We start from the raw sequence: 69,727 nt of genomic DNA, 5'->3' as shown, positions 1-69,727 counted from the left end.
TGTTAAATTATTCACTTGAGGTTGGCTTAATTCATAAATCTCTAAATGAATATGCAAACCATATCCTCCCTAAACCTGATCTGACTGTCACTAGCCACCCCATATAAACCCGGGAGATGTGGTTTATTTAAAGGATTGAAAGTCTAATACGGCAGGGGATTTAACTCCAAAATGGAAGGGCCCCTAAGGGGTCATGTTATGTACTCCCACAGCAGTAAAATTAGAGGGACGCTCTTCATGGGCTCGTATATCTAGAATAAAACCTGGATCTCCTTCACAGGAAACCAATGAGCAAACTAATGTGCTTTCTTATTCCTGTGAACCCATGGAAGATCTCAAATATCTTTTCAAAGGACAATACAGGACTAGAGGAAAATTTTAGTTAACTACCAAAGGTCTTTTTTATTCATTGTTCTCGATCTTATTATAATATTAAGCCTCTTCTGTTGTCTTTTCCGATGTCTCCTGGGCTGGTGCCAAGACTCCTTCACTGTCATAACTTCCGGCTGACAGATGATCCTTTCTACTCAAGGAGGTTCCTCTATGTTGTCTACCTTGGATTGGCTGCCTCCACCTTTGGTAACTCCTATATATAAATTCCCCAACTGACCAATGTTGACGAATGTTGTCTACACTCTACGGCCCTATTCAGCGGCAAGAAGTTACAGAAGATGAGACCTCCCACCCTCAACAACCTTAAAGATTTAAGGGTCAAAGCTGTTCAGGGGGAATGAGGTGGGAAACAAAGGCCGAAGGAAATGAAGATAAAATTAAAAGTCCTCATCGCCTGCAGCCCATTGACAAATACTTGAGATAGGCCGATTATACCATCCCTCCAGGAACCTGGGTCTTCTCTAGCATATGAAAGTCCCTTCGGAACTTCCCTTACCTTTACTGCCCCTGACCCCAAGGTATAGAATCAGTGGCTCTTACAATCTTCAGGCAGCAGCTGCAGAAGCTCTTTCTGTCCGTGGGTCCTATCCCCATGCTTTCATAAAACACCTTTTTTTGCACCAAAGACGTCTCCGGACCCACCAACACACCAACATTCAAAAAACTACATCAAAAGATCACAACAAGCTGAAGCCTGGGGGACTGTCAGAATGAGGGCAGAGGAGCAAAGGAGGGACCTTGGGACACTTGTGGCGGGGGGTGGGGGGCGGACAGGAGAGGGGAAGCTGCTGAGGGTGGGGGATCCCACACCGAGCCCCGGCTTCAGAGTCCCGCTCTTGGGAGCTCCAACCCCGACGACGCTGAGTGAGCCTGGCTACTTCGCCTGCAACCGGGCTCACAGGACCCTTCCCTGGAGGTGAGTTTAAGGGTGGCTGGCACAGTGCCTGCAGCGGGAGACGTCCCCCACCCCTGGAGGGGGTGGTTATGACATGGGAGGAGAATGGTGTGCGGTGGGCAGTTGCAGTCAAGGGGGAAGGTGGAGGTCCACTGGTGGGCTCAGGAGGAGGTGGTGAGACGTGAAAGCTCACACGGGCTCCAGGCCAGGGGAAACCTGTCAGGGAGAGGAAGGGGCCCGGGTGGGGTGGACAGTGGCTAAGAGGAGGGCCAGCAGGACCGGGGAAGGTTTTTTCCAGCTTCAGGACATGGCCCCAGCCAAGTCGGTGGATGAGGAGAAATGTCCCATGAAGAGCAAGAAGCCGAAAGCAGAGGGGACAGGATTGAGAATACAGGAGGAATTTGGGGGCACCCTGGGAAGGAGAAAATAGCAGACGTGGCAATGCATGGAATGGCTGGGGTCCCAGAGCCCTGCGGCCAGGACAGCGCAGGCCCTCCACCCCGACCTGCACTGCAGAGGGCTGCTTCCCTGGTATTCGGCGCTGGCTCCTTGGGATTCAGAGAGCAGGTGCTTATGGCATTGGCATGAGCTGCTTGATACAAAGGCCTTCTGGGGACCTGGCCCTGCTTCGGATCTGTATGGAACTTAACACCAACGTGCAACTGTCTGTGCACTGTTGCCCTCACTTCGGAGAGGCACCCGAGCTTCCTGGGCTCCCATTTACCCTAACCTGTAAAATGGGGTCAATCTCACCTGTCTGCTTCCCAGAGCGCCGCTGGGAATCTATGCAAAAGCCTTTTGTAAATCATAAAAAATTATAAAATTTCAGAGATTATGACTGATGTCAAGCATAGCTCATAGGTGAAATGGGGTTTTTCTCACTGGCTTCTTTTTCAGAAAAGTTTGGCGGAAACTATTTGAAGTGCTTTGATCTCCTTGGCAGGAAAGCACCGAATAAATTCAAGATGTCACGGCGGATTCATCTCTCTGCTGTGGAACTGAGGGTGACCAATTTTATTCAATAGCTGGTGACAACCTTTCAGAATTGCTTAAAACCCCTGAGCCCCACCAAGTCCTACCGCCCTCCCCCGCCCCCCAAGACTGCTGTCCTCTGAACTATCCTCACATAGCCATCCTGAAATAGGATCCCAGGGCTACCTGGGAAGACCTTTCCAAGGCCAACACCCTGTTGCTTGATGTGGAGAACAAAGATAAAAGGAAATGTAGACAAAATTAAATTTCCTTACAACTTGCAGCCCACTGACAAATACTTGAGACAGGTAGTGTCTGACATTCCTCCAGGAACTCCCAACTGTCTTAATGCTGATGCTTTGCTAGAGGCTGATGCTTTGCTAGAGGCAAAAAACCTTCGCTTGACAATAGCCAGGCCTCCAGCATCCTGTAAGTCTTCTTTAACATATGAAAATCCTTTTGGAAACTTTCTTTGCCTATACCCAGCCACCCCCCCCCAACTTAAGAGTATATAACCAATGGTTCCTCACAATCCTAGTGCAGTGCGTTCTGCCCACAGGTCTTGTCCCCATGCTTTAACAAAACCATCTTTTTTGCACCAAAAAAGAATTCTCAAGAATTCTTTCTGTAGGGCGCCTGGGTGGCTCAGTTGGTTAAGCGGCTGCCTTCGGCTCAGGTCATGATCCTGGAGTCCCGGGATTGAGTCCCACATCGGGCTCCCTGCTCAGCAGGGAGTCCGCTTCTCCCTCTGACCCTCTTCCCTCTCGTGCTCTCTATCTCTCATTCTCTCTCTCTCTCAAATAAATAAAATCTTTAAAAAAAAAAAAAAAGAATTCTTTCTGTACTGTTCACTCCCGGGCCCCACATCACATCACTTGGAACCAGGGGGTCTGTTCCTGGTGGTCGTCCGGTGACTTGGGTCTGCCCACTGCTCAGGCCCTGCTTCTGCCTCGGCGCCTCACCGGGAACGGTGACTGTGGAACCATAAGGATAATAGCAGCTACCATTGTTTGGGTGGCAGGTGCTTCCCCCACATCAGTGTGTTCAACCCTCACAATAGCCCAGTGAGAAGGTTCTCCCATCCCCACCTGCTGACACTGTGGCTTAGAGGGAATGAGCAACTTGCCTGGGTTAGAGTCGGGATTCAAACCTGGGACCGTCCCATGCCAGGCTTAAGTTCCTTTCTACTGGTTACAGACTACCTTGTATGGAAGATGGAGAACCTGACTGTCACCTCTCAGACCTGTCAGGAGGAACAGGTGCAGATCCCCTCACGTGAAAGCCCTTGGGACATAGAAGGTTCTTTATGTATGATCTTTCTTGTTACGATCATTTTCTTTTCTTTTTTTAAAATTTCTTTTTAAAAAAGATTTATTTATTTGCGGTGGGGGAGAGCTCGAGCACAAGCAGGGGGTGGGGCAGAGGCAGAGGCAGAGGGAGAGAGAACCCCAAGCAGATTCCCTGCGAGTGTGGAGCCTGACACGGGGCTTGATCCCACAACCTCGGGCTCATGACCTGAGCTGAAACCAAGAGTCGGATGCCCAACTGACTGAGACATCCAGGCGCCCTTTTACAATCATTTTCTAATTTAAATGTCTGCACAGGTGTTGCTCATGTAATGGTCTAATCAGGTTTATTTTCCTTCAAATTTCCTCCTGGGCCTTCGGCCTGCTGTTCTTGCCACCTGAAAAGGTGGATGTGAGCTGGGGGGGTTGCAGGCCTCTCTTCCTACCATGGGTTCTACAGTTCTTCCTACTCAAGATTCTCTGCCAGGGGGTTCCAGTGGAAAAGGTGTCAAATGAGTCCGGGACTCCCACCCAAGCACATAGGGACCCATTCCTTCCACTTAGGACACACTGCTTCTACCGTCTGCCATGGTGATGGTTGGCCTCCTCAGCCCACAGCCTCCATACACGTTCTCTGTGGTAGGCCCACTGCCCCCCTTCCATTGTCACAGCTGGCTTGTCTTCTTGGGCAAGACCTTCCCGTAACAGCAAGACCCCTGAGGGCTGGATTCGCGTGCCAGGGCTGACATACGAAATACCACAGAATGGGGGTGCCTGGCTGGCTGGGTCGGTGGAGCATGTGACTCTTGATCTCGGGGTTGTGAGTTCAAGCCCACACTGGGTGTAGAGATTACTTAAAAAAGAAATTACTTTTAAAAAACAATAATAATGAAGTACCACAGACTGAGGTACAACAGAAATTTATTCTCTCACAGTCTGGAGGCTGGAAGTCCAAGATCAAGCTGCTGGCAGGGCTGTTTCTTCTGAGGTCTCTCTCTCCTTGGCTTGCAGATGGCTGTCTTCTCCCTATACCGCCACATTACCTTTCCTCTATACCCATCTGTGTCCAAATGTTCTCTTCTTAGGAGGAGACCAGTCAGATTGCATTGGGGCCCACCCTAATGACCTCATTTTACCTTAACTGCCTCTCTAAAGGCCCTATCTCCCAGTACAGGCACATTCAGAGGTACTGGGGTTAGGACTTGAACCAATGAATGGCAGGGGGGCATAACTCAGCCCATAACGAGGGCTAGAGGGATATTTTAGAGGGATCTCCAAAGTCAGGATCTTGCATGAATGAGGGTAGTGCAGCAGGGAGGGAAGGGTGACGGGAAAGGTCCCCTGACTCCTGCCTTGTGCTTGCTGCAGTACCTGGCTCGGGTGGTCACTAGGGCTTCAGCCCTTTCTCTCCTCACGGAAAGGCAGGGGCTGGGGTGCTCCCTGGGGCCCCAGGAGGGTTGGACTCTGCCTTTGGTGGGAATAGGTTTGGAGAGCACAAGGACGTGGGGACCTGGGGCCCCCTTGGATCTTGGGGGTGACTCGGGGCTGACTCATGTCACAGTCTAATGCTGTGTCTTTCTTTTCTCTGTCACTTTTCTCCTCTCCCTCTCTCCCTGGCCGGTCGTCCCCATTGGTACGGCAGGACTAAGTAAGAACCACCCCCCTCTTGCCTGGTCTCACCTCAGGCCTGCAAAGTCTTCTTGACCTCAGGCAGGGGAGCCTCTCTGCCCAAGAATTCACTTACCTTCCCTGGGCTTGTTTCCTTGGCTGTGGAACGGGGCTGGGAGGAACCCCAGGGGGAGAGCCCAGAGAGCCCCAGGCCAATATGAGCCCCTGGAAATCTCTTGGGCGTTCTTTTTTTTTTTTTTTCTTCCTTTTGGGGTTCTTGCAGGATTGTCCTCTCCTGGTCAGGCTGGGTTCTGGGAGAGACTGAGAGGCACTGGTTACCACTAGCGGCCCCTAGGGCTGGGTGTGCACACCATCGAGCTGCTTCTCCTTCCCTAGTACACCCTCCGGGTGGGTGACCTTGGCTTTGGTGTCCTAATCCTGGTCCATCACTTAGCAAGGGAGTCACCCACATATGGCCTGCTCATCACCACACCGTATCACCAGGCAGTCTCTTGCCTGTCACACGTATTTCTAATGTGCCTGGTACACCTCCGTGTAAGTTTTAGTTGAATTGTTTTTCTATACTCAGTCTTCCAAGTCTGCAGTTTACATAGTAAATTCATCTGCTCACAACTTTACACATTTAGTAAAAAAAAAAAACAGTGCTTCAGTCTTAGGGAAGAAAAGAGGACATGGGGCAGGGGAAGAGCTGAGGTGGTCGTCAGAGCATCTTGGTGCCGGGCGTGGGAGAGCCCAGAGAGAAGCTGAACGCACAGCAGGGCAGGGGATGAAGGTATGGCTGCCTCGGCTGGGGCAAGCCTCTTCCTTGAGACCTTACACAGCCTGGCTTTAGGAGTCGATTGTGAACAGCTCTGCTCATATCACACTCCTCAGAGAACTAGAAAGTCCAGGGCGGTCCTGGGAAGCCGGCTCCCCACACCCCCACTGCGGCCTCTATCCTACCCCTCCCCCAGGAGCCTGGGCACAAGAAGCTCCCCCGGGCGGGGGGGGGGGGGAGAGGAGTTCAGGTGGCCTTCGTGTCCACCTGAAACCTTCTTTTCCTTCCCTGATTTGAATGGCATAGTCAAATTTACATATCCTCCAAACCAAAGAGCTGGAGTCTCTGATAAAATAGTCAAGACAGATAACCTAGTGGTGACATTGGAGCTGGTCACATGGCTGTCTCTTCACAGGAAATGCTGTCCTGTTGGGGAGGGGTGGGGTCTGACTCGTATGGCCCCAATAGGGGGAACTGAGAAATAGTTGGTGGAAATTGGGCTTTTCTGGAGTGAGAGGTGTCAGGGATGGAATAGGCTTCCTCAGGAGGTAACGAGCTCCTGGTCAATAGAGGAGTCCAAGGAGAAGCACGGAGCTAGCAGGGAGGTTGTTGTTGGAGAGAAGATTCAGGCATAGGAGTGTGGAGAGGTTGACTGGACATTACAGATAGGTGCATCTGATGCTGGCTGTCTCCTGTTCCTTGCTGCTTTTCCTGTGGGAAAGTTTCAGGGGCGTGTCATGCATTATTATTATTATTATTTTTAAGTAAGCTTTATGCCCAACGTGGGGCTTGAACTCACAACCCTGAGATCAAGCATCACATGCTCTACCGACTAAGCCAGCCAGGCACACCAAGTGTCATGCTATTATTTTTATTTTTTAATTATTTTTATTTTGGAAAAGATTTTATTTATCTATTTGACAGAGCGAGACACAGCGAGAGAGGGAACACAAGCAGGGGGAGTGGGAGAGGGAGAAGCAGGCTTCCCGCGGAGCAGGGAGCCCGATGTGGGGCTCGATCGCAGGACCCCGGGATCATGACCTGAGCCAAAGGCAGACGCTTAACGACTGAGCCACCCAGGTGCCCCTAATCTTTTTTAGTTTTAAAAAATACAAAAATGTATTTTTCATAATAAAAGTAATGCATATATAGGAGAAATTTAGAAAACATGGGTAAACCAAAAGAAACCATAGAAATCACCTAGAAGCCCACTTCTTTGAGATACCTCTGTTTACACTTGAATGTCTTTCCTGTCTTTATACATGCACGTTTATTTCTAAATCCTGCGATCATACTACATATACTTCTTCAACATTATTTTTCACTTCACTATAGACTGTATTATGTTTTGCATAAAAATAACATTTCAGCTCAGGCAATTTTCATTATCTTAGAAGTGTCACCTCCATATTTGTGAAAAAATACTCTTCTTTCTTATCAGTGGTGAGTGTCATGCCATTATTAACAGTAGAGTTGGGGTTTCAGTTCTCCGGGTGTCTAAGCGTGATCTGATAAAATGGAGTGTGCACCGTGTGCGTGTACTTGTACACTGGGGAAACTGAGGCAGCTTGAAGGGCTGAAGAGACTTGGAGAGACCCTTCTTAGTGGTGGGGATGGTTCTGTATGACGGGGGGACTGAACTGTGTTCTCTCTCCACAGCCTTGGCGGGCATCTCAGTATACGGCTCATTGCCTTCCACTCTGCGGAGCCCTGCCTCCATGCAGGCTGATGGCAAGACTAGAGAGGGTGTCCACATGAACACCTGGGGCTGGGGTGGCGTGGGGACTGTCCAGAACGCAGTGGATATACAGTGACAGCCACGTTGTGAGTTCTTTTCAGCTCAGCTGGAGACTCTGAAATGAAAGTCTCTTGTTTCTCTGCTGCATTGAGCTGCATTTGCTTCTCTCTGGATGCCTCTGCAGGCTGGGGATTTGGAATCAGTTGTATATTCTCATCAGTGAGAACAATAGCTATTATCAGCAGGGATTCAAACATATAAATATTGAGGCCTGAGTCTGTTTTTTTTTCCCCCCATTGGAAAGATGTAAAACTACAGAATTTGAAAAACGATTTCATTGAATGTTTATTAAGACAAAACTAACATTCTCTTTGCAAAATATTCAATGATAATAGAGGTGCACGAAGGAAATGATCTCTCCTTCCTTTCCCAATCCCACCCGCATATGGACAGCTCGGACTGGGTCTTCCTACACTTCTCTCTATACCCTTGTAAACATGCACAAACACAAATTTAATGTTATTTTTAAAAATAACAGCTTTTTTGAGATATAATTCACATGCCGTGCAATTCACCCTGTTGAAGTGCAGAGAGTTGAGTGGATTTTAGTATATTTACAGGGTTGTGTACCCACATATGATAGTTTTATTCCTTCTTAAAAAAAAATACCATGCTTCACACATCTATCCATATTACTTCCCAATTTTCCTTTTTTAATTAAATTTTTTTAATTTAGAGAGCAAGAGTGGAGGGGACGGGGAGAGGGAGAGGGAGAGAGAAACCCAAGCAGACTCTGCACTGAGCACGGAGCCTGAGGCAGGGCTCGATCTAATGACCCTAAGATCAGACCTGAGCCAAAACCAAGAGTCAGATGCTCAACTGACTGCGTCACTGAGGCGCCCCACAATTTTCCTTTTTACTTATTGTATCATGAAAGTCCCTCCAGGCCAATAGATATAGATTTTATTTTATTTATTATTATTATTTTAGAGGGGGAGGGGCAAAGGGAGAGGGAGAGAATCTTAAGCAAGCTCCGTACCTAGTGTGAAGCTTGAGGGAGGGGCTCGATCTCAGGACCCTGAGATCACAACTGGAGTCAGATGCTTAACCGACTGAGCCACCCAGGTGCTCAGATATAGGTTTTATTTATTACTTTTAATAGCTATGTAATGTAATATGGATATACCATATTTCACTGTATGGATATACCATAGTCTATTTAACCATTCAGGTAATTTCCCAGTTTTTGTTATAACTAACAGAAGAATAGGGAGTGAGCAGAAATAGGTACAAGTGTCAATGGGAACTTAATGTATAGTAAAGGAAGTCTTTTCATCTTATAGAGGAAAATTCAATAGGCACTTTACTTAATAAATGATGCAGGCATATTTTGCTGGCCATCTGGAAGAAAATAAAATTAGACACCTCTTACCATATACATGAATACCTTCCACCCAGAAGTCAAAAAATATTTGCAATATATTTGATTTAATAAGGGTTAATATCCCTAATATATAAAAGTTTCTAGGGGCATCTGGGTGACTCAGTCAGTTAAACATCTGACTCTTGATTTCAGCTCAGGTCAAGATCTCAGGGTTGTGTGATTGAGCCCCACATTGAGCTCCTTGTCAGGCTCTGTGCTCAGCGGGGAGTCTTCTTTACTCTGTCCCTCTCCCTCTGCCCCTCCCCCCACTCGTGCACTCTTTCTCTCTCTAAAATAAATAAAGAAATCTTTTAAAAAAGCTTCTACAAATTGATAAAGAAAAGTAGGTAAAGAATATGTAGGGCTTATAAGGAGGGAAGGTAAATGGCTAATAAACACACATTCAACCTCTCTGCTGGTTAAGGAAAATACGAATAAAAACAACATGATACCATTTTTTTCATACTCATATCTATGGCTCAGTTGTCTTCCCTTTCCATTTGGGAGCCTGAGGGTCTACCACCCAGGGCCACAGAGCCACAGTCTACAGGGGACTCTCTATGAGCTGGTTTATGGCCCAGCCAGACAGTTACAGTGGTTAACAGTGGAGGCAGGTCTTGAGTGAGGTGGTACATGAGTGAGGGGAGGGTACTAGTCTGATGAAGATGATAAGAGATATCTCTCAAACTACTCAAAGAACAGTATCAAAGTAGATCTACACGTATGGGCAAACTCACGGAACTGCACGGGGATGTACCTGGTGGTGGTGTGGAGATGGGTGGGGACAGAGAAACTTCATGGAGGCAGTGAGTGGGGAGAGGAAGAGCTGGCTGTGGGCTTCCTTTTGGATATCCAGCCTACTTTCACTGTTGATTGTTGCTATTCCCAACAAGGAACACTCAAGAGTATTTCTTCCAAGCTATGATCTGGCTCCCTCTGCTTATGGTTTTCTGTAATGGATGACTTGCTCGACCATGGAAGCAAGAAGTAAGTATGGTTGTCTACACCCATCTCTTTAGTGCCCTCTTGATTACTTTGGGTTCTAGATACTACAATTATCATAATTAATTAATTAGCTAATTAATTAATTAATTTAGAGAGGTAAGAGAGGGAGAAGGGCAGAGGGAGAGGGAAAGAGAAAACTTTAAGCAGGCTCCATGCCCATCAGGGAGCCCGACGTGGGGCTCAGTCCCACAACCTTGAGATCATGACTTGAGCCAAAATCAAGAGATGGATGCTTAACTGACTGAGCCACCCAGGTACCTCTATAATTATCATAATTTAGAAACAAAGCTGCCTAGTTTGTTTTTAATTTTTTTTAAAGATTTTATTTTTTCATGTAATTTCTACACCCAACATGGGGCTCCAACTCAGAATCCTGAGATCAAGAGTTGTATGCTCCCCCAACTGAGCCAGCCAGGTGCCCAAAAATCTGCCTAGTATAAACCTCTTGGACTTTGAAGAAGTTTCCAGAGGTTGACAGATGATGCCCACATGCAGTACCTCAAAATCTCTAACATGTGTAGTTTTCTATGGGTTCCAGCCACAACTCAGTCCTTCACCCACTCATTCATTTGTTCACTTGAAAAGTAGTTATTCTAAGCTGAGACCTGGGCTCAGAAGTGGAGACATGGAGACATGGATGAAACAGCCTCTGCTCTCCAGGAGCTCAGAGTCTAGCAGGTTGCTCACCAGCCAGCTCTGTGAGTGAAGAAAAGCCCTTTCTTCTTTCTGTGGCTCAGTTTCTGAATTTTTAAGAGAGAGGCTGTGCAGGATGGCTTCTAAGGTCCAGTTACGAAGATTCTAAAATTTTGCATTTACTGAATGTAGAGTGTGCGGGGCACAGTTGTTACCTAGCTCTTTGGGTGAAGAGAGTGGCAAATGTAGTCTCTGACCTGTAACTGTGACTGTCTCCAGCTTAGGACCATGAAAATGGGGTGGCGTTCTGCTGACATCCCTGAGCCATGACTCCATCGCTGCAGACAGCTGACAATTGGCATTTGCCCAGTGGAGCCCCAGACACACCCCAGTCTGTCAGCAGCAGGACTCCTCAGGTGCTTGGCACCCTCTGCTGGATGGAGGCTGCAGATTCATGTTTACAATATAAACTGGCTTACGGAAATCATTTTTAAGTGTACAGATCAGTGTTATTAAGTACATTCAGATTATTGTGCAACCCCTGCTATCCATCTCCAGAACTCTTTTCATCTTACAAAACGTAAACTCTGTACCCATTAAATATTAACTCCATTACCCTTCTCCCTGCCAGCCCTAGCCCCTGCCAAACACCATTGTCCCTGTGATTCTGAGTGTTTTAGGTACCTCATATAAGTGGAATCATATAGTACATCTCATTGTGACTGGCTTATTTTGTTTAGCATGGTATCCTCAAGTTCTATCCATGTTGGAATTTCCTTCCCTTTTAAGGCTGAATAATATTACACTGTCTGTATATGCCACATTTTACTTATCCATTCATCTGTTGATGGACACAAGTTGCTTCACATTTTAGCTACTGTGAATAGTGTCACAATGAGCATGGGTGTACAAATCTTTTTGAGATCTTGCTTTCAAATCTTTTGGGTACTGCTGGATCATATGGTAGAGCTATTTTTAATTTTTTTAGGAGCCACTATACTGTTTTCCATGGCAGCTGCACCATTGTGCCTTCCTACCAGCAGTGCACAAGTGTTCCGATTTCTCCACATCCAACCAACGCTTGCTATTTTCTGTTTTTGTTTTGTTTTGTTTTACTAGTAGGCATCCTAACAGACATGAGGCGGTATCTCATTGTGGTTTTTGTTGGCATTTCCCTAACGATTAGTGATGTAGAACATCTTTTCATGGGCTTATTGGCCATTTGTAATATCCCCTTTGGAGAAATGTCTAACTAAGTCTTTTGCCCATTTTTGAATCAGGTTATTTTTTTTGTTTTGAGTTTTAGTTCCCTTTATGTTCTGATACAAATCCATTATCAAATATGATCTGCAAATATTTTCTCTTTCTAGGGGCTGCCTTCTTACTCTGTTGATAGTGCCCTTTGATGCACAAAAGTTCTGAATTTCCATGAAGTCCAATTTGTCTATTTTTTTCTCTTGTTGCCTGTGCCTCTGATGTCATATTCAAGAAATCATTGCCAAATCCAATGTTGTGAAGGTTTTATTCTATGTTTTCTTCTAAGAATTTTATAATTGTTCCTCTTACATTTAGATCTTTGGTCCATTTTGAATTGATTTTTCTATATGGTGTGAGGTAAGGGTTCAGCTTCATTCCTTTGCATGGGGACATCCAGTTTTCCCAGCAACACTTCTTGAAGAGACGGTTTTCCCTCCACTGTCAAAAATCATCTGGCCATAAATGCAAGGGTTTATTTCTGGGCTCCCTGTTCTATCCTGTTCCATTGGTCTGCCTGTCTTTATGCCAGTGGTTATTTGGACCACTCTCCTACTGAAGACAACTGAAAAAGCTGGACAAATACGTATTTTTTTCTTAAAAGTATTAAAATGCTGACAAGATAGTGATTAATTATTAGTAATTACCGATCCAAGATCAAAGAGAGGATGGAAATCCAGAGATGAACTTAACAGCAGATCTGACCTAACACTTCCTCGTGGGAATGTTTGCCAGTCCTAAAAAAGTAGCCAAGAAATGGGCCATATTTTTGGCAGCCCTGTGGGGTTAGGGAGAAAAAGGTTGAAGTACAAGTCTTCCAAGGCAAGCAGGATAAGCAGATTGGCTGTACTTTAGGAATAAGGTGAATGAGAATAAATTCAGACCTGAGACGGGCCTTGGCTTAGAATCATCTGGGTGCCTCAGGAAATCTCAAGCTCTGAAATTGCATTAAGGTGTTTCTAAATGTTTAGTGCCTCCAGAACCTGATAGGAAAAAGCAAACAAACAAACAATGCTCTCTAGAGAAAGATATCATTCTAGGTTTCAAATTATTTCCGCATATAGATGTGTCAGGCATACTATCAAATGTAATCAAAGCACCAAAGAGAAAAGTAATCGAGGAGTGAGAATCAACAGAAAACACGAATAGAAACAGATCCATAGGGACTCTATATATAAGACTTATCAGATACAGCCTGCCAAGCACTGTGCTTACTGTGCTAAATGATATAAAAACCAAGTTCAACATTTTCAGGAGGAAACTGGGAACTATAAAAAGTGACATGACAGGGGTGCCTGGCTGGCTCAGTCAGTAGAGCGTGTGACTCTTGATCTTGGGGTTGTGGGTTCAAGCCCCACACTGGGTGTAGAGAATACTTAAAAAGAAAAAAAGTGACATGACAATTTTGAAAACAGCCAAATAGAAGTTCTAGAACAGGGCGCCTGGGTGGCTCAGTTGGTTAAGCCACTGCCTTCGGCTCAGGTCATGATCCTGGAGTCCCGGGATCGAGTCCCGCATAGGGCTCCCTGCTCGGCAGGGAGTCTGCTTCTCCCTCTGACCCTCTCCCCTCTCATGTGCTCTCGCTCTCTCTCATTCTCTCTCTCAAATAAATAAAATCTTTAAAAAAAAAAAAAGAAGTTCTAGAACAAAAAAATACAATAACTGAAATTAAGACATCATTCAGGTTTTTTTTTTTTAAAGATTTTGTTTATTTATTTGACAGAGAGATAGAGAGAGAGCACAAATAGGCAGAGCTGCAGGCAGAGGGAGAAGGAGAAGCAGGCTCTCCGCTGAGTGGGGAGCCCAATGCGGGGCTCAATCCCAGGACCCCGGGATCATGACCTGAGCCGAAGGCAGCCGCTTATTTGACTGAGCCACCCAGGTGCCCCGCATTCAGGGTTTTTTTAAGATTTATTTATTTGAGAGGGAGAGCATGCGCACACATGTGGGGGAGGGGCAGAGGGAGAGGGAGAGAGAGAATCTCAAGCAGACTCTGTGCTGAGCGCCAAGCCTGACTAGGGCCTCGTTTTCATGATCCTGAGATCATGACCAGATTGGAAATCCAGAGTCAGATGCTTAACTGACTGAACTAGCCAGGTGCCCCTCGGTCAGGTTTAAAAGTGGATTAGATGTTGCTGAAAGAAAATGAATTCCAAGGCAGGGCAGAAGAAACAGTTAGGTGGGCAGCAAGGGAGAGACAAAAGGATGGAACACAGAAGAAGGAAAGAAACATCATCGAGGATTCAGTGGTAAGAAAACTGGCAACCCAGAAAGAGGAGAGAGATGGGGAGAGGCATTATTTGAAGAGATAATGATTGAGAATTTTCCAAAATTGATGAAAAGACATCACCCCCTATCCAGGAAGCCCAATGAATGCGTTAAGATAAATAAAAATAAATCCACACATATGACAGGTCATAATGACATTGCAGAATACCAAAAATGAAGAAAAATCTTTCAAGGAGAGATCGCCAGAAAAATGACACTAGCTTCAGAGGGGCAACTGTTGGACTGACGGCTGACTTCTCAGCAGCAAACACAGAACCCAGAAAATAGTGGAATCACCTTTCTCTTGTGAAGAAAGCTAACAGCTGCAGACTGCAATGACAGTCAGAGGCGCAGCATGAATCCACAGGGATGGGGAGATGGGGAGAGGGGCCAACAGTACCAAAGTCCTAAAAGTTGGCAGGCAGATGGATGATAGAAACTGCCCCCACAGACCCATGAGGGCGGGATCCTCAGCTAGCAGGCGGAAAGGGAGGATCACCACACTGCATGCGGCAAAATCTTCACAAGCCTCAGGAACTGGGAGCACCGAGTCCCTCCGCAACTGGGTGTGCATGAGGCGGGCTAACGGAGGGAGGACTGGTTGCACTGTTGAGGCGGCAACTCCCCCCCCCCCCCCCCCCCGTGCTCCTCTCCCAGCCCTCAGTCGCCGGGTGACTCTCTTCCCCATCCCAGCACAAGTCTGGACGCTTGGGGCTCGGGGTGGGGTGGGGGGGTAGCCAGGGAGAGTAAGGATGCAGTGGATTTTAAATATGGATTGCCTCAGCTCTCTTCCAGCCGGCAACTAGACCCAGCTAGGCCTCTCTCCTCCCTGCAGGCTGATGACTCTCCCCAGGGCAGCCGGCTAGCGGAGAGAACGGGGCTCCCCAGCAAGGGGCCCAGGAGGCACTCCCCAGCTAGGCTCCCAGGCAAGTCCCGTCATGAGGGAGAGACCTGTCTGTACAGGAAAAAAATCAACTTGGAAAACAAAGAGACCGTGTGGCAAAAACAAAAACCAGTAACAAAAAAAGTCCTAATATCCTTAAAATGGCATTATACCCATGAGACTGGGGATGTGTGCAGATGATGTTTCTGTAGGCTCCAAGCTCCTTTCTCACCCTACAAGTTCTCTGTAACACAGGGGGGTTAGAAGGCGGCCAATTGTTTTCCCAGACTCTCCTGCAGCTGCTTCTGGTTAAGTTCTGCCAGTGGAAAATACTGGTGGGGCCTGGAAGGTGGGAAGAAAAAGGAGACATTTTCCTTTTGCGGTCTGGCAGGGCCTGTGGCAGCAGAAGCCGCAGAGGAGGGCCAGGGCATCCTCGGGGTCAGTGGTGGTGTCAGCAGGACTGGTTGGAGCAGGGCTCCCTGAGTTCCCGCTCAGTAGCAAGTGCGGCTCTAACAGGGTCCTGGCGGGGGGTGGGGGGGGGCGCTTCCAGCAGAGTGGGCATGGTGTGGGCTGCAGGCGCCAGAGGCTTCCTGATCTCTGGGTAGCATCCTCTCCTCCCGTTTGCCCTTCCAGCCCTCCTGATGTTAATTAAACAATCCCTTCCATTAAATTCTTCTTTGTTTGATATACTGTAATAAAGAAACATTCCAAAGCTAAGAGTTCTTAGATATTAAAAAGGTGAAAGCAGAAATAAAAGATCAAATGGAAAAATAATGTGGATGGAATTATCCAGAAAAACAAATAACAAAACTCCCAACAACATGAGCACTCAAAGTTTACAGTAAACTCTAACAGTATTATACAACATTATTGCGATGGGATTTACTTATTCTCATGCTAGCCTGTAAATTCCACCTAGTGGATCCTGCCTGGCATGTGGTATGTGTTGCATGTGTCCTGGGTAGTACAATTTCATTTACTAAAAAAATTTCTTTTTTAAAAAGTAGTCTCCCTGCCTGACCTGGGCCTTGAACTCACAACCCCAAGAGCTGCACACTGTAGCGACTGAGCCAGCCAGGTGCCGGTGGTTAGTACAATTTTGAGAGAGCAGAGGTGTCAATTTAAAGAAAACTAAAGACAGACTATAATTTTTTTTTTTAAAGATTTTATTTATTTGAGAGAGTGAGAGACAGCACAAGCAGGGGGGTGGGGGTGGGGAAAGGGAGAAGCAGTCTCCCTGCTGAGCAGGGAGCCCGATGTGGGGCTCGATCCCAGGAACCAGAGATCATGACCTGAGCTGAAGGCAGTCGCTTAACCGACTGAAACACCAAGGCGCCCCAAGGCAGACTATAATCTTCTAATTAATTAATACTCTGAGAAGAACTTTAAATATATTCATCGATAGATACACTTTATTCGAATGTCTGTATAAATAGGACTTGATATTGAACAGGAAGAGGTTTTTCCAAAGGGTTAAAATTTATTCAACAACAGAACTTGGTCCTTCCCTTCAGTTCGTCTAAGAACTTGGTCACCTGACACATCATTGTCAGAGGTCCACCCTCACTAATCATTTCCATCACATGCAAAGTCTAAAAGTCTTCCGGTGGCCCTTTCCATTTCTCTGGAAATCTCTTCAGCTGCTTTCGGTTATAACAGAAGGGCAAGGTTTTTATCCGCGCACACCCTACTCCACTGGAGCCCAAAACACATCCCTCCATTCTCTTGTATAAATGGCGGTTGCTTGCAACAAGGTGTACAAATGGAGAACTGAACATGAACACACCAAAAATGTAGCATCTCTGCGTGCAGTAACTGTAACTTTGCTTTACAGTTTTCTCATTAAAGAAGTATTCTTATTTTTATTATCTCTGCACAAAGAAGTTATAAAAACACCTGTAAAAACTTTGAAAAGGCACTTTAAAATCCCGGGATGAAAAATTCTAAAGTATAAATCATGATATGTTGTCTATGATTTACAAATTTCTGAATGAATTTGACAGGAATTTACTCAAAGGAACCAGAACATCAGGAATTAAAGATTTTCTATTTTAACCCCAACTGAGTTTTTTAAAAAGCTACACAGTTGGCAGTCCCGGTCCACGCCTCACTTGCTGCTGCCGCTCAGGGTGAGCTTAACTGAAGGACAGATTTGTGTGCAGATGTTCCAGGCTCTTCTGTGCAACTGAACGAAGTGGTTGCCTTTTATTTTCTTCCCTTATGTTTCAAAGAAAAGTAAATATACGTATGGCAAAAAATGTAAGCGGTACAGGAACATCTAAAATAATAAGCAAATATCCATTTTTTCCATAGCCCAGAAGTCTGATGTCTTCAAAATCATTCAGCAGTCATGTGAATCATTTGCAAACTGAAGCGAACCTTGGAGTCTCATTATCTAAAAAGAATTCTCAGTCCTTTGGAATGCTGTTGATTTTCTCATATATTACCTCTGTTACAGAGGAAAGCCACGCAGTCTTCTCCTTCTTGAAAGAACCAATTACAAAAGCGACATGCACCCTGCTCAGGGACAGTGAGTCCAGATACCTCCTTACCCTCCACGGATCTGTTCCTGGCTCTGGACAGAGGCTCTGGTGTCATCCCTGAAAGTCAGGTATCACATTTACTACCAAGGCATTTTCAAAAGCAAAACTTCTCTTCATCACAATGAGTCATCTGGTCCTTGTAAAACAGAGGCTGAACTCTGACAGACTCATGTCGTCTGGACATCAGTAGATAGATAAATATTTTTATTTAACATTGTACAAAAGGGCAGGAGCCATAGAACCCCAAGCATTCAAGCTAAAACCAAGTCAGACCTTTCCTAGAGAACAAAGGGAAGGTGAGACAGCAAGGGACCACGGATGGAAATTCCTTCAGAGAAACTCCCATCGCAGGGATGAGAGGCTGGGGGCTTCTTCCCCAAAAGGCACTCTCTCTGCGGCGGGCAGGAAAGGCTTACAGAGATCGGGGCAGGGGCTCAGCCAAGCCCTTCCTGAATGCCTCGGATCCTCCTGGCCAGCTGCACATCCTTCGGGAAGAGAGTAACGCGGCCAGCATGTAAGGACAGAAGGTAGGCGTCCTCAAAGAGATGAACTAGAAATGCTTCTGCGGCCTGGGGGCAGAGAGACAAGTCCAAAGACTGACATACGACGGGGCAGGGGCGGCTTTGTTCTTGGAGCCCCGCCGCCCTTGGTCTCTGAGGGCTCCCAGCACTGTCTGAAATGCTGCCCACAGAATGAGGGTGGACTGTGCCTGGGAATTCTGCTACCACCACACAAGGATCTGGCCTCCAAACCCCGGGTGTTCCTTGATGCTGTCTTCAAAGAGGCAAGAGTCAACGTGTGGCAATGCCTCAGTCAGCCCTGTGGAATTCCAGAACGCCTTTCCCCCGTCCCCACGCAACCGTACCTGGGCCCCCTTCTTACCTCTTGTAGGGCCAACAGGGCCTGGGCTTGCCAAGAGAAGTCCACCCCTCGAGTGAATTTAACGCATATCTCTCTTGCCTGTGAAGGAGGGGGATGGGGAGCAAGGCGGGGCGGGGGAGAGGGGAGGAGTAGACAGTAAAAGAAGAGAGATTCAAGGGGAAGATTCTCTCCATGAGTTTCTATGAATCTTCATTTCTGTGATACCTTTGTGACCCTTAATCTTAGGACCTAACTAGTCACCGGTGTCAACTCCTGGGAGTTATGGAATTGGCATGAGTCCTGTTGGTGGTAGGGAGAGTAGGAGGGTATCTCTCAGGGCAGGAAGGGAGCTCAAAGCATGGATGGATGAGAGAGTTCCTATTTATATAATCAAAGGGCACAGTTTCAGAGGTGGTGGGGGTTAGAAATTAATTCCATAAAGAACCAGAAGGTGCCTTCGGTGGGCTCATGTTTTCCAAAAATGAAGAGTCCTCTTCCAGGTTAGAGAAGAGGTTTCCTTAGCCATTCAGGCAAGAGATGAATGGGTCCCCACTACCTGGGAGATTTAAAGAAAGGAGGCAGCATGGGGGTTGGTGGAGCTCACCAGGCGGCTGAAGGGGCTCTTCCTTATCAACAGGGCTGTGCTCTTCTGAAGCGTTCGGATCTCCTTCAGAACCCGGTATCTCCGGGGACCACGCTGACGGGAGGAAGTGCCTGAGCAAAAGAGTTGGGTCAGCAAGGGTCGTGGTCAGTAGTGGTGCCTCTCAGCATGGCTGCGACAGGCAAACTGTCAGATCACTAGTCTACTATACGCTCCACAAGAGCAGGGATTTCGGTCTACCATTTACTCTGATTATCTTCAGCAACTGCAGAACAGTGGATAGATGCTACATAAATATTTGTTAAATGAATGAGTGATCCCGAGGATCTTATCCTCAATAAAAATCCTTTGAGGGTATTATCTTAAATGCCAACTCTTCCATGAAGCCTTTCCTGATTCGCAATTGCTTCCAAACTGATAGATCACCTCCCTCCTCTGAGCCCCGCAGTACTTTGGGAATTTCTTCTATCTTTCTCATATAGATTGGAAACTCAGTTATTTTATGTTTAGGTCTTTTTTTTTTTTTTTTAAGAGCTGGAAGGAATCTGAGAGGTTCTCTAACACAATTCCCTGTCTCAGTTATCCTGAGGCCCAAAGAAGTAAAGACAATTGGCCAGAGCTTATTTGTGGCCAAGAAGGGACCTCAGACGTGGCATAACTCGGTCCCTGTGCTGGGCCAGTGGGCTATGGAGCCAGAGCCTTTGGCTCAAAGACCAGTTCTAACAAAAAAAAAAAAAAAAAAAAATCTTAAAAATATTCCCAAAGGTAGAGGTCAAAAAAGCCAAACTCTCTGATTTGAAATTAAAAACACAAGAATCCCCCCAAAAAACCCCAAACAAAAAACTTCTAATTCTTGTGTTGAAGAGGAAACTTAATTGACATTAGACTATTTAGAAGTGAATCAAAAGTCTACATCTCAAAGCTTATGAGCTATAGCTAAATAGTACTAGAAGAAAATGCACAGACTCAAGACTGATTCTCCATTAGAAAACAAAAGCTTGAAAAGGCAGCTGAGCTCAGCATTCAACTCAAGTGTTAGGAAGAGAATTATTAAAATAAACCAAAAGAAGATAACCAAATGTTCCAGATAGTATAATAAATTAATGAAACAGAGAGTAAAACAAGGGCGCCTGGGTGGCTCAGATGGTTAAGCGTCTGCCTTTGGCTCAGGTCATGATCCCGGGGTCTTGGGTTCATGTCCTGCATTGGGCTCCCTGCTCCTTGGGATCCTGCTTCTCCCTCTGCCTCTCTCTCTCTCTCTGTCTCTCATGAATAAATAAATAAAATCTAAAAAAAAAAAAAATCCATATGAAATCAAATTTAAAAAAAAGAGTAAAACAAACAAAAAACAGTACAATTGTTAGATAAATAAAACCAAGGAACAACAAAAATCAGTAAACCGCTCAGAAGCTGAACAAAGAATAAAAAGAGAACAAACCTCCATGAAAACTAATACTTTTTTTAATAGGATTATTTATTTGACAGAGAGAGAGAGAGCACAAGCAGGGGGGAACAGCAGGCAGAGGGAGAGGGAGAAACAGGCTCCCCACTGAGCAGGGAGCCTGACTCGGGGCTCGATCCTAGGACCCTGAGATCATAACCTGAGCTGAAGGCGACGCCCAACCGACTGAGTCACCCAGGCGCCCTAAAAACTAACATTTTGAAGGAGAAAATTAGCTTCAGAAATGTTACTCAAGGTCCAACCGAGGGAAGAGAAGCCACACCAAGTAGTAAATCCACAGGAGGGATTTAATAGTGACCTAATTACAAAGTGTTAGAAGAGCTGCATGAGCAAATGGGGACAGTGAGGCAATCCAGAGATGCCTGTGCCACGCAGCGGGCCCTGGAGATGTTATCTCTGGGTGGGGAACGCGGGCCAGAGATCAGGGGACTGGTGACATTTAGGAGGGAAGCCCCACACTCAGGGGTCAGGCTACTGGCATCTGCCTCCCCTGCCACTGGTCCACAATCCACACTCACTTGGAGGCAGCCTTTAATAGACAGACACAGCAGTCACAGACAATGGAAAGATGAACATAACCAAATCTCACCAATGTGAGAAGGACAACACCATGAAAGGAAGGAACCAAACTCAACAAACAAAATAACCAATACTGGAGGAATCTGAGTTAACAGAGAAAAAAGAGACTTGGAGAGAAATATGCGTAATAGCCTCAGACGTGTAAGAGAAGACCTGAAATCCGGCCCCGGAACAAGTGGTTATGAAAAGTAACCAACTAGAGAGATCATGGGAAAGAACCGGGGTTAGATATTCAATCGTTGGGTCTTGCAGTGCCAACATACGGAGTTGGGATTTAATCCCAAAGTAACGGGAAGCTATGGGAGAGTTTTCTTTTCTTTTCTTTAAAGATTTTACTTATTTATTTGACAGAGACACAGCGAGAGAGGGAACAAGCAGGGGGAGTGGGAGAGGGAGAAGCAGGCTTCCCGCGGAGCAGGGAGCCTGATGCGGGGCTCGATCCCAGGACTCTGGGATCATGACCTGAGCTGAAGGCAGACGCTTAACGACTGAGCCACCCAGGCGCCGCTATGGGAGAGTTTTAACCAAGACAGAGAGGTGATCCACTTACATTTTATTTATTAATTTTTTAAAGATTTACTTATTGGGCACCTGGGTGGCTCAGTCGGTTAAGAGTCTGACTTCAGCTCAGTTCAGGATCTCAGAGTCCTGAGTATCTGCTCGCCCCTCCCCCCCCCGCTCATGCTCATGCGCATGAGCGGGGGGAGGGGCAGAGAGAGACAGAACCTCAAGCAGACTCCCCGCTGAGCGCAGAGCCCACCCACCATGGCGCCTGCTCTCATAAGCTTGAGATCAGGACCTGAGCGGAAACCAAGAGTCAGACGCTCAACCAACTGTACCACCCAGGCGCCCAGATCTATTGACATTTTATTTTATTTAAATATTTATTTCTTTGAGAGAGAGAGCAGGAAGGGGGGAGGGTCAGAGGGAGAAGCAGTCTCCCTGCTGAGCAGGGAGCCCGACGCGGGACTCGATCCTGAGACTCCAGGATCGTGACCTGAGCCGAGGGCAGTCGCTTAACCGACTGCACCACCCAGGCGCCCTCTATTGACGTTTTAACGAGGAGTCCAGCTGCGCGAGGGACGAGAGTGGGAGAAGAGTAGCAGCCAGGTTAGGGCACAGGCGGCTGGGACTAGCGGGTGGGAGTAGAGATGACAAGTGCTGTGATGAAGGATGTGACCTGGAGGTAGAACGGCCGGAAGGTACTTGTGTTTGGGGATAAGAGACTGTCTCCCAGGTTTCTGGCTTACACAACTAGGGGGTGCCTGTGCCATTTCCTGAAATGGGGGAAAACTGCAGATGTCGAGCCTGGAGGGGAGTAATCAAGAGTTTGGTTTTAGACATGTTCCACTGACAAACCCACAGGTAGAAAGGCAGCTGGATATGGGGATCTGGAGTCCGAGGAGAGATCTGGGCTAGAGATACAAACGTGAGCGTGGTTGATGTGGGAGCGGTATGCAGGGCCCTGGGAATGGATGGGACCGCTTGGGGAAGGAAAGAAAGGTGGACAGCAAGGAGTCCAACATCAAGTTGTAGTGGAGAGGTGGCACGGGCAGTAAAGAACACTAGGCAGGAACGGCAGAGTGTGTGCCAAGGGGATAGAGTGTTTCTAGGAGAAAGTGGCCCCCTGTGTCAAATGCTTCTCAGAGCAAGAGAAGGACACAGACGCGTCTACTGGATTTGGCAACACTAAAGTAGCTGGTGACCTTGACAAGAGTACTTCCCGTGCACCAGAAGGAGGGGAAGCAGTTGTGGGGAGGCAGACTAGAAGGGCTTCCAGGGTGCCTGGGAAGAGGGGAAACACACACGTGCACAGTGTTAAGTCGTCTTAAGTCTGGCCGTTTACAAAAAGGTGGCTATGAAAGGCACTAGAGAGAAATGGGGACTAGGAGAGACAGAGGTGTGGGGACAGGAAACACCCCTGCTCTTTTTCTTTAGATCAGAAAGAGCAGGGCACATTTGTGGAATGCCAATGTGAGGAGTATGAGTTTAATTCTAAGTGCAGGTGGAAAGGCTAACAGAAAGCCCCGCAAAGGTGAGAGAAAAAGATGACCAGGAGCCCGTGTAGCAGGAGTGGCTTTTGATACAAAGGGGAGACCGGGGTTCTCTGTTGTGAGAAGATAAGGGAAATGCCGTCTGGAGGCTTGTTTCGTCAGTGAAGCAAACATGCAACAGGGTCATCATCAGCTGAGAGTGAGTTGGGGGGCTGGAGTTGTAGGAATTTGAAGAAAAAGGTATGGAAGAGTCAATGGGGAGAATGGAAAAGCAGGAGGTGATATCACACATCACATCAACCACGCTCACGTTTGTATCTCTAGCCCAGAGTGTCCATTTGAGATAAAACATTTGATTTAACTAGGAGTCCAAGCAACAGCAAACAACATACTTAACAGTATTTGTGTTAAAAATAGAAATGGGGGGGGCGCCTGGGTGGCTCAGTCGGTGAAGCGCAGGGCTCTTGATCTCAGCTCAAGTCTTGATCTCAGGGCCGTGAGTTCAAGCTCCAGGTTGGGCTCCACTCTGGGCGTGGAGCCTACTTAAAAAAAAAGAAAGAAAGAAAAAGAAAAGAAAGAAAGGAAAAAACAGGACAAAGATGGCCAAAACACTGCTCTTATTTCAGTACTAATCTCAGGGCCTCACTAATAAAATACACTAAGAAATAAAATATATAAAAGTGAAAAAGAAGATTCAAAAGTCCTTATTTGCAGGGGCGCCTGGATGGCTCAGTCAGTTAAGCGTCTTGTCTGCCTTTGGCTCAGGTCATGATCTAGGGATCCTCGGATGAAGCCTGCTCAGTGGGGAGTCTGCTCCCTCTCTGCACCCTCTCCCTCTGCCGCTCCCCCTGCTTGTGCTCTCTCTCTCTCTCTGTGTCAAATAAATAAATCAATCTAAAAAAAAAAAAAGAAAAAAAAGTCCTTATTTGCAGACAATAACCTACTCAATCATTTCAAGCAAAGCAACTGAACAATAGAATTAAGAGAATTCAGCAAGTTGGCTGGATGCAAAGGTTATTAAGGTTCAGGAAAGGGGCGCCTGGGTGGCTTAGTGGGTCGAACATCTGCCTTTGGCTCAGGTCATGATCCCAGAGTCCTGGGATCGAGCCCCAGGTCTGGCTCCCTGCTCAGCGGGGAGTCTGCTTCTCCCTCTCCCTCTGCTGCTCCCCCTGCTTGTGTTCTCTCTGTGTCTGTCTCTCTGTCAAATAAATAAATAAAATCTTAAAAAAAAAATGTAAGGTTCAGGAAAGAAAATAACCCATGATACACTTTTTTCACCCTGCTCTTAACTATGGAGCAGGAGACAAGTAAAGCAGTGGTTGCCACAAGGAACAGTTCTTGCCCGGTGGGTCTCCCATCCACCAGACCACAGGACCACAGATCTGTCTTCTTTCACGGCCCAAAACCTCAGGAAGGGAACAAGTTGAGAGCACTCTACTTAATGCCCCAAAACGCCACTACTGAAGAAACACACACACCCATAAGGACACCTGGAAGGGCACCTTCCAGAAGTAGAACTGTTTGAAATTGTCACAAAAAGCGGCCGATAATTTTGCAATTTGGAAAAAGCACAAACACTTAAAAATCCTGTCTGCTGGAGCAAGCTGTGTGACCTTGTTCCAAGTTACCGGGCCTGTCTGTGCATCAGTTTTCTCATCTGTAAAATGGGCACAATGTAAAGTTGAGATAATTCACGGAAGGAGTTGAACACAATTACTGGTTAGTGGCAATTACTTAAATGCGAGCTGTAGCAAGAATTAGTATTTGGAGCCAGGCCGCCTGGGCCATCCTTTCTCCTCCTCCGACCTGCTTTCCCCAGTCCCTTGCGGGGCCTGGAACTTGGGCCGGGCCCGAGCAGGTGCGACCCGCAGCAGGGCTTTGCCCGTCCGCAGGAGAGCGCCAGCCGGAAGTCGGGAGATTCGGACCCGGGCTCCGCAAGCGAGCTCGGTTTTCTGGTCTGTGAAATGGGCACGCGGATCACAGCCAGGCTGCAAGGAGGCCGGCTCGAGGACCAGGGGCCGCAGCCGGTTACCTGAGGGGCCCCGCCGGGGTGTGCCGGCGGCCGGGCTCACGGTGCGCCTCTTTGGGACCTCGGGCTTGCGGCTCCGGCGGCGCGGGCCCATGGCGGGCTCGGAGGGTGGCGGACCCGCAGCTTCTTCTCGGCCTTCGGGGTCCGGGCACAGAGGCTAGCGTCCGGGGAGAAGCCCGGGAACGTCCCGGCCGCGTGCCCCGACCAGGTGAGCGCTCCGGCCGCCCCCCGCGCCACCGCGGTTCCAGAGCCCGCACTGCCACTTCACTGGCGGCGTTTTTTAAAACCAGAATTCAGCAACTCCCAGTGGCTGCCTCTGGAACGCCCCTGGCGCTGAGCGACTGCGGGGAGGGCCAATGAGAGCACAGGCCGGAAGGCTAGCGGCGATAGGAGGAGAGAGCGGGGACGTAGCGGATCGACGGTAGGAATCAGCCAATGGGAACTGGAGAAGTAAAAGGAGGCGGGAACTTCTGCCCTCTGCCCGCTGGGGCGGGTGCTCAGTGCTGAGGGATCGGACCCTCGTCCTCGGGCACTCTGTGGCTGGAAAAAGAAAGCTCTACCCTGAAGATGTAGTTAGTGCGTTTGTAGAACGCGTTTCTCAAGAGAAATCACTTTATTAAAACATTTTGTGTTTTGCCCTGTCAACCCTGAAGTGGTTTTTAAAGATGAGGAGCCAGACCCACAGAGAATGGGACAACCCCTTGTCGCCCCTGTGACCCTCCCAGGAACATCCCACGAATATGGCTCAGAAGCCAGTTTAACTGCATGAACGTTATTGATGACTGGGGTCGTGGGACAGCCAGGATATGACCATGTCTTGGATCCCACTCTCCAGCACTGCAATAGAATCCTCCTAGGGAAACGACCCCTTCCCTTCATGTTGGAGATAATACGCCTTCCGGCCAAATATACATCTGGATAGTTAGAATAAAGGAGATTTTATTTTCTACACTTTGTTTTCTTGCATTTTCTAAACGTTCTCCAGTTAACATGTATCCTAACCAGGGAAAATGTCATTACGAAATCAGTGATTTCATGGAACCCTTGTCCACCGGTGCAGCCAGAGTGGAAAATAGTATGTTGATCAGCCAAAAAAATTAAATGTAGAATTACCATATGATCCAGCAATTCCGCCTCTGGGTATACATTCAAAAGAATTAAAAGCAGGGACTTGAACGGGTATTTGCTCACAGCAATGTTATTCACAATAGCCCAAAATGTCCAAATGGATGAATAAACAAAATGTAGTGCATACATACAATGAGATAGTATTCAGCCTTAAAAAGAAAGTAAATTCTGACATATGTTACAACATGAATAAACCTTGAAGGCATTGTGGTAAGCAAAACACAAGAGACACAAAAGGAGAACTACTGTATGATTCCACTTACATTAGGTACCTAGAGTAGTCAAATTCATAGAAAGTAGGATAGTGGTTGTCAGGGGCTCACGGGAAAGGAGGAATGGGGAGTAGTGTTGAATGGGTACAGAGTTTCAGTTTGGGAAGATAAAAAAGTTCTGGGGATGGATGGTGGTGACCGCTGCACAACAACGAGAATTTAATGCCACTGAACACTTCACAACGGTCAAAATGGTGTTTTGTTGTGTGTATTTTACGAGTTTTAAAATGAGGGAAAATGAGGGCAAAGGAAGGCAGGAAAGAAAAGGGAAGCAGCTGTAGTTGGGGACACTCGTGGTTCTACTGTGATGGAGGGTGGGGTGAGCAGTCTGGTCCAGAAGACCCACTCTTTGGTGGTGGCTTATGCAACAGAAGATCCGACAGCCAAGGGCTCTAAAAATGTTAGTCTACTCCTTGAATGGCTCTTGCATTCATTCACCATTTCTCTAGTTCAGACTCTAATTAAACGTTGTTTCATTGGTCTCTGCCTTTAGTGATCTTTCCAAACAGCAATTTGGAGCACATCACTCCCTTGCCTAAAACTCCCCCAGGTACTCTACTGTCTACAGACAGAGTTCTCATGCCTCAGCAAAATCTAAAAGCACCACCTGGGCACCTGTCCACCTCTCTGACCTTGTCTCTGGCCACTTTTAGCATTGCATGCTTATTGGCATACCTGTCTACTTACCTGCAGTTCTTGAATACATCACTTACATGTTTCTGTGCTTTTTTACAAGCTGTTCCTTCCTCCTGGAGGAAGTCTCCCCGGGGACTCTTGCCCAGTCTTTAACATCCAGCTCAAGTGGAGCTCTCTGGTTCTCGGCTGAGTTAGCTGATCACTCCTATACAGCCTCCTTTGTATCTCATACAAAGGCCTCTTGTGCACATCACACTGTGCTGGAATTCTTTCTTTACACATTTGTCTCCTGTTTTTCTTTCACAGATCCACAGCCCTTGGAGCACATCCATTCCCAATATAGTTGGCTAAATTCTGAGATAGTAATCCTTCACTGAATATTTTTTGACAAGTGTTCCTAATGAAGATGGATGATTTATAAACTTTTATAACTAGGGGAAATTCCCTGTTGACCTTAAGTTTAGAAAGGATGTAGTCAACAAAAGGCCAAAGGGGCTTTTAACCAAGGCAAATATGAAAGCATGAGGTTAATCTGTAAGCGCGTCAGGGAGGTATACATATTTAGTAATGCTGAGAACCTCTTAGGTAGCTAAGGTCTTAAGAGGTCACATGACTTGTCCAAGGTCACCCAAAGTCGAAGTGGGGCTGCAAACACAGCTGACTTCTGATTCTGCTTCTTTCCTCTACACCAGGAGGCCCTATGCTCCACTCCTCCTGCTGTCCTTAGCAGGGGTCAGAGATCTGACCTCTTTGAGAGTGCTGTTTGTCAAACTAGCAGAGACCTTTGTACAAAGTGAAGGCAAATGGAACCACTTGGTATGGTGCTAAATCTCTGCCTTGCGGGCAGATTCCTGGTGGAGGAGCCCGAGGGCCACCCCAGGTGCTACATCGCGGTCCTGCAGGTACCACCTGCCTTAGGCTTCCCTCCAAGACCACTTTGCAAGGGGCAGGGATTGAGCAGTCTGCTATGATGCACATGGTTTAAATTACAGTCTTCGAACTGATGTTTACAGAAGCCCATTATCAGTCAGTTCTGATTTTGGGGTTTGGAACCTCCACACCAAACTTCCACCATTCCGAACCCCCTTATCCACTCAGCGAGAGAGTGGTGGTCCTTACCCTCCTGCCCACACGACCAGCAAGGCCTCTCGAACTCACCCTCCAGAGCACCCGAGCGACAGGAGAGAGTGAACGCATCTCCGGGGGCTGGGAGGGTATCTACCGTCAGCATAAAGTGTTCTTGAGGCATCTTGTTTTGTCTTAAAATAGATGGGAATTTTGTATTCTCCTCAAAGATGGTGTATTTTTTTCCATGATGGTGTATTTTAAAACATTTCTTCCCCTCTGAGCAAAAACTGATGCTCCGTGCTGGGCCTCTGCTGGGACTTCCGTGCCCCCGGCAGACCACTCTGGCGGGCAGTGCGGCCTGACATGACAGTCCACTGTGCGCTGGCATTTACAGGCACCTTCGATTTATTACCTCATGTGATTTTTGCGTTCATCCAGCAAGATGGAGGGCCGGCTTTCCCACTTTAGAGATGTGAAGACCCAAAGCTCCAGAGCTAAAGTGATTTGCCTGATTTGGTGGCAGGCCTGATGTTTAACCCTTGTGCTCCTTCCCTCCCATTAAAAAAAAAAAAAAAAGCCACACTGCCAATTTCCCTTTTGTTTTTAAAAACAGAGCCTAGAACGACACTGTAAGGTCCCAGTTCTTTTGGACAGGGCGGCTGGAGTCCCCACCACACTCACCCTCCACTTCCTTTTGTGGCACACACTGTGACCCACAAAAACTCCGGAGCCCCTGGGACTTGGAGCTGGTGGCATGGAGAGGCCCTCCTCTCCCAACAAACTGTAATAACCTGCAGATTTCCACACAGCCTGAGGGCTTTGTTTGTCAAAGATCCCTTCCCCCAGAATCTATTTTAAGGAAGGCATTCGGTGTTTTGTTTTATGATTGAGCTGCCCAGAAAAATGGTCTGAGGTTCCAGAAACTGCCACGGAGTGAGGAACTCCATAAGGAAGAGCTGCTCCGCTCCTTGGGGCCCCCAATGCCAGTCCCCTCTCTTCAGGGTGGGGAGGGCAACAGCACATGAAGCTTTTATCCCGGCCATGGGAAATTTACCCCGACGACCCCAGAGACCTGTACGGTGGGTGGAGCTGCAGGTTTGGAATCAGGCAAACCTAGCTTGGACTGCTGGCTCCGTGAGGAAGCCAGTTAACCACCTCTGGGCCACGGCTTCACCTGCACGCACCTGAGCAGGTTGTTACGCCAGAGGATTACCGCTGAGCATTTAACACATGCCTAGGATACCAGAATTACTCTAAATGGTGCGGTGCTGTAAATTCATCACCCTGGAGGGATATCTAGGGAGTCAGGTTGCTGGGGGTGGGGTTGAGGTCCAGATGTGCTCTGGATCCCAAGTGCATGGCCAGAGTCCACAGCAGGAGAGCCTTCTTACAAAACCACTTACGTCCCTGGGCCTCAGTCTTTTCATCTTTAAAATGGAAGGTGAAGAGTTCATAAAAGCTGCTATTAAGGGCTGCTTGGAAATCCCGACATCTCCCCCAGGCAGGGAGGCCTTGAGAGCGTGGGAGCAAGGACTAACACTGGCACGGGGAGGAGGCACCGTGGGCAAAGGGTCCGTTCCAAGGAACGGGCTCCTTCTCTCCCGCAGGGTGGGCCCGGCGGAGGCTGGAAGGTACTGAAGCCGCAGCAATTGCACCTTCTGCTTTACAGACAAGGACCCAAAGGCCCGGGGCCAGTAGCTAATGGGCTGGGGGACATATGCTGTGTTTGTGGCAGAGTCCAGCTAAAACTTAGGCCTCCAAGACAGGGTTAGCGAAGAGCCTACAAGTTCTAGAAAATATGGCGCTTAGTTCCGGTTTGAATTTGTTCACTGACCTCTCTTCTCTGGAGAACCAAATTTAGTGTATGATTTAGGAGGAAATCTTAGGGATGTTAGTTCCTGCGATACCACTTCATGATTTAGTGCTAGTGATGCAGGAGGGGCTTGGGGGATGTGGGGTGGGAACCTGGCAGGGCATAGGGTCACCGCACTCAGGCCTGTGGGGGCTGCCGGGGGTGGTGACAAAGGAGGACCTGGGTGTCTGGTCATCTCCTGTGGCAGCAGCTGCTCTGGGGGGCTCGGGGGTCTGTGAGGAGGGGCAGGGTGAGGCCTTGGGGACAGGACACTGTCCACTGTGTGGCCTCGGCCTCAGGGTGGACAAGGTGCATCCAGGTAGCAGCAGAGAACCCACCAGAGGCTCAGCTGGCATCATTGATGGGAGTCCGAGCACCAGCGAGCAGTCTCTCATGCTCGCCCTCTTCTGCTGAGGGCGGGCGACCCCTGGCCAGGCGAGTCAGCAGCGGGCGGTGCAGCCCATTGTAGAGGGCGGTGCCCATCAGGAGGATGAAGAAGCCCAGGATCTGCAGAGGGTGGAAGGCCTCCCAGCCCAGCGCCAGGCTCAGTGCCCAGATGACAATGGTGCGCAGGCTGTCCAGCACCATGCGGGTGGTGGCGCTCAGTTCTTTGGTGACGCTGATGCCCGCAAAGTTGAAGAAGGCGATGCTGCTGATGTTGCCCAGCAGCGCCAGGGCGATGAGCGGCTGTCGGCCCACCTGGCAGAAGGCGTCCAGCGTGTCCTCCAGCGTCCCTCGGGGGTTTCCACTGAAGGAGCCGGCGGGGATGTAGTACATGGGCACCAGCAGCAGGGACAGGATCACGAAGCCAAAGAGGCCTGTGGGGGTGGAGGAAGCACACTGCACTCTCTGCTCAGCTCCCGCCCCACCCCTCCCCATCCCCAGCTCAGCCCACCCAGCAGGGGCTCCGCTGGTCTCCCTCCCGGCCAACCTCCTGGTGGGCCACCCCTCTTGGCGGCCTCACACCAGCTCCTTCCTGTTCATCCAGAGTTCAGAGCGGCCTACTGAGGGGGCTCTAGCTGCCCTTCTCCACTTTAATCATGTTTTCTGACTGGACCAAGAATAATAAAATACATTTTATATCGTGATCGGTGTATGTATGCACAGGTGCGTACCCACACACGCACTTTCACAAAATAATAGCTACCCTTCCAATGTTCTCTGTCATTCCTAAATTCTGTTGTATGCATTTACAAAAGAATGGCAGCTGCAACCAGGACATTGCCCTCACAAGCGTGGAAAAACAAGTGTTCTCTAATTCAGGGTCACTGGTCTGTGACCAGGAGTGGACCAGAATGTGAATCAATGCACTGCTCCATTCAGAAAGCCTCACTGGGGAAGAAACCGAGTGGATACAACAATGTGCTTGATAATGCAGTGGATCGAGATGATTAACGTTGTGCCAGGAGCCCGTGGTGCACGCACAGCTCCCTGCCGGGTCCACAGGCCACACATGGCCCGTGCTGCGCTCATCTGCCCTGCTGGCCTCGTATTTTTAAAGCTTAAAGGTTTTGGTAGTTACTTCCCTGTTCAAAAACTTTTGGTGGTTCCACCCTGTCTGTCATTTAAAGTCTGGATTAAATCCACTTGCCTGACATTCAAGGTTCTCCATAATAAGACCTTGACCTATTCAATTCCCGATCAGTGTCCCAACATCAAACCTGTATCTCACCAACCACTCCTTACTATGTTTTGACACTCATGGCCAGCTCCCCATGTCTTTGCTCTGTCTGGAACTTTCCCTCCTTCCCACTCTTGTTGTAGCTCGACCACCACCTTCCCCATCCTGAAGACACTCAGATGTGCTTGCCAAGTGAAACAGCACTTGAGCACAAGTGGTCTGAGCTCAAAGGCACTGTCTGGTCCTTCCCTGTTGACCAACTCCTCCAGAGTGGGCCGTGCATCCCCTTCATCCTCGACCTCGTGCCCCCCCCAGCTCCTGGGTCGGTCTCTGTCAGCACACACATCGGGAAGGGAGGGAGGATTGGGGGCGGGGGCTCATCCCCTCCCCGTGGACCCCGGCACCTTGCCCTGCACTCCTGCTCGTGCATCCCCTCCACATGCCACCGTCCAGGGTGCCCCCACAGCAGCTACCCCTCTCAGCCCCTGTGCTCACACACCCTCAGTGCCAACCGCCCGCAGCGGGTGCACATTATGCCTGTAGACGAACTTCTCCTCGAGCACCATCTGGATGGAGACGATGATCTGGGCCATGATGATCAACAGGTCCCCTGTGGGGAAGCGAGCCAGGGTAAGGCTGGGCTGCATGGGGTGGGGGTGGCGGGCGAGGATGGAGCATGGCCACGGGGCCCTCGGCAGGGGGGTGGGCCCAGTGCTGGGGTAGATGGCTCCCATAGGGACACGATAACCCCCAGAGCCCCCGATTTGGCAGGGTAGCATATAGTTCGTGAGGCAGTCATGACAGCCCCATGCCTGGTCTCCTAGCCCCTGAGAGGTGGGGCAGGCCAGCAGGGCAGGCACTGTTACCACTCTGGGCCGAGGCTCCAGAAGATCCAGAGGCCCGCCTGGGACGGTGAGGGGCACAGCGGGGTAATAAGCAGGTCTTCTGAGATGCACAAGGCTTGGTGATAGACGTTTCTGGTTTAGTCCATCCTCTGAGGACCAGAGGGGTCCCGTCATTGTCGAAGAGGCTGCCGGGCTGGGTACTTGCTAAACACTCAATAGACACTCAGTCCCGACCCATCCCGGACCCAGCAATTTGTGTGTGTGTCACAGCACAAACCTCCCTCCTCTGACCTCCCGCTCCCTCTCATGCTGCTTGTGCTTTTCTGCACTCTATCCATCACCTCAAGAGCAGATGCAGGCCCGCGTCCCCCATGCACCCACACCCAGGGCTGGGCATAGAGAAGAGCTTGCAAAAGTCTGTTGACTGACTGTGCTGGGCTCCCAGGGAGGACAGGACAAGATGGGCAGCCCCTGGGTCCCTGACCCTCACTGCACCTGTGATCACTTCGCTGAGCTTGTGCTGATCATCATGCTTGCTCAGGAGGTCGGCCAGGCCCACAACCACCAGCCCCACGATGGTGGCAAGGATGCCCAGCCACTGGCTCAGCGCCAGCCTCCGCCCCAGGAAGGCCACTGAGAATAGGCCTGTGAATATGATCACTGCGCCCCGGAGCATCTGGAAACTGGAGGCACTCGTCATGTTCAGGGCTGGGAGAGGAGAGACACATGATATTAGCTTCTGAGGGCCAAGGCTATCTAGTCCCTGAGGTGCCCTCAGGGCTGAAGACACACCTTGCACATAAGTATGTGCTCAGTAAATCTTGCTCGCACGCATGCACATGCGTGTGTAAGTCTGGGAAGAGGCAGGGCTGAGGTGAGCTGGGGTAGGGGTGGCTGTTTCACCAGTGCCCCCTCGGGCCCTTCTCAGCCTGGCCTGGCTACTCACCCACATACATGATGCTGGTCCCTGTCATGTCGCACAGGGCAGGGGGCAGGAAAAGAAGGGGGTTGAAGGGCTGCTGGGGATCCATGCTGGCATCTGGGTGCCTTGCAGCTCTGCACCGGAGCAGGAAGAAGGCCGCCAGGCAGGACAACTCCCCCAGGAACATGCCCACTGCCTGCAGGGACAGAACCCTACAAGTTCAGAGATGGAAGGAGAATCACCTTTGACAAAATTTTAACACAGCCCGTCTTCACACGAAAGCTTACCTATGACTTGACACCTAAACCAGACAAAAGCAGAGCTGCTGTGTGTGGAAGGCCAGAGACTACCTCCTAGGCCTAAGCCCTAACCCCTAGAAACATCTCAACGGAAACCTTAAGGCTGCACAGGGCCTGGTCTGAAAACCACCGATCTAGGCCAACCTCTGGTCATGTTCCAGATGGAGAAACGGAGGCCCAGAGAAGCTCAAGAACTTACTTAGGGTCACAGAGCAAATTGCTGGGAGAGCAGGGGCTTAAATATGAGCCTCTGCTTCCCAGTCTGGCCATACGGTGCCTTCCATTTATGTTGCCTGCCCTACCCCAGTGGAGTCTGGGCTTCCCATGGATGGCGAGCCGGTTTTGCTACTGGGGTTGATGTGTTCCAAATGGGTCCTGACGTGGACGTGTGAGGGCTGGGCTTCCAGTGTCCAGGGCATGACTGCTCCCCGGGAATCATGCAGCCCTCCCAGAGAGGGCTGTGCCCTCTGCCCCATTCTGTGGGCACTCACATCCTGGCCTCTGTTCCGGGGAGGGAGGGAGAGAGTGATGGCTATTCTGGGAGTAGAGGCAGGCTCCACCCCAGGTCAGGAAGCAGCAGGGCCTCACAGGGGACACCTGACCTGAGCCCCGGGCGACAGGAGGTGGGGATGGATTGGGCAGATACCTGGAGAAAGGGATGCTGGAAGCTGTGCTCCTTGATCCCTCCACAGCCTGGGGCCACGAAGTTGTCTGCCCACCTGCAGCGGAGAGACAGAGAAGGTCAAACCCTTGGCAGTGCGCCGGCTCTGCAACTCTGGCCCCGGTATCTGTGGACAAGCTCGCTCCTCTCAACGCCGAGGCCAGACTTCGGGGACCTGGCTCGGCGTGAGACTCCCTCTCCAAGAGGCCAGCTCCCGCAGCAGGAAGTCTTCATCTGGGATTGTGGACAGCAAAGGGGGGGCGGGGCAGAAACCTTTAGCTGAAATGTAGCACTTCCTCACATTGTGAATGTAGCCCAGCAGTACCTGTGACTTTGTCACACACACAAGTCACGGCTACTCTTCTCGGTGGCACATCAGAGTCCTTGCAGGAACCGGGAAGTGGCATTTACAATCATTGCTACTACAAAATCACAGTAATTAGACCCACTGCTTATAATATTCTGTGTCAAGAACTGTATACACATGATATTACTATAGCATAAATTGGCTTTTTCAATGTTTTGATAACTTTATTTCAACATAAGTGACTTTTTCTGTAGTCCAAACCTTTAATTGCATTTTTTTTAAAAAAGATTTTACCCATTCATTTGAGAGAGAGAGGCAGAGAGAGCACAAGCAGGGGGGAGGCAGAGGAAGAGGGAGAAGCAGACTCCCCACTGAGCTGGGAGCCCGATGCGGGGCTCCATCCCAGGACCCTGAGATCATGACCTGAGCCGAAGGCAGACGCTTAACCATCTGAGCCACCCAGGCGCCCCTAAATGCACATTTAACCATCTGAGCCACCCAGGCGCCCCTAAATGCACATTTAAAAACAATATTCTAGGCTTTACCAGACTGTCAAATGGACCGATGGCACAAAAAATATCAGGAGCCTGTGGTCTGCAAGGGCATTGGGCCCTTGGGAAATGACTGCTTGACACACCTGGTCACCTTCCTATAACCTGCAGCGTTTGGAGGGTCTTTCTAGCACTAACTGGGAAGCAGGTGGCAAGTACATGGCACTAGTGGAGCGGCTTCCCGGCCAGCACCCTGCCAGATGGCATCACTGAGTCTGGCACGTTTCCCTAGCAACCCCAGACGCAAGCCCAGAATCCTCTGCGGCAGAGCGCCGTGGGCAGCTACCACCAGTCATTCTGCACTGTCTGCCGCCCTTGCACTAAAGCTCCTGTCCCCAATTTCACTCTTGCTGGGCTTCGTTGGGTCCCTGGGGTCTCATCTAATCTCTTTCATTTAAAAGTCCTTTAGGGGCGCCTGGGTGACTCAGTCAGTTAAGCGTCTGCCTTCGGCTCAGGTCATGATCCCCGGGTCCTGGGATCAGGCCTTGTGCGCTTCTCCCTCTCCCCCTGCTTGTGCTCTCTCTCTCTCTGACAAATAAGTAAATAAAACCTTTAAAAAAAAAAAAAGTCCTTTAGATATTCGGAGACTTTCTTACCTTCTTTCGAATCTTCTCATCTTGTGGCTAAACAACCCCAGCTGTTCCTAACCTTTCACTCCCGTGGCTGCTGACTTCTGGAAGCACTCAGGTGGGCCCAGGCCCCGAGGTAAGTGCATGGGATCTGGCCAGGACCGAGGACCGAGCCTGGCAAGACAGCAGCCCCTCCTTCATGTTGCACATCCTGTCATTTGCTGCCACGGCTCTAATGGAGTCTGTCACATCACGCAGCTGACTCGAGTCAATGCGGACCCACGGCAGTGTCCTGTGGGCCCTGGACCCTTTCCTTTTGCAGCACCCCACGCCTAGGCGGTGGCTGTCTCTAAACTACAAAACTACAAGACTCAGGACTTCTTTTTCTTAAATGTCTTTCCAAACAATGTCTGTCAAGAGCAGCCACATGGTAGTCCCCAGCCCTTCTCCGCTGTCTCTGCTGGCTCATTTCAGCAACCAGCCTGGGGTTTCAAAAGGCAGGGGGAAGGCTTTTGTTTCTGTGCGCCCCACAGGGCTGCAAGCCTGGGACACTGGTTAGGGCTGGGTTCCCTGTGCCCTGAGTTTGGGGAGGGGACAGGGGACGCCTGGAAGCTGGCAGCAGGAAGGGCAGGCTGAATGGTGGTAGAATTCCCCATCAGCCCTGAGGGCGAGACCACATCTATTCACTGATCTGAACACACTCCAGGGCCAGTGAACAAAACAGGGCTAGGGCAAACTTAGCTCACAGTGAGCGAGCTCTCAGCGGGAGACCCCGCCCACCCCAGAGATGCCAGGAGGGGCAGTTAGGAGGGCTTGTGGTTCTTGGGAATGGTGAGGGTCAAAGGAGAGCTGAAGGTGGCAAGAAGGTCTCACAGGACCCGTTGGAAACGTGGAGAGAAATCTGGGTCAGGGGACTAGGCTGTAACCAGTCCCAGTACCAATGGGGCGAAGAAAGTCACAACTAAAGAAACCACCCGCTCTGTGGGGTCTCATTTCTGCCCCATCTGCTGCAAGTTCTGGCTCTGGGATCCCCAGGCCGGACAGGACATGGGTTGCAGGTGGGGGCCACAGACAACGGTGTGGCCCCCCCCAAGGCAGGTCTGCTCTCCAACTCAGGCTTTCTCTTGCAGAAAGAGCACTCTGGGAGGGCCTGGGTGAGGCAACTGAGTATAACAGAAGAGAAGCAAGGAAGCGTAAAGAGGTCCTGCTTTACCAAAGTGCAGAGCCAACTGCCCCAAAGCAAGCTGGAGATGGAAATTCCTGTAGCTAGAGCCAGGGCTCCTCCAGGAGGAACAAGGGAGGTTTTGCCAAGCCCATGAAGGTCAACTACAAGCTTAAGGCGAGGGCATGTGTGGAAGCCCCTTCTTGAGGGACAGAGGGCTCATCTGGTGCCGAGAAAGGCTAGATCCCAGGGGTCTCCACTTCCAGTTCCATGAATTTCTCCCATCACCCTTTTTTTTTTTTTTAAGATTTTATTTATTTATTTGTCAGAGAGAGAGCACAAGCAGGGAGAGAGGCAGGCAGAGGGAGAAGCAGGCTCCCTGCTGAGCAAGGAGCCCGATGTGGGACTCGATCGCAGGACCCTGGGATCATGACCCGAGCCGGAGGCAGGTCATTAACCGACTGAGCCACCCAGGTGCCCCTCTCCCATCACCTTCTTATTCCAGATTTTTCCCACTCCCCTGGCTGAAGTGGAGAGGCCGGCTCTGCCATGGTCACGTGGGCAGAAGGGGAGGCCTGTGGGGACCCCCGAGAGTCAGGCTGATGCTACATGAGGAGATGCCTTCTGCTGGCAGAGACCGGCTTCTTTTATAATTTTTTCTTTAAATTAAAAAAAAAATTTTTAAAGTAATCTCTGCACCCAACATGGGGCTCGAACTCACAATCCTGAGATCAAGAGTCACACACTCTACCGACTGAGCCAGGAGACCGGCTTCTTTTAGGAGGGGCCTCGGCAGGCCGGGGGTGGGGTCCCCTGGCTAGGGGTGAGTCACTCCGGCCTGGCCAAACTCAGAGCTCAGCATTCTGAGAGGTGTGCGTGGCCACGCGAGGGCAGTGGGGCCGACAGACTGAGGAAGTGACTGATGTGGCTCGCTCAGACTGACAGTTGGGTGTCCAGTTCCCCACAGAATCTCTGCCACTTCCTTTGGTGCCCCCAGCTTGTTAAGCCCAGTGAGTCAGCGTCTTTCTCCTGCCTGGGATCTCCAGCAAGGCTGCAGGGCTGCTCCGCTCTTTGGTGTCACAGCAGTTGGTGATAAACGATCACGCGACCTCTCATCTAAGTATTACCCAATCTTCCTCAGTAGAGCCTACCCTGCGTCTGGGAAGAAGGGAGGGAAGTCAAGCCCATTTTACAGGTGAACCTGAGGCTTGGAGAGGCCCAGTGACTCGTCTAATCCCATAAACTCCCATGCCTTGCACTCTTTCCACTCTACACGCTGCCCTCCTGGTTTAAGGCTTTCTGTGGCTGGTGCAGGAACCCCTTTGAGGCAATTATCCCAGGCCAGCTCCTGGAATTTAAGGGTGGGGTCAGCCACCAAGGCAGAAGTTAGAGCTGGCACAGGAAGGACAGGGGGTCCTTCCCTATTAGAGACCCAGGGGTCCCAGGCTTCCTGCCACTTTTGTGGCAGGGTCCCCACCCCAGGGGCCTGTTGGAGGGGAAGTCACCCCCTCGCCCCTCTCTGGCTGGGTGGCCTTCACAGCCTGCGACATTTAGGAGGGCACCTGAGCCTTACTTAGTAAGCCTCTGCTTGACCCTGGCTCTGGACATGCAGAAGCCCAGCTGGATTCAGGAGCACGGGGCTCCAAAATGGACAGGACCTCACGGACAGACACTAGTTCAGGCACAACCCTAAGCAGTGCTGAGGGAGTGGGGACTGTCTGCTGTGCAGGAGACGCATGAGCAGAAGGTCCCGGTGAGCGGGGGAGAAAGCAGCCACAGAAAGGAGAAGCGACCGCTGGACTGGAAGGGCCCTTTGCCGAGGCCCAGGGACAGGGCTAAAGGGCCAGGCCGATGGGTGGCTTTCTGCTGTGGGTATGTGACCCCTGCCCCCATCTCAGCAAGGGCAGGCCTGTCTCCTGCAGCCTACCCACCAGACCTGCTGAGCAGGCAGAGTGGCCTCCTCCAGGGGACAGCCGCCCTGTGGTGCTCCCCCTTCCCCGGACATTTTACAGGTCAAGGAACTGAAAGAGGCTACTGGAGACACTAAATGAGAACCGTGAGTGGCCCCCTGGCTCCAGGGGGAAACGAACCAGGGTGATGGCAGGATCCCCTGGGCTGGGACAGAGCTTTGCTGCCCAGTCCCAGAGGGAGGGCACTCTGGCGGCAAGGAGGGGAGCTGTCGCTTGTGGGACTACAACTTCCATGGGCCAGGCTTGGCTGCTCTCCCTGGGGAGATGCCAGAGGCGATCCCCAAGGCAGTGGGACTTTGGGACACTGCCACTGTAAAAGGACTGGACTAAAATGCTGAGACCTAGCTTCTGGTCCCCACTCTGACACCAGCCAGCTAGTCACAAAAAGAAACTTCTCGTGGGACCTAGACTATAAATTGTGGGGGTTAGGATGGGTGGTTTCTATGTTTCTAACAGCTTTAAATGCCCTGAAAAATGACTTGAGAAGTCCCTAGCCTCATCCCATAGTGATTGTTAAGAGCCTGGATTCTCAAGCCAGATTACTCTGACTCAATATAAACTCTGCCACTGACCAGCTGAGTTGAACTCGGGCAAGCGATTCCATCTCTCCATAGCTCAGTCTCCTGATCCCGGGACAGGGAGTTTATCCCCCTCATAGGCTGGTTACGAGAGTGCATTAAACGACACATGAAAGGCAGCCACAGCAGGGCCAGGCCCTGGTTATAGCGGCTGCTTAGCACTTGCTGTGGTCACCTTCTAGTCTGTCTGTCCTGCCAGAAACTGCAGGTCAGAGTGTGATTGCAAATCGATAATTCCCATCAGGATGTACAAAGCCGCTCTCTCACATTTTCTCTCTGAGGGCGTCCTTCTCAAAGTCTGGCCTCAGAACACTGTTTAGGGTCCAATTCTGGGGCCCATTTGAGGTAGGGAGGTTCCTGAGAGGCCCCACATCAGGCTACCTGGCAGGGGACGGGGCCAAAGGCTGGGTCCCCACGTGGGAGTCTCTTTCCTGCCCCTCAGGCAGCCTCCAAGGGCAAGGCCTCCTGAGGCCAAGGATCCCAGGGCCTCCTACCTGGCCAGGAAGGAGCTGAGTCAGTTTACCCCAGTAATAACTGGCCATCTCGACTCTCCGTGGGGCAGAAGCCCTGGCAGACCTATAGCCACTCCCTAAACATTTGACTGAGGCCTTGGAAGGTATGACAGATGGACAGACAGACGACTTGTTCTGCTACATTCAGATCCTGAGATGGGAGCTCTCGTGTTGAGTCTCCTTTACAGTTAAGGAGGCCACAGGGCTCAGGAGACCAGCTCAAAACATAGACACAAACAAACCAGAGATGGGGGTGGGGGGGGGTGGGGTCCACCCAGAGCTGCATTTCCTTTGGAGAAGGGAGGACACTGGTTGTCAAATGTATATGCTCTGTCCCCTTCACCTCTGATTCTAAGCTTCTCAAACCTTCTGAATTTGAGTCCAGACAGTGCTTCACACCCTGTCGGTACCTTATACAAGGCTGATGAATTGAACTGGATACCTCCCTCCCAGGCCTCTCCTCTGGAGCATTTGAACAAACACTTCAACAATGAATAAGAGATGACTAGCCCCCTACTGCCCAGAGGGCCTCGAGCACAGCCCAGCAGGTGACTGGTGTGACTCTGCATTGCTGTGGAGCCTGGCAGGGCCCAGCTGGAAGTGAGGTCTGGCTGGGACAGGGCCACTGTCTACTCTTCTCCAAATGCCTTTTGGAATCGGTTCAGAAAAAGGCCAGGATCCGGGTACTGGGGGTTCTGAAATGGTAAACTGAGGGGGCAGGAGGGCCCTGCCTTGAGGTGGGGGCAGAGCAAGCGACAAAGCGCTGCCAAGAGAAGGGGCTACCTTCTGGGTCTCCTGTACATTACAGAGGAGGCTATGCTCAAACCCTTGGCCTCGTGACAGCCCCGGGTCCTCAATCCCTAACCTCCTGGGGTCTGTCTTCCTGGTCCCACAAGCACCTCACCCTCATGCATCACAGCTGAACTGTGCACCTGCCCTCCCTGTCTGGGTTCATGACACTTCTGTTCTCCCAGGCAGAAACCCTGGAGGGGTCACTGTCTCACTGTCTCTCTCTCTCTCTCTCGATCCTGTGGGTCAGACCTTATGGCTTCATTCTTTTTTTTTTTTTTAAAGATTTTATTTATTTATTTGAGAGAGAGAGAGAATGAGAGAGAGCACGAGAAGGAAGAGGGTCAGAGGGAGAAGCAGACTCCCCGCTGAGCGGGGAGCCCGATGCGGGACTCGATCCCGGGACTCCAGGATCATGACCTGAGCCGAAGGCAGTCGCTTAACCAACTGAGCCACCCAGGCGCCCCTTATGACTTCATTCTGCACCTGGTCTCTCCCACCTGTCCCCTCCTTGCCTGCCTCACTGCCCCCTCTTCCCTCCCTCATCTGCTCTGCAGCAGCCTCCCAGTGGTTTCCCCTGCACGAAACTACTCTTCATCTTGACCACCCGGTTCATCATATCACCTTTAACACGTCACTCCCTGCTCAAAAGCCCTTCTTTGATTGTGGGATAAAATGCGGCCTGGGCATTTGGTGCTAGTTACGAGACACTTCGATGTGGCCTTGCAGTTCCCTGCAGCCACGTCTGGCCACATGTAGAAATCCCACCAAAATGTCAAGGGCCAGCTTTGACCTCTCCTCAATGAGAAGCCCATGGGGTACCCCCATCTCTGTCGCGGCAGCCTTCCACGCTCACTGCTCACCCGGCCCTCATGGCTTCTATTGTAGCCGGTGTGCACAAGTGCGGGAGTGCCCCTTCACCCCACCCCTGCCCAAAGCTCCTGAAGGGCCCGGCCTCCAGCCAGCGTTGGAAGGGGCCGGAGAGGAACTGGTCCGACCCTTCCGTTTAAAGATGAAGAAACTGAGGCATGGAGTCGGGAGGTGACTCGCCAGGATCAAGCACACAGCGATCAAAGCCGGGGGCTCGGATCCTCCAGCCGGCGACACGGCCTCGGCCCATATTTCCCCGGGCCTCGCGCCCCTTGGGGGCCCCAAAACCGCGTGAACCGACCGGAGAAACGAGGCGAGCCGGTGAAGCCGGGAAAGGAGAGCCGAGAAGGAGGAGGACGAGGAAGGTGCGCTGGGTCGCCGGCGCCCTTGCGGGCCGCGGCAGGTCCGGCTGAGCCCCCTCCCCTCCCGGCCGGGCCCGGACTCACTTGGCCGAGAGCGTGTTGATGGAGCCGGTGACGAGCATGAGCCCAGCCAGGAACAGCTGGTATTTGGTCCAGGCCATGGCGGCGGATGCGGTGAGCGGGAAACTGCAGGGACCCCCCGCGACCTACCCGCTCGCTCCCGACGGCAGCTCCCGACCCCGTCACCCGGGGGTCTCGGGAGCGAGCGCTTCCGGGCCGGGCGTCACGTGACTCGCGCCGGCCCCCGCCCCGCGCCGTGGCCCCGCCCCCCGGGCGGGCGCCGGGCCGGCCTGCGGTGTCTGTGCGGAACAGATCCCCGGCGCTCTGGTCTCTGCAGGGTGACAGTGGCCAGTTACGGGCCCAGGTCTTCCCGTTTGTAAGAGTGACTGATGGGACGGTGCAACGAGAATGCATTGTGAATGTCAGAGCGTTCTGTAAACGGTTTAAAGAGATCGCGAGCCGAATGATGTCAGAGACAATCACAAAGTGGACACGTCCTCATGGGCATCTCTTCTGCACAGGGAACCCCCGGGAAGCCTGGAATGTGTCTCTGGATGAGTTGTTCACATCTTCCAGAAAAGTGGCTCAGGAATCTAGTTCCAGTTCCCTGGAAGACCATTTTATAGCTGAGGAAAGCGGTGAGCTCATAAAATGAGAGAAGCCAAGCTTATGATCTTGCTAGTGAGTGATGGAACGGGGGTGTGCATGTAGGTTCTTCAGTCTCCCTCAGATCCGTACCTTGGGCACAGCCCCTTCACCAGTGCTCCTTCGCCGATTCCCAGGATGCTGCTCTGAGGCATCTGTGGCAGAAAGACCTAATGGTCTTGTTTGCTGAGGATTCACGGCTTTTAAAATCCTAGTTTTCAGCTCGCCAGCTGTCCTCTGACTTCATCTCCAGGCCTCTAGTCTGCATCTCATGCCCCGTCACACCACATGCTGGAGTGCAAAGCCTTGGGGCAACTCCTTCCGACCTAGTGGACACATTTTCCCCATTACTGCAGGCCTTGTTACTACTTGAGGTGCAGATATAGGACCTGCCTGCCAACTCCTCGTTCTGGCCCTAAGACTGCTTTGAACTTGTGAAAATGACCAGTGTTGAATCAGAAGAACTCTGAAGGGACCGCACCAGACCCCTTTATTGCAGGAAGACCTGACAGGGAAGGTGCATGAGTGGGGTCCTGGACAAAAGGTTGGGGGTAACGAGGGGAAGGGCGTTCTCGGAGGAGGGAATGCCCGTGGGATGACACAGAGGCACGAGTGAACATAGAGTGTGTCTGGGACCCACAGACCTTCTGGGAACTTTTCCGCTTCCTTCATGGGAGCCTGCTCTCTTCAGGCAGTGAGAGAGATGCAGATACAGAGGAAGTTTCTTCTGAGCTTCTTGTCCTCAACAACACAACTAGTTTCATGTGATTTAAAAAGAATCCATGCAGTTATAAAAAAATATTAACTGAGACCCTGGGCCTGTAGAGACACATGAAGGCAGACAGGACAGACCACACCAGCTGGATGGCCCCGTCCCTATTGCAGACAGTTCCTACAGGCCACAGTGACACACCTAGTGGGGGCTCTGGGCCATTTTCCCCACAAGCCAAAGGTTCTGTCCCAAAGTAAACATTCCTATTGACCAGTGGTGTTCCCAGCCCAACATGATGTCACTAGCAGCACAGTCTTTGTGTCCACAGCCACATCATACAATGACTTTTAATTTATCACAGTGTTCTGACGTTCATCAAGTTGCTGTCCCTGGAGCCCAGGAGACAGGGGGATTTATTGGCAAATATACATGGAACTCCCTAAGTGCCAGGAATGAGGTCCCAAAGACAAGCAAGATAAGATCCCTGCCCTCAAGGAGTTTAGGATTTTATGGAGGAGAGGGGTGAGCACACCAGTCCACTGTGCAGCCGTGTGGGCAAGAGGCAGAGGGAATTGGGAAAGGGGCAGATTTCTCAGGGGCAGGAGCAAGGGCATGACAGTGACAATCAGTGCTGTCCTGGCTCTGTGCCCCTGTCTGTGTCCACCTGTACTTGACCTCAGTTCTCACAGCAGTCCCATGAAGCTGGAATTCCAGGGAGATTTGGGCAGGGACTTGAAGGAGAAGCCAGATTGCTCCAGGTGGAGAAGGGGGCATTCCAGGCAGAGACAACCATGTGGACGCCATGGGGGCGACCAGCCAGCCTTCGCACTGGGGGGTGAGCTAGAGTGAGGCTCCAGGTCTCTGCCAAACTGGCTAGGCTTCACAGGTGAAAACTAGGGTTAACATTACTGTCTACAGGTGGCAGTGAGCCTTGGGTTAAGAGGCATCAGAGCCTCAGGAGATGGAAATTCTGAGAGAAGTAGAGAGGAATCTGGGTGGGAATGTTTGCAAAATCCTCCGGATTCTTATTTGATGAAATTCAGGGATGGAGCTTGATGCGTATGTTGGATAGAGAGTGGACTCATAATTTTGGAAGCCCTGGTTTCCTGGATTAAGTAACATGGCACAAACCAAACCTCAAAACTTTCTGAGCCTGTACAAAGTCAAAGGTGGGCCAGTCTTCTCTGTGTGGTGTTCTTGGCCATCAGAGGAGAAGTTGTCCAGAATTGCTCAGATTTGATTGTCTTGATTAAAGACAGCAGCTTCTGTGAAGATTGGAGTTACATGAAAGGGAGCAAATTTAGCAAATTTTTAGCAAAGGGAAGAAATTTACTGAGTGTTAGGGGTGCCCCTTCCACAGAATCCTGTGTGTGGGTAGTAGGCCAGTGGAGGGACGTAGGACATTCTTCATGTTCCTCTAAAAGTGTGGAATCTTCAGGAGTGGAATGACATCTGTGCAAGTTGTCCTACACTAGGGCAGAGAGAGAGGGCAGCTTCTGGCTGGCTCTGCCCCTTAGAGCAAAGTCACCGTGGCTTAGTCGCTTCATCACTCAGAGCCCTACTTTCCTATCTGTAAAATGGGAACAATAACATTCAGCGCTTGTGTGCAAAGGGAAGGAGACAGATGTGGAAGTGCGGTGGGAGGCCCCATGGGGAGAATCGGTATTGCTGCTCTGAGGTCAGGGCTGGCCCGGCGGAGAGGTACACAGAAGGACCCAAGGCTGTGCCTTAAAAATCATGTCTCATGATTTGCATAAGTGCATGATCCAGTTTTCTGGCTGGGGACATTTTGTACAAATTTGCATGCTACCTTCAAAGAGCCTCTCATTTCCAGAGTCAGATATAAAATGCGTCACTGCAAACTCCTGCATTTGTATTCAAAGCTTACTGCCTGCCTATGTCTTGTCTGAAAGATTGAACGTTTCCCCAATCAATTTAATCACATTTTGGATTAGGAGATTCACTCTACTCAGGAAGGGACAGAGATAGGTGGACGGACAGTCCAGGTCAGACCTGTTTTGTTCTGAACAAGCTTTTCTTGTATGTCCTTGGGCCATTTCCCTCCTGTGTCCTGTTCCCCTGCTAGAATGTGACCTCCTCATGGACAGGTGACAAAGATGTTTTGCTTGACCAAACTTTAGGTGAGCTCCTGAATCTTCTTCCACTCTTGTATGGGCACTTCCATATAAAATCCGGGTTTGGCAACAGCCCTGCTAAGTTGGTTTAACCAGAACCCCCTACCCTCCATATCTGATCTCTTTCCATAACTTACTGGGTTCTTCATCCTCCACTATCTCCCAGGTGATGTTTGATCACCTGGGCCTGTCTTCAGCAAGAATCCTGTTAGGTCGGTTTAGCCAGAATCCCCGTTATCCGTCTTAGTCATTTTCCATGACTAACCCCCAACCCCACTTCTTGGTTATAAATTCCCACTTGCCCAGGCTGTATTTGGAATAGAGCCCTATTCCACACCAAGGTCTCTTTTCCTCTATTGCAATCGTCCTGAATAAAATCTATTTGTATTGCGTTAACCACTATCTGGCTCTGATTTTTCTGCGACACGGGGCTAGGTATCCAGTTGCTATCTCTCCCAGCAGGGTAGCTGCTACAGGGCAGCCACAGCCTGAGTCTGTGGCTGGCAGGAAGAAGAGGCTTGGGAGGAAGAAGGTAGGATCAGGTCCCTGCTGTCTCCTGGGAGAGAATCTGAGACAGTGGAACCATCCCCGACCAGACCTATCCTGGGAGGGGAATGTGAATGATCTACCCTGGCAGAGAGGTGGTAGATGGTGGAGTTCACCAGTTTTTTCCGACAGACTGTGGTGGTTTCTATGGTGACTGGAGATGATTAGATTAGGAGTCACCTGCGCCTTCCAGCTTCAGACTCTCATAAGGTCATTCTCAAACCTTCTCTCTGCTTTTCTTCCTTAGCATCTTTTTGGGAGCCCCTCCCACCTTCCTCTGGAGCGTATCACCAGATCCTGGGAACTGGTGTTTGCCTTGGTCCTCTGGGAGCACGATCAAGTCAGATCCAGATAAAGCACGGACTTCCAGTTAAATTTGATTTCAGATGAGCAACGAGTCATTTTTTTAGGATAAGCATATCTCCAATATTGTTTGGGGGGTACACTTATACTAAAAGATGATTCATTATTTATTTGAAATTCAAATTTAACTGGGCATCCTGTATTTCATTTGCTCAGACTGGCAACTCTGCTGGTCTGGCACCCAGCTCAGCTCCCTTGCTCAAAGAGAATAAACCATGATGATGGCTGAATTGAGTTGGTGTGTCATGAGGCAAAAATCTTCTTTTGAATATGCTGTTGAGTAAGCCCAGGATATTTTCTTTCCCTGACTCTGTTAAGTCTCTAACTTTATACCGGCCTCTGGGATGTGGGCCTCACACAGGAGAACCCCCAAGCTCTCGTATTTAACATCCTTGGGAGGAGGAGTGAGGGAATCTGTAGGGGATTTTAAGGCACAGACCAGGTTGAGACCCCTCCCTCCTTTGCATCTGGTTTCGCAGATCCCAGAGGGTTAGGGTTGAATACCTTGTCTAGCCCCACCCCATCGCTTTTCAGATTAGGAATTCCAGGGCCAGAATGGAGGTGACTTGCCCAGGTCAGTAGTGAGTGACTTGTGAGCTATATTTATTGATTATGTATTTATTTATTTGGATTCAGTTTTTATTAATTTGGTTTAAACCAGATAATAATAAAAAAAATTTACTGGCCCTCTAGATGCTTAATTACATTTAAAACAATACAACCTGTGGACCAACTAACTGAAAAAAGATATTTTTGGAAATATTTGGGAGAAACAACATGGTCTGAACAGTAACGATTTACTTCTAGTTTTATTAGTTGTATTAGTTTCTCATTGCTGCTGTAACAAATTACCATAAACATAGTGGCTTAAAACAACACACATTTATTATCTTACTGTTTTGAAAGTTAGAAGTCTGAAATTTAGTCAGTGGACCAAAATCAAGAGCTGTGTTCCTTCTGGAGGCTCTAGCGGAGAATCTGTTTCCTTGCCTTTTCTAGCTCCTTAGAGGCTGCTTGCTTTCCTTAGCTCCTGGCCCCACACCCGTCTGTCCAATTTCTGGAAGCACGTCTCCTTCGCTGACTCTGATCCTCTTGCCTGAATAATCCAGGATACCCCCTCCCTGCCACCATCTTTTCAAAAGCCTTAATTTAATTTTAAAAACTTTTATTTATTTAAAGTAAGCTCTAGGCCCAGTGTGGGGCTTAAATTCATGATCCAGAGATCAACAGTCACATGCTCCACCAACTGAGCCAGGCAGGTGCCCCTCAAAAGCCTTAATTTAATCACATCCACAAAATCCCTCTTGTCACGTGAGGTAATGTTCACAGGTTTGGGGAACTAGGACACGAACATCTTTAGGGGCCCATTATTCTTGCCATCACATTTGTGATAGGGGTGTCTTGATTACATTTCTTTTTTTTTTTTAAAGGTTTTATTTATCTATTTATTTAGAGAGTGAGTGAGCACATGTGACTAGGGGGGGTTGGTGGGGGGGTGGGGAGAAGCAGAGGGAGAGGGAAAGAGAGAACCTCAAGCCAACTCCACATTGAGTTGAGTGAGGAGCCCACCAGGGGCACTCGATCTTACAACCCTGAGATCACGACCTGAGCCAAAATCAAGAGTCCGATGCTTAACTGAGTGAGCGACATGAGTGCCCCTTGATTACATTTCTTAAAAAAGTTCTTAGTTATTAGAGACTGGGGTAATTACAGCTGAAATGATTTGCTTTAAAATGCTCTTGTTCTGGACAGAGTGTTTATTGCCACCCACCCCCCCACCTCCATTCATTTGCTGAAGCCTTTCTGAGTATGATGCAAAACCTTGCATGGAGGAAAAAAAGCATAAATAAAATCAAAGATATATGACTGTGAAAAAATATTTGTGACTCGTGTCACAAAGGCTAATTTCCTTGGCATTTACAGAGGTCTTAAAAATCAGTGTGATACTACTGGGTATTTACCCCAAAGATACAAACGTAGGGATCCGAAGGGGTACGTGCACCCCAATGTTTATAGCAGCAATGTCCACAATAGCGAAACTGTGGAAAGAGCCAAGATGTCCATCGACAGATGAATGGATAAAGAAGATGTGGTACATATACACAATGGAATATTATGCAGCCATCAAAAGGAATGAGATCTTGCCATTTGCAACGATGTGGATGGAACTGGAGGGTGTTATGCTGAGCGAAATAAGTCAATCAGAGAAAGACATGTATCATATGACCTCACTGATACGAGGAATTCTTAATCTCAGGAAACAAACTGAGTGTTGCTGCGTGGTGGGGGGTGGGAGGGATGGGGTGCCTGGGTGATAGACATTGGGTAGGGTATGTATGTGCTATGGTGAGCGCTGTGAATTGTGCAAGACTGTTGAATCACAGATCTGTACTTCTGAAACAAGTAATGCAAGATATGTTAGGAAAAAAGAAAAAGAAGAAGATAGCAGGAGGGGAAGAATGAAGGGGAGTAAGTCGGAGGGGGAGACGATCCATGAGAGACGATGGACTCTGAAAAACAAACTGAGGGTTCTAGAGGGGAGGAGGGTGGGGGGATGGGTTAGCCTGGTGATGGGTATTAAGGAGGGCACGTACTGCGTGGAGCACTGGGTGTTATGCACAAACAACGACTCATGGAACACTACATCAAGAACTAATGATGTAATGTATGGTGATTAACATAACAATGAAAAATTTAAAAAAATCAATGTGATAGACATTTCTCCAGAGAGGGTATATAGATGGCTACTAAACACAGGAAAATGTTCACAGCCATGCTTAGCCACTAAGGAAATGCAGATGAAACCCACAATGCGATACCACTGCACACTTACTAGAATGGCTGTAAAAAAGCAGGGCCAGGAGGGAAGACAACAAGTATTGGAGAGGATACAGAGTAACTGGAACCTTCAAACACTGCTGGTGGAAATGTAAAATGGTGCAGCTATTTTGGAAAACAGTTTGGCTGTTCCTCAAAAGATTAAAACAGAGAGTTACCATAAGACCAAGCAATCCACTCTGAGGTATTCGTCAAAGAGAAATTAAAACAGACATCCACCCAAAAACTGATACATGAATGTTTTATAGCAGCATTATTTATGATAGTCAAAAAGTAGGAACAACCCAGGGGTGCCTGGGTGGCTCAGTGAGTGGAGTGTCCGACTCTTGGTTTTGGCTTAGGTTGTGATCTCCCAGTTGTGGGACTGAGCTCTCTGTCAAATAAATAAAATCTTAAAAAAAAAAAAAAAGTGGAAACAATCCAAATGTTCATCAAGTGAAGACTGAAGAATACAAAATGAGGGGCGCCTGGGTGGCTCAGTCGGTTAAGCGTCTGCCTTCGGCTCAGGTCATGATCTCGGGGTCCAGGGGTCGAGCCCCAAGTTGGGCTCCCTGCTCAGTGGGAGTCTGCTTCTTCCTCTCCCTTTGCTCCTACCTCCAGCTTGCCCCCCTTTCTGTCTCTTAAATAAATAGAGAAACTCTAAAAAAAAAAAAAAAGAATACAAAATGATACAACCACGCAATGGAATATTATGCAACAATGAAGGGAATGATGTGTTGGTGCATGCTACCACACGGATGAGCCTTGAAAATAATATGCTGACTGAAAGAAGTCAGCCATATGCACCTATTTATGTGAAACATCCAGAATAGGCAAAACTATGGAGAAAAGAGATTAGTGGTTGCTTCGGCCTGATGGGGGATGGGGAAAACCAGGGTTGGGGGGCAGTGAGTAATAACGGGTACACTGGGTTTCTTTTTGTGAGGGAGATGAGATGTTTTAAAATTCAGTGGCGGTGATGTTTGCACAGCTTGTGAAAATTTGATAGACATCACTTTATGTGGGTGAACTTTGTGGGATGTGAATTGTTTCCTAACAACAGTGTTAACAAAAATTCAATAAAAACAAGACCAGACACACAAAAGGAAAATGGACAGTAAACGTAAGCAGACAATCCATAGAAAGGGAAGTGCCTCTTAGACCCATGAGAGAATGTTCAAATTCACTCATAACAAGAGAAATACAAATTAAAAGTACAATGAATACCATTTTTACCTATTCAATTGTGGACTTTTATTACTTATTTACTTAAAAGATTTTGTTTTTAAGTAATCTCTACACCTGATGTAAAGCTCCGACTCACAACCCTGAAATCAAGTCACATGTTGTAATGGCTGAGCCAGCCAAGGACTTGGGAAATTTTATTTCATTTATTTATTATTAATTAATTAATTTTTAGAGAGAGAGAGCATGAGCAGAGGGAGGGGCAAAGGGAGAGGGAGAGAATCTTTTTTTTTTTTTTTTTAAGATTTTATCTATTTACTTGACAGAGAGAGAGCACAAGCCGGGGGAGCGTCAGGCAGAGGGAGAGGGTGAGGGAGAAGCAGGCTCCCTGCTGAGCAAGGAACCCATTGCGGGACTCAATCCCAGGACCCTGGGATCATGATCTGAGCTGAAGGCAGACGCTTAACCAACTGAACCACCCAGGTGCCCAAGGAGAGTGAGAATCTTAAGCAGGCTCCAGGCTCAGGGCAGAGCCGGACGTGAGGCTCGATCTCACAACCCTGAGATCATGACCTGAGCCGGAATCAAGAGTGGGATGCTTAACTGACTGAGCCACCCAGGCGCCCCTTGATTGGGAAATTTTAAGCAAAGCATGACACTGTGATGTTGGCCAGACTGTAGGGAAACACTTCCACACCGATGGTGGAAATAAAGGCAGAGAGCCTCTGAGGAAGGCAATTTTGTGATGTCTATCAAATTTTCACAGGCACACCTTTTTCCCCTCCAGGAGGCTGCCATGGGCCTCTGGACCGTCTGCCTTTAGACTTGTTTTATGTGAGAGGCCTTCAGTATTTAAACTCTTGTTAGGTTGGGTTTTCTGGTGTGTGAGACACAAAACACATAACCAATACTCCCAGCCATGCTACTTCAAGGAATTTATTCTAAAGGTTGTCCAATATGCGTGTTATAGCAGTGGAGTGGAACCACCTAAATGTCCACCAAAAAGAAAGTAGTTAAATTCATGGTGATCCCTTCATACACCCCTCACAGGGAATGCAGTGAAGTTTTCCACAGGATTGAGGATGCTCTCTATGTGCCAATGTTCAATGAACTCCGAGATGCTTTAAGTGCCCTGGGTAGGAAATGCTACCATTTGGGTAAAAAATCTAAAAAAAAAAAAACCACACCCTTGTAAAGATACAGACAATTTCCAGACAGATGTGTAGAAATCGATAACATTGGATGCCTCTGTGGCTGGGAAGTGTGTGGTGGGGGGCTGGGGTGAAAGACTCACTCTTCACCACATACCCTTTTGGTACCTTCTGGATTTTTTGCTATGTACCTTTATGTATTCAAAAGCGATAAACAGAATATAAGGATGCAGTGCCAAGAAGATGGTACCCTGAGAATGCGACCCTTCCTTCACACTCAAAGACTACTAGGATTTCGAGCTGCTTCCAGACACTCAGCTTCCCCAGAACACCGGGGAAGTTGGGAAGCACAGTCCTGCTACCCAAGAGCTGGGTTATGGTCCTGGAGAGACTGGATTCTAACTTGCTGTGTGCCTCTAGGCTGGTCACTTCCCCTCTCTGAACCTCAGCCGGACCACCTGTCAACCTAAGGGCCTCCCAGAGCCCACCCAAGCTCTGCTCTAGCAGGTGGGCCAATTCGAGGTTCACCGCACAGCCACTAGGTGGCGTGCTGCCCCTGCTGCTGAGAGCTGCCGCAGCTGAGGCCCACTCAGCTTTTAAGAACCCTCCAGTCACCTGAGGGAATTTTCATATCAAAAAGCATCCCCCATCTTGAGAATTGAAGGGTGAGTGATTCAGAGAGATGCAGAATGATAAAACAGAGGGGCCGTGGGCTCAGGTGGAAGGTACAGTCAAGTGGTCCTCAACCAGGATGGTGGGGTGTGGGAGGTTGGCTTAAGAGGGTGGCGGGACCCCAGGCCCGGCTCCAGGCTTCAGACTGTCAGTTCAGGGACATCTTGGTGGGGGCTGGGAGGCTTGAAGGGCATGAGCTGTGGAATCAGGGGTGGGCAAGTCGGTTGACCCATCCAAGCCTCTGATTCCCATCTGTAAGATGAGTATAATAATCATGGTTACCCTATACGGTTCATCTGGCAAATCAAATGCTAGGTGTAGTTCTTACTAATCACTGCCCTTGACACATCAGAGGGGGGCAGTGAACGTAGCTGTCATGTGGATAAAGCTGCCTCTCCAGGGGACACTTTCTCCTAGGGATTGGCGTCCATATCACAGAGCCCAGATGAGAGGCTTGAGGGCTTCTCAGAGGAAGGAGTACCCAGGTTTGAGGCAGCAGTCTTCCAGAACGATTTTGCAGAAGGAACTAATCATTGCTGGGCTCAGCAGGCATTCCCTAGGCATCCAATGTAGATGTTTCCCAGATTTTACTTTTTATGGGGACATGGGAGGAAAGGACTGCCTATCTCTGCTTAAAAGCAGTTCTGTTTAAATGTTATAAAATGTAAACGCTATGGAATAAGAAGGGAGGATGGCCCTTTTAAGAAGTTTTTGGCCAAAGCCAGCATTTGAAACCGCTGGAAATCAGTAGGGCCGTTCATGTGTAATTTTTAGCGACTCTGGGGAAAATGACCTTTTCTCCGCCACAGAGATAGGCTTTAGCAGGAAGGGGGCAGGCGGGAAGGTGTGTCAGGGGATGACTTCTCCTGACTGAAAAGTCACCATGTGGGAGGGGCACCGGTACCTCCTGACTCCCTGTCCTGGCGGAGCGTCTCCCCACGCTGTGTGCCTGAGGAAGGGGCATCATTTTGGCCACACTAAAGAGACTCTTTGCTTACCCTATGAGGTTGTCCCTCCCAGAAGGGGCTCCTTTTCAATTCCATCAAAAGGGCATCCCTGCTTCCTTTAGCCCTCAGAGGATAGAGTGGAAACTGGTTTTCCTTCTCCAACAGAGAGAGACCCACGGAGCAGAGCGGCAGATCCCGGCCTTTTTTCTCTTTCTTCAAGAGTGCTAACACAATGTTCCTGTTAGAATGTAGATTCCCAGGTCGATTACCAGGAGATTCTCAAGGGGTGGGTCTGGTGAGTTGGTCCTGGCAGGTCTGGGGCTGCCTCAGCACAGTCTGATGAGAAGAATCTTGTGTGAGGGGCCCTGGGGCAGGGGCTGGGGGACAGCACGGAATGATCCCAGAAGCACAGGCTGGAGAGAGACAGCTGAAGGACCACAGAGGCCCAGTCTCAGGGATGCTGGCTGAGCGGATGAAGCAGGCCATTCCAGCCCAAAGCAAAGAGCAGCCCAGTAGCCCAGGCTGAGGGGAATGAAGTAGAGGGGGAAGAGCACTGTGTCTTCACTCCGGGCTCTGCTCCTTCCCACCTGTGTGACCTTGGGCAAGTCATTCAGCCTCCCTGAGTCTTGGCCTCATCTGAAAAATGGGGAGAGTGACTCCTGCCTTGCATGGTGCTGACATCCGGTAGGTTCTCAGCAGTGGCACCTGTTCTCTTTGCTGTAATAGATCATTTTAACTGGGCCCACGGGTGCCTGGGGCAGGCTTCAGAGTGTCTGCCTGTGCTATGGGAACAGGGGATAGGGTGGGCTAAGCCCGTGCCCCTCAGAACTCTGCCCATACACACCCTTCCCTTGCCAAGACCTCCCTGGGCCAGCCTGGTCGGGCTTCTCCCTGACGCCTAGTCTCTCAGTTCAGAGTGGCTGAAGGTGCAGACTCAATGACCACCTCCTTGGTTAGTGCCTCAGTTTCCTGATGAGTGAAATGAGGCAGGTTGGGATGTCTTTGGGGTTCCTTCCAACTCTGGCCAAATCTGTGCAATGATTAGTCCCATGCTATGCTAACGGGGGCAGAGAAAGGCGAGCCCCAGGCAGGAATTCACAGCCCTGCTGGGGACAGTCCTCAGTGCAGCCTCAGTGACATGGGGCATTGTCTGGAGGCAAGGGTCAGATTTTTGACCATGAACTGACAGCAAGGAAGGGGACAAGTGCTCTCCACAACTGGTAAAACCAGAGGCCTTTCGGCTAGAGCCTGGCTCTGCCACTTCCCTTGTATGACTCTGGACACATTATTTCAGCTTTCTACATGGAGTCTCCTGATTCATAAATGGAGGGGCAGAATCAGGCGGCCCCCTTGGGGGCTTGTTCCGAAACTGAGCTGTCTGTAATTTCCCCATGAAGGTCCATCCAGGCCTCACTGTTTCTGGGCTTGGAAGTGAAAGCTCCCACTTCCCAGGTGTTTTAGCTCTGGGATTTTGACAAGTCCCCTGGTCTAGGTGAAGTGTGGAGCCTTCATCGGCAGGGTGGGCACGATTTTAATTGCTTCGCACATTCAGGGAGCAGATGAAGGGGTTAACTGTAATGTGGAGGGCCGGGTTTGATGGATTACAGTGTCCATTTTAACACCTCAGAGCAGGATGGAGTGAAGGCAGCTGCTGTTCATTTTTTTTTTTAAGATTTATCTATTAATTTTAGAGAGAGAGAGAGCACAAGCGTGTGGGGGCGGGGAGGGGCAGAGGGAGAGAGAGAGAATCCTGAAGCAGGCTCCCTGATGAGTGCAGAGCCTGATGCAGGGCTCAATCCCAGGTCCTGAGATCATGAAATCCAGCCAAAATCAGGAGTAGGCTGCTCAACCAACTGAGCCACCTAGGCGCCCCTGATGTTCATTTTTGATGCTCTAAGTGGGAGTACTATGACAGCAGTATGGACGGTCCAGGCAGAGCACTGGACCCAGCACCTGGAGAACCTATTCAATTGCTCATCCCCGCTCCCAGCCCAAAGCTGGTCCTGAGGGAGGTGGTGTCCAGGGGGAGGGACTTGGCTCTCCTCAGTTTCCTCAGCTGCTGGTGGTGGAGGAGCCAGGTGGACGTGTGGCCCCCGCCCCTCCTGCCCTCAGCTTACTCCTGGAGGCTTCTGGTCTTCCCCCCTGTCCTCAAGGCAGGACTCTGGGGCTGCTGCTGTCTCCAGGGGCCTGATTTGTGGCCTGGAAGCTCCTGCGAAGCATGAGGCCAGGGAGAGCCAGGGAGAGTCCATCACAGGGTTTTAAAAATCTTCTCCCCTCTGGGCCATGCTGCAGGCCCTCCTTGGCTTCCCTGGCAGATGGGGGTGGGTGTGTGTGAGGGGGGTGTTGGGGGGGGAGTAGCTTGTTCTTGGCCCTGGAAACAGCAGCTGGGCATCCCAGGCCCTCCCAGCTCTTGGAGAGGGGGACTGCTGTGTGCTCCCCGCCGTTCCCCTGTCTAGGTTGTATGGAGAGGGAGCCCCCCCCCCCCACTTCCAGGGAGCAGGTGCATCCATCAGCCTGCACTTTGCTGCCAGGTTTATTTTCTGGAAACTCTAAATGACATGCATTGTTCCCCTGTTCTGAAACTTCCCCCGGTTCCCTGTTGCCTATGGGCTAATATAGCCACCCCTCCTAGCTTGGTGGAAGCCTCCAAGGTCTTCCATTCTCCTCCTCCCTTTCTTCCTTCCCTCCCTTCCACACTTGCACACCACCTTCTGATGCCCGCGAGGCTTTAGAGAAGTAACCATGAAGGAGACTGATACAGAGCTACTCTCCTCAGCGCCACTCCCTTCCCTTTCCCAAGGCAGCCCTGGGCTCTTCCCCTTGTTCTGGATCCTTCTGAGAGCATTCCCTGTCTGAGCCCAGATTAAGCTCCTATCTCTGAAGTGCCGTTGCCACTTGCTACATCCCAGCCTTCCTTCAAGGCTCGGGCAGGACCAGCTCTTCCCCTTACCAACTTCCTCCCCAGCCTTGGAGCCCCCTCTGTTTCAGCTGGTGCTCAGCCTGCAACCCTTCACCCTGACCTTCAGCTCTTTCTGCAAAGCTTGGTTGGCCATGGGACCACACTTCTAGTGGGGGTGGGTGGGTGCGAATGGGCCTTGTCCAGGTTTGTCCCTGGGGCCCAGGTCCTAGCATTGGAGCAAAGCATGGGGGTCTGCATAGGGCCAAAGTTGGACTCATCTAGGAGTGCAGCCTGCTGCAATGAGGAGCCTGAGGGGTCACTTGGCATTAGGATTTGAGGTGCTTCTTGGCCATCTTCATTTGGAGGGAAGCAGTTAGCCTATAAGGGAAGTACTAAGGGAGTGTGGCATTAAAGTTCTCATGTGCTCAGCCCAGGCCTCGTGACCTCAGGAGAGGGGGCTGAGTCATAGGAGGGGGCTGGGAGTAAAAACCTGAAAGGATGGTCACTAGGCCTACCACGAAATGTCAGAGCATCAGACAGCATGCTCTGAAGTTTCTTCTAGAACACGGTGTGGCACCACATGGGGGGTGTGTGTGGGGACTCTCCTTATTGGGGTGGACCCTGTGGCCTGAGCAGCAGGATGTCTTGCCTCTGAGGCCACTGTTGTAGAAGCAGAACAGCCACCCCTGGTCCCCACCTTGAGTGGCTTCAGTCTCAAATGGCAGGTGGCAGGATGACTGGGCCTCATGATGCTTTGTCTGTCACCCTGGCGTGAGGGTTGGCCCAGGAGCTGAGGAGGTAGATGGTGACCACTCCACAGTGGCTTAGGCGGCCTGAGACCCCCTAGGACTCCTGGAAGGAGCCAAGAGGGTGATTAAAAAGCTAAGTAACTGCCAGAGAAATGCTGTTTCATGGATTCGGGGGACTTTCCACTTACCCCCAGGCTGCTGGGGCCTGGGAGACCCCGTTTCATTAGTCAGAGGCACAGAGTTTCAGGTTATCCCCTGATTCAATCCACTCCTGGGGAGAGGGTGGACAGGGTGGGGTGGAGCTGGGTCTGTCTGTTCTCTCTCCCCGGCTGACTGGCCTCTCCCGGGCTCCCAGCAGCCTCAGCAATGCCCTACTTAGACCCCAGGGAGGGGTCTGCCCATCTGTTCACATGATGGGCTGGAGGGGGTGGGGTGGCAGTAGATTCATGTCGAGTGTGTGGTGCCAGATCTGGAAGATTAATCCCAAATCGCTCAGGTCTTGGGAACAATGGAGTGGATTCCCTGCAGCCTGATGTCACCCCTGCAACCAGCTGCTTCCTCCCGGTGGGCCAGGAAGCGCTGTGCTCAGGCTTACCCTGCCTCCCAGGGGCTGCTGAAGCGGCAACTGGGTGCCCAGTCGCCTGCGAGGGGAACAGTGGGAAGGTGACAAAACAAAGCGGCACAACTAGCCAGGGGGTGTGGTGGCTGGGTGTGGAAGCTGGAAACACAGTCTTGGGGTCACACCCCGGTTCTGCAACTTACTGCTTGGTTGAGTGACCTTAGGCAAGTGATGTGACCGCCCTTGCCTCCTCTCCTCACCCAGGTGATGGAGACGGTTGTGCCTCCTTCCCCCCGGGTTGTGATGTGGCTCTGGTAACACACCTAGCCCAGCTCCTGACACACGCTTAATAAATAGTCTTTGCTCCACCCACCTCAGCCCCAACTGACCTAAGGGCCCTGGAAATCTGGCAGTTTCCTGTGGCGGGTCTCAACTCTCAGGGCGCCTGATGGCTCCAGTGACTGGCCTCCCCTCAGGGTCAGACCGATCGCCTGAAAGAGGGGCTGAGTCTGAGCTGGGAAGCGGGCAGGAAGGGCAGTGCTCAGCTCAGGAGTTGGGGCTGGGGGTGGACTTGGTTGAGTGGAGCAGAAGGAAGAAGCCCAAAAAAAGGTGGTGGGGGGAAGGGGGTGAAGGCTGAGCCCGGTGAGGAGGCACCCGCTATTTCCAACAAGTTCAAATCCCCAGCCCAGGTCAGTGACATCTGGGGACTCAAGAACTGTGCTAATGTGACTGGAGCCCAGCCACCTGTGAGCTTTGATTAAACAGACAATCTTCGAGCACAGATAAAAGGAACGGGTAAGTGGCGGGAGCCAGCAACAGTTCACCAAGAACATGCCATAATAAATGTCACCCTGAATTAAGGGTCCTCTATTTTGTCCTGTCCTCTTTGATATTTTCATCAGAGGCTTGAATAATGGCACCGGAGGCTGGATTATCAAATCTGTGGGTGACATGGAGCTGGGGGAGAATGGGTATAGATTTAATAGTGGAGCCTGGCTTCAACACCTGGAATGCCATCAAAAGCCTGGGACAAACCAGATACGATCTAGTCGTGCTAAGTCAGTGAGATCGTGCACTGACATTACAAAGAGCAGCCGCTCAGCTTTGTGCAGGAGAGGCCTGGCTCCCAAGGTACGTACGTCACAGGCACTGACTTTTTCTCTTACCTGGAATTTGCTACCAGAATGCCTGGTCAAGGACAAAGAGACGTCCTCAATCTTCCCTGGCTTGGATCACTAAGCAGGAAAGCAGAGAGAGGAGGAAGGATCACTTTAGCTGTGAGTTGTCAGCTTGGGGGAAGAATGCTGTGTCCCCTTCCCCGACCTGGCCAAGTGGGGCAGTGGGCTCCCGGGAATCCTTCCTACAAATTACACGGCACGGGAAGATGGCATCTGCTTCTCAGGTTGGGTGTCTACTTCAGAAATGAGGGTGCTGCTCCACTCTCTACCTGTTTGAACAAAGGTAAAGAATACTGGGGGGCAGTGGCGGGGCTCACTGGCGGCTGTCTGCACTCTTGCCACTTGGCATGGTCAGGATGTGTGAGTGTCCTGTGGGTCAAGGAGATGCTGGAAGATGGTGGGGCCACCTTTGCATTTTTGTTGCTTTCCAAGAGCACTAGCTGTGGGGCCAGAGGAAGCTGTGAGTGGACCTTCCCCACCAAAGGCTGGAGCTGTGGGGGCACTGGGTTGCCCCTCTGGGGTTCAGGGCAGTGAAGAGTCTCCTGTACGGCTTCCGAAAACCCCACCCAGGGCCCTGGAGAGCCAGCACTTGGAGCCAAGGCACGGAGAGGTCTTTGCTCCTCTTTTCAGCCCTCTTTGGCAGCCCGACTGTGGAGTAGCTAGAAATAGAGGGTGTGGGGGCGGGAGAAGAGCAGGACTACCCCACTCTCGAAGTCCCTCTGGAGCAGGGAGAATATTAGCATTAAAATGGATTTGAGATTAAAAGTTTTCAACCGAATTAGACAGACTGGACTTCCTTAGACCAAGAGGGACCACGGAAGTTTGGGACTGGCCCCAGCTGTTATTTAAGAGACAGGAATGGGGGCCTCAACCTAGTGTTGCTAAGGGCCATGAAGGGAGGGAAAACAAAACCATTTCTTCCTTGTGGCCTACCAGGTTCACGCTGTGCAATAATCCTGTCAGAGGAGCCTGGGAGCCATGGGGCTCTCAGCTGCCAAGACGGGGAAAAGCTCACTTCAGCGGCACCACTTCCCACCTTCTGTGACAAGAGGTACTGATGTCAGGGGCCCCAGGGATTGCTCAATGTCATGGTGACAAGTAAGCTCTCCATCTCTTCCTTCTGCCATCTTCACTGTGTCCACGATGTCTTTTCTCGTGGTCACAAGATGGCTGCCACTGTTCCAGGCATCACTCATAGACCTGACAAGGTCCAAAGTAGACTGGCATTTGCTCCACAATGATTTCTTTTAGGAGGAGGAAAGCCTTTCTACCCCAGCAGACTTCCCTGAAGAGCCCATTAACCAAACTGAACACACTCATACCTAATCCGATCTTTGGAAAGATGTGGAGGTCACCATGACTGGCTTAGTCTCTAGAAATGAAGTTGGGAGAGAGTGAGCACCTGAGGAATGTCAGTCCTCTGCCATCAAGGCAGAAGGGCTCAGGGATGATTTGTGATTCGGTAACCAATAGTGTCTGCCACAGTGGTTCACATAACAAACTCCAGGGCAGGTTTGGTGGGCTGCAAGCTCTGTGTGAGCCTGTAAGTCAGACGCACTCTCAGGCTGCATTAATAAGAGAATAGCATCCAGAGCAAGGGAGGGAATGGTCGCTGTGTCTCTGTGCTGGCTGGACCACATATGGTGTGCCAAGCCCTAGGGGAAGAAGTAAACTGAAGCTCTTACAGAGCAGGGAGTTGGTTGGGTGAGTAGGTGAAGTCTAGTTGCACTGTCTTGGGAAGTAGGGTTGAAAGAACAGGGCGTTTAGCCTGGAGAAGGGGGGGGCACCTTTCCATGTGGGGAGCCATCCTGAATCCTTTAGTGAGATGCCCACAACAGAGAGAATTACTTCATGTGGTTCTGGAGGGCAAAGCCAGACCCGGAAGCAGTTCTTGTCTCAATAGAAGGAAGACATTTATGGTCATTAGAGCCACTGTTCAGTGAATGACAGGGCTGCCTCAGAGGGTGAGGGTCCTGTAAATGGAGGCTATATGACCTGCTGGGAAGCCATTGAGGTGATTCTTTCTTTGGGAGGGAGGCGGGATTATACGCCATCTAGGCATGGAGGTGCGGGAGAAAGGGCCTGAGTTTAAGAGTCAGAGGGTCCTGGATGGGCTTTGCCACTTACTAGCTGTGTAACCTTGGGTAAATCACTTAACTTCTCCGAGTCTCACCTTTCTCATCTACCAAACTGAGGGTAGCAGTACCTGCCTCACAGGGTGGTTGTAAGATCTGTAAGGACTGTGGCACATAGTAGATGCTCAAGAATGAATGGACCCTTAATTCTCTGGTGTCTCCTTTACCATTGGAGAGAAGTTGGCAGCAATACCAGCTGTAAATACCCCCGCTAGCCAAAAGTGTCCTTTCTCTGCCCTGGATGAGGCAGAAAGAGAGTTTTTACCACAAAGGCAAGGACAGAGCACATGAAAGCCCAGAGCAGGCTTTCTGCCCCAGCAGTGCCTGTGGTCTCCCCAGTCGGACCTGTGCCCTCTGGAAGGATAGTACCTCTCCAAACCCAGTGATGGCTCCAAAGCAAGCCCAGGGATGTGGGCCTTCTTCCTGCCACTCTGATCCTATAGTCAGACCAGAATATTCTGTAGCTGGGGATGACCTGGTCCCATGCTCCTTCTTTAGGGAACAAGAACTGTGGAAGAGTGTTGTTTGGGGGATTTGGCCTGGGTCGAAGGCACCACTTTTCCCCAGGAACATTTGGCCCTTCCATCCGAAGGGCAGGGGTTGTTGGCTGGACATTCGGCTTCCCTTGGTCCCAAGTCTAGGGCTCTGGGCAGAGTTTGCCCAGGACACATGGTGAAGTGGGGAAAGTGTTCATGACCCCTTGTCTCCTTCTACTAGTGGGTTCTGTGAGCCATGTCCATCTGGGGGCTCCCTGACCCTTGGGAACAAGATGGCAAACTGTGTGGGATGCTCAGCTGGGACTGAGCACCAGCCCTGGCCCGGCACGTCTGCGGCCAAGGAAATGCCCCAGTGGTTGGCGTGGCTTTCAGATACAGAGGTCACCGTGCAACAGTCCCAGCTTTCAGGACCTCTTTCTGAGCTTCAGCTCTGAAAGCTGTAAAATGGGGATGTTAACCCTCTCCTAAATCACAGAGTTTTCCAATGATCAGATGAAAGAACGAAGTGAGAGAGCTTTGTCAATGGAAAATGCTGTCACGTGGGTTCTTGGGGGTTCATGGCCAGAGAAAATCATTAAGGTCAATTCCGTCACAGCCCCTGGCCTAAGAGGGTGGCACATACAGAAAGCCCTCCCCTGCCGCTGGGAGACTGAGGAGCAGGGGTCTCCTGGTGTTTGTCCAGATGTACAAGTGGGAAATTTCTAGCATCAGAATGACTCAACCTCAGAGATTAGCAGCTTTCATCTGGGCCCCTACTGTGTGTGTGTGTTCCTGTGTGTGTGTGTGCGCGCGCGCGCGCGTGTGGGTAGGGGAGTGGAAAGTGAGTCTCTTTGGATACTAATCCTGGCTACATTGTTATCTTGCCTCACGACCTTGAGCATCTCAATTCCTCTCCGTGAGCCAAAATCTCTTCCTCTGAAAAAGAGGAGCTGGGCCAAGGATCTCGGGGAGTGTGCGTGCGTGTGTGTGTATGTGTGTGTCTTTGCAATCTTCCACAGGTGGTGGCAGTGCCCAAGGCTGTGTTCCAGCATCACTGTCACCTGGGCAAGAGGAGGGGACTGTGTCCTCTGTAGACTGTTCCTTCTGGGGCTCCCGGGGAAATGGAGTCTCTCAGCCTTCAAACCGGAACCCAGCTCTGGGAGTCAGAGGGGGCCCCCACTTTATGCTTCTCAGTGGAGATGGCCAGAGGTGCCCTGGGTGGGGAGGCTGGTATGGCCAACATGGGCGGTTGTCTGTCCTACAGAAGTCTTCCCCTGGCACTGGCTTCCTGAGATTAGTTGTGGGGATGCTGGGGGGCTTGGCGGGGGTTAATGCTGAGCCTGTGGAAAGAGCTAAGTGGTCTTCGGTGGGAGTTTGGAGGACCTCAGGTAGGACAGGATTTCTTAGCTCTATTGGCATCTGCCATCTTTGGAGGGTGACATTTTTAGATTCATAGTATCCCCTCGCACCAAGGTTCTGATTGAGAAACGACGCGTCCTGAACAGCTCTGTGAAAGCACACAGTGAGGGGGGTGAAAGCACATTGCTTGGGGGCCATCGGTTCTGGGCTCAGATCCCAGCTCTGCCACGGATCCACGGCTTGATCTTGGCAAGTGAGCTGCTCTGAGCCTTGGTTTGAGTGGACACATGATTGAGAATAACATATGTATTTTGCAAAGGTCATGGTCCTCCGTTATAGAAGGACTTATAAGCTAAACTCCTTTTAGAATTTACTGTGGGGGAAGGACCAGCCTCTCAATGAGAGAGACTTCACTCGATCAGCCTGTCCCAAAGCATGCTCTATGGAACACGGGCTGTGTGGAGATGTCATGCAGAAGGTCCGGTGCTGCAAACGAGTTGGGGCAAGGCTAGGTTAAGCACAGGTAAACAGTTGTGTTTGCTGCAGGGCTTTTCCTAACCTTTACTAAGCCAAGATGGCTCAGGAAGCTCCACGAGTGGTGATGTGTGTGCCGCGTTTCCCCAGATTCGTTTGCCCATGGAACCCTTTCCCACAAGGCATGCCACAGGACGCATTTGGGAAGAGCTGTCGTCGCAAGCCTCTTTCTCTCTGGGCTCTCAGGAAGATTCTGTCTCTATGTGAAGCTTACACAGAGTAACCACATCAGCGGGGTTCTGATATATTTATACCCCACATCCACTCTGCGGTGCTGGTTTTCTATTTTTGTTTTGCTGTACATATATTTTTTAGTGCAGGATGCCTCCAATGCTGTGTGGAAGTGAGGCGGGGGGGGGGGGGGGATGGCATCCTGTGGAGATAAAGAACCCACAGTAGTTCTCCAGACAGTTCTGAGTCTTTAGGTGCTGGGGGCAGGGGGCTGGGGTGCATTTCATCACTGCCATCATTCTGATCACCTCTCAGAAGACTGGGGTGAATGTAGCCCCTTGGGGATTCCTTCAAGTTCTGATTATTTTGCCCCCCGCGAGGAAGAAAGGAGGGCAGGTGTCAGCATATTTATGTCCTGCAAGAGCTGCTTAAGAAAGCAAAAGCGACCTTGCGCTGCTCCCTGCTGACCTCAGAAATGACATCATCTCTACTGTTGCATTTAGCTTTGTTAAGAAAGACAGAGACAGCTGGGTCACAGGCAGGAAGCCTGGCTTTGGATGAGGTGGTCTTAGGTATGGGCGAGCCAACAGGAACTAACATCCAGTTCTGCCACAGGCACCCTCAGAGCCGTGGGCCAACAGGGAGCTCATCCCAGGAACTGCCTGCAGGTGCGAGGAGCGCTGTCCCATGAAGACTGGCTGGGTTCTGTCTCCTGGGAGAGGGGTGCAGGCGCCACCACCTCTTTCTTTGAACTCTGAACCCCCAATAAATAGGTCTCTCCCTGTATATTTCAAGTGATCCAAGTGGGTAGATGGGGGGACTTGGAGAAGTTGCCCCTATCCAACCCTCCCCCTTTATTTCCCTGGAGCATTTCGACCTGTAGGAAGCAAACCATTAGTGGATAGAGAAATCAATTTAGTGGGTTGTGACCAGCATTTTATAACATGAACTAGAATAGAAAATATTAGAATGTGTTGGCTATAGTAGGGGTTAAGTATTATTTCATGAAAGATAGATAGGTGGGCAGGAAGGCAGGCAGGCAGATAGAAATGGGGTTGCGGTGGACAAGGTGTTACTGTGGGCCATACTCAGTGACATCTGGAAGCCTCTGGCACCAGCTGCGAGGGTGCATCTGCTCCCCGGGTCTGATCTGGGATCAGAGGGTGGATCCCCACTCTGGCAGACAGGGAGGGGTCACTGTCAGCTGGGGTGCATCCAGCCAGACTCTGCAGGCCACGTGAGGAGGGGGAACACTGGATTTGGGATTCTCAGTTCTGGTTCTGATCCTGGGTCTGCCATTCACTCCTGTGTGACTCACAGCAAGTGACTTGCCCTCTCTGGGCTTCAGTGTACTCATGTACGAGGGGAGGACTGGACCAAGTGATTTCTCTTCTCAGGTCTTATGTTGCTCTCATAGTCGTTCCAGGATGACACTGAGAAAATCTGGATTTTGGAGGAAATTACAAAAGGGACGCCAGTGTTGCCCCAGGGCTTCTTCCTAAGGCCCCTGAAGCAAAGGGTTTGGTCTGCCTGAGGCGCGTCAGCTAGGTGTGTCTGTAGACCTCGCTCCTTGGCAGTGCCAAGGGTATACGATACAGAGGCAGCTGAGCCTGCGCCTGGTCTCCATGGACAGCATTTATTAGACGCCATTCTCAGTGTGAAGACAGATAGGCAGGAGGGGCGGAAGGGAGGCCGTGGCAGCCGTAGCCTTTGGGGTCCAGGGGCTGCCCGGGGTGGGGTGTGGGCGTGGGGCATGTCACCCACATGTATTGCATATTCTGTGGCAGTGTGCCCAGGCATAAGGCATTGGGGAAGCAGAAAGGCTGCCTGCAGTGGGAGGGCGTGAGGCAACGCCGGCCTTCCAGTTCCCGGACAGACCCAGCTGGAGACCGAGCAGTCTGCCATGCTCTGCTGAGGACCGTCTGGCCTCCTTCCTCACCATCTCCCTGCGACTTTGGTTGTGGCTCCCTCGGATCCGACAGGACAGGACCCCTCGAGGGCAGGGTCACACGCAGGACAGAGGCAGCCAGCACCCCACACATAACACAGAGGGCGCCCCTGGGTCCCGGGCCCTCTTCCCCTCCACACTGAGACAGGACTCACACACCGGCCAGACCTCTTCTCTCTCAGCGGTTCCCAGAGGCTGGAGCACGTGGCTGGGGTGCGGCCGAGGCCGAGCCCCCTGTGGCTCCCCCACTCCAGCTTCCCCGAACACCAGGGCTGACCTTGCTCAGCAGTGGCAGAGAGCTGACAGGGGCACAACGCGGGAGGGCAGTTTTGAGTGGGGAGGGGGGCCCCCCGCCCACCCTTTGAGGTTGCCTTGAGACACGGGACCACCTCCAGCTGGGGGCCCAACCCGGGAGTCGAGGGCCTCACCTCCCTCTGCTGTTCTGCACCTGGGTTTTTGGTTGCAGGCGGGGAGGGCAGTGGGCCCACCGGGTCCGAACTCTCTGCCTGGGAGGGGCGTTCCTTGCTGCAGCCTTACTTTATCTCTAGCTACCTGGGACACAGGCACCAACACTGGCTGTGGAGCCAGGGATAATGTCCCAGGAGGATATGCCTGACAGTTGTCTAGCTCATTCTGCCCCATTCCCTCACCCCGAGAGCCCCCGCTCCTGGCCTTTCTTCCATGAGCCTCGGCCCTGCTTCCCGGTCTGTAAGCAGGCAGTCCAGGGACTGAGGGCTCCTACCCTGCCTCAGGGGCCCATGCGGAAGGCCTGCCTCCCGGCCAAGCGGCGTAGAGGCGGAGCCCCGACACAGCTCCGTCCTGGAGTCTGCTTCTGGTTTAAGCCCCAGGGGCTCACACAACGCCTGGGGGTGCAGGGCAGGAGCCTCGCTTTCAACAGTGGGCAGAGGAGTCCAAAGGAAAGGGCGCTGAGGCTCAGCACAAGCAGCCTGGATTCTTGTCCCTCTGGGCCTTTTGCCATCTGTGTCACCCTGGGCAAGTCACGTCACCGGTCCGGGTGTCCGTGTCATCTGTAAAATGGGGATGAGAACTCCTGCCCTGGTGACCTAACGGGGGCGTTGTGAGAATCACATGAATGAGTAGTCAGGACAGGGTTTTCGGAGGCTGAAACTCATTCCACAGATTTAAGAGTTGGTCATTGTCAGCAGCGGCTGGGGATGGCAAGTATGAAGTGTTCTGTTTGATTCCAAGGGCAGTGTCTGAGGCTGGACTTCTCCCGCCCGGATGTGGCTGGAGACCAGTGAACTCCCATGGACCACGCTGCAGACTTGGGGGTGGGGGGCGCTGTTTCCCCATCCCTTCCCTGTCCCTCCTGCAGCCTGCCTGTCCTTGCTTCAGTCTGCCTGCCTTCTGGGGACTAGCTCTGGGGACTGCTGGGTTTCCACTTTCTCCATAACTGCAAAGCCATGCAAAACAACACAAAAGGTAGTGGGAGGTTGGGAGACACAGCTGGGGATGAGGAAGGGGAGTGGGGCTGAGTGGGGGTGACCTGAACAAAGACACCCTGGCTTTTGGAGCCTCGGGAAGGTGGGAGACTTGGCAGGACAGAGGTATAAATAGAGATGCAAACTTACAAGGAACACGAAGTTCCCTCCGGAGGGAGGAGAGGGCGGAGGGGGTATGGTCTGGGTACCAGCAGGGCCTCTGAGAGCTGGGGAGCTCCTTAGATTTCCAGAGGGATGAGAGACTCCCAGTTTCTGCCTTCCCTCCCCCACCCCCACCCCCCAAATTTCACATTTCTCGGAATTTGCAGGGCGCGGATGTCCTGCGACATCCTCAGAGCCCGGGCTCCTGCCGGCTGGTGCGCGAGCAGGCACAGTTGGAGATGGGGGGGCCGGGGGAGGGTGGTGAGGGACGTGGGGGGAGCCCCACGGGGCCTCCTCGCCGACCCCTACTGCTTCCCCCACCCCTGGCAGGAGCCCGCCCCCCCCCCGCACTCCCAGGCGCTCCAGGCCCCGGCGGTGGCGTTCACACGGAGCTCCTGCGCTTCATGAGGCCGCGGAAGGTGGACAGGCTGTGCAGGCCCGTGGACACCGAGCTGATGGCGGAGCGCTGCGCCCCGCTGCACAGGCAGCGGTGCGAGGGCGTGTCGCTGTAGCGGCCGCCCCCTCCCGGCGACGAATGGCTCTGCTCGACGCACGTGTCGGACGTGGAGAGGTCCCGCGGGATGATCATGGGGATGGAGTACTGCAACTTCTCGCGGCTCTTGTACCAGAGGCACGAGCACATGGACTGGAAGTGCAGCACCTCGGCGTAGACGTTGCGGAAGCCGCCGCCGCCGCCCGCCGCCGCGGTGGACGAGGCGGTGTCCGTGGTGTGCGCGCTGCCACCCGCGCCGCCACCCCCGCCGCCCCCGCCGCCCCCTCCCGCCTGCCCGTTGCGCGTGAGCAGCGCGCGGTGCTCGGCGTCGCGCTTCTCGTCCTCGGCGTTCATGGTCATGAAGCGCAGCACCACGAGGTTGAGGAAGGCGCCGATGACCGTGAGGCCCGTGAGGATGTACACGAAGCTGAAGGCCACGTACTGCGGCTGCGTCTGCAGCGCCTGGTCCTTCTGCAGCGCCACGTAGTCGCCGAAGCCGATGGTGGTGAGCGTGATGAAGCAGTAGTAGTAGGCTTGGAAGAAGGTCCAGTGCTCGTAGTAGGAGAAGGCGGCGGCGCCGATGCACAGCGTGCTGATGCACGAGAAGAAGCCGATGAGCACCATGTTGGCCATGGACACGTCGGCGCGCCGCATGCCCAAACCCCTCTTGGCGCGGTGCAGCAGGTACTTCACGAAGGTGTTGATGCGCTCGCCCAGGCTCTGGAACATGACGAGCGTGAGCGGGATGCCCAACAGCGCGTAGAACATGCAGAACACCTTGCCGCCGTCCGTGCTGGGTGCTGCGTGGCCATAGCCTGGGGGAGAGCGGGGGAAGAGGAGAGAAAGCACTGCACTGTGGGGCTGCTCTTCCAGAAACCCTGCCCCCTTCCCCGAGATCTCTGCCCTCCACCTCCCCAACTTTGCAGATTCGGGCTTCTCCTTCCAGCGGAAGAGAGGACAACACACGCTTATGGGCGCATCCTTGACCCCGTACACTGTGCCAGTTCCTTGTTGATGCTCTTGGTTGAGTTCGTAGGGTAGGTAGGAAGGAAGGAGGAAACAGGGAGGGTTAAGTGACTTTTCCAAGGTCACACCCTTTGGAAGTAGAGCAGCCTGCGTTTGAACTGGAGTCTGGTTTCAAAGACCTAACTTTTCTAAATCTAGAGTGGGAGCTCACACATAGAGATGAGGGAGGCAGCAAAGATAGGGTGAAGGGTGCTCACAGGTCATTTGGGAGACCTGGCTTCTAGTGCAGTGTCTGTGCGCTTTGGACCTGTTCCTCGTCCTCTCTGGGCCTCAGTTTCCTTGACTGTAATGGATGGAGTTTGGACATCCCATGATTCAGTGTGCAGGGAGGGAAACTGAGGCATGGATGGCTCCTTGATGATTTCCCTGCTGCCAGCCAATGCTTATGAGGGGTAGTTGGCAACCAGGGCCCACCAGTCTCCCTGAGGCAGCTGGCTGACCAATGTCAGGGGAGAAAGGGGACATTGCCTCTCTGTTAGCCGGATGAATGATGCTCCAGGATCTTCATCAGCCACCAGTCTGGAGCCCTGGGGTCATCCTCTGTGCCTGGCCCTGAAGTAGGGTCTGTCCTCATGGAGAGGTGGCATTGCCCTTGTTAAAGCAGGGTCCCTGCCTGTCCTTCTAGGTGTTACTGTCACCAGCCAGACAAACCCAACCCCTGTTGGGTTTGTTCTCCTTCACACTGCCCCCAGCCCTCACTGAGCTGGGAGCCATGCAGAGGCAAAGCCTCCCTCTGAGCCAACCATCAAATGGCCTTAAGTCAGGAGTTGTGCCTGGAGACCTGAAGAGGAAAAGACCCTGGTTGGGAACTCAGAAGCCCTAAGCACAAGTTCTGGCCCTGTCACTAGTGGCTGTGTGACCTTGGGCAAATTACTCACCCTATCTGAGCATGTTTCCTCATTTGTAAAATGAGGTCTGCTGGTCCTGGACCTGCTTTTTTTTCACTGAGCTGTTACGATATTTATTACTTTTAGTAATAGGATTATTATAACAAAATAATGCTGGTTGGCAGGATTTCCAATTTTTCCTCCTCTCTAAGCCTTATCAAAAATGGAACCAGATGCTGCTTCTTCCATGCAGCTGTCCAGGATTCCTCACTGGAAGTGATCTTCTCTCCTTTGAGTGGCACTGAGAATGTTTAGCTTTGAACTCCAGGGCCAATTTTACCACCATCCCTGCTCTGT

The 69,727-nt window shown here is 50.9% G+C and overlaps 3 protein-coding genes across 5 annotated transcripts in view; all 3 read right to left on the bottom strand.

Moving 5' to 3' along the window:
* Positions 1-16,348: 16,348 nt before the first annotated feature.
* CENPA (centromere protein A) lies at positions 16,349-25,477 on the bottom strand. 2 transcript variants are annotated; one of them, XM_028099487.2, is made up of 5 exons: positions 25,209-25,477; positions 19,145-19,254; positions 18,562-18,639; positions 18,096-18,248; positions 16,349-17,736 (listed from the first exon to the last, which is right to left on the bottom strand). In XM_028099487.2, exons 1-4 carry the CDS (start codon positions 25,297-25,299, stop codon positions 18,114-18,116), a joined length of 414 nt encoding a protein of 137 aa, XP_027955288.1. In that variant the 5' UTR covers positions 25,300-25,477; the 3' UTR covers positions 16,349-17,736; positions 18,096-18,113. The 2 variants fall into 2 exon arrangements, with proteins under 2 accessions (XP_027955288.1, XP_027955287.1); XM_028099486.2 differs by having other exon boundaries at positions 16,349-18,248.
* A 650-nt stretch (positions 25,478-26,127) lies between these two features.
* Positions 26,128-42,460, bottom strand: SLC35F6 (solute carrier family 35 member F6). Of its 2 annotated transcripts, XM_028099489.2 has the most exons (6): positions 42,264-42,460; positions 34,495-34,567; positions 33,574-33,745; positions 33,123-33,335; positions 32,282-32,392; positions 26,128-30,979 (listed from the first exon to the last, which is right to left on the bottom strand). In XM_028099489.2, the coding sequence occupies exons 1-6, from the start codon at positions 42,338-42,340 to the stop codon at positions 30,507-30,509; spliced, it is 1,119 nt and encodes a 372-aa protein (XP_027955290.1). In that variant the 5' UTR covers positions 42,341-42,460; the 3' UTR covers positions 26,128-30,506. The 2 variants fall into 2 exon arrangements, with proteins under 2 accessions (XP_027955290.1, XP_027955291.1); XM_028099490.2 differs by lacking the exon at positions 33,123-33,335.
* A 24,946-nt stretch (positions 42,461-67,406) lies between these two features.
* Positions 67,407-69,727, bottom strand: part of KCNK3 (potassium two pore domain channel subfamily K member 3) — a 36,134-nt gene continuing 33,813 nt past the window's right edge. Inside the window, exon 3 of the mRNA XM_028099320.2 lies at positions 67,407-68,332. Coding sequence (XP_027955121.1) covers positions 67,407-68,332 — 926 coding nt within the window. The remainder of the gene's footprint in view (positions 68,333-69,727) is intronic.

Source organism: Eumetopias jubatus, unplaced genomic scaffold (genome assembly GCF_037043125.1).
Source record: "Eumetopias jubatus isolate StellerSeaLion01/CBP00866 unplaced genomic scaffold, mEumJub1_p1.0 scaffold_9, whole genome shotgun sequence".
Lineage (NCBI taxonomy): Eukaryota > Metazoa > Chordata > Mammalia > Carnivora > Otariidae > Eumetopias > Eumetopias jubatus.
The sequence above is the reverse complement of the archived record's forward strand: the minus strand, read 5'-3'. Positions and strand labels throughout refer to the sequence as shown.

Coding starts and splice junctions, on each gene's coding strand:
- CENPA (XM_028099486.2), bottom strand. CDS start 25,299: ATGGGCCCGCGCCGCCGGAGCCGCAAGCCCGAGGTCCCAAAGAGGCGC. Junction 19,255..25,208: donor ACCCCGGCGGGGCCCCTCAG/GTAACCGGCTGC, acceptor TCTTTTGCTCAG/GCACTTCCTCCCGTCAGCGT. Junction 18,249..18,561: donor CCCTGTTGGCCCTACAAGAG/GTAAGAAGGGGG, acceptor CTCTGCCCCCAG/GCCGCAGAAGCATTTCTAGT.
- SLC35F6 (XM_028099489.2), bottom strand. CDS start 42,340: ATGGCCTGGACCAAATACCAGCTGTTCCTGGCTGGGCTCATGCTCGTC. Junction 32,393..33,122: donor GCTCAGCGAAGTGATCACAG/GTGCAGTGAGGG, acceptor GCTTCCCCACAG/GGGACCTGTTGATCATCATG. Junction 30,980..32,281: donor GCGGGCGGTTGGCACTGAGG/GTGTGTGAGCAC, acceptor CCACCCCCACAG/GCCTCTTTGGCTTCGTGATC.